Source organism: Lottia gigantea (assembly GCF_000327385.1).
Source record: "Lottia gigantea unplaced genomic scaffold LOTGIsca_132, whole genome shotgun sequence".
NCBI classification, from domain to species: Eukaryota; Metazoa; Mollusca; class Gastropoda; family Lottiidae; genus Lottia; species Lottia gigantea.
The window spans coordinates 198,698-270,786 of record NW_008707463.1 but is presented as its reverse complement, the minus strand read 5'-3'; the positions used below and the strand labels follow the sequence as shown (position 1 = coordinate 270,786).

The window sequence follows — 72,089 nt, the reverse complement described above, 5'->3', positions numbered from 1 at the left end:
CTTCTTGAACAATACTCATCAAAGCACGTCTTCTTTAATTAGAATTTGTCTTCAATTCTTCCATTTTAGATCCAGGCCACGCTCTATAGATCTTTTGTCCATGCACTTTTTGAATTTTCTGTTGGCAACATTAAGGTTTAAATTCGTTGTTGTTTTTACAAAACAATCAGGTAAGTAAGCCCTCTAAGAGTTGGTATTTTAAAAGTTATTTGAAAATGGCAAACAACAATTTATGTTTACATGGTATATACAATAAATACAGAAGATACAATAAAATACGTTCCCCACGGATACCAAAATGGGAAAACACGATAAAAGAATTTCTGAGATGTATCTTTGCACTTCTCAAAATTTATTCAATTTGTAAAGATTAGGACTAATTAGAAACTTGATTAGGTTTAGTTTGAGAAACAAAGTTCAGTGTCAAGGAGATGAGATCTAAATCGATCAACTGAGTGGACTAAGAATTTAGTTTTCTAAAGACAAATCTTGTTAACCCTCGACTCTATTCTTTACAATATAAACAAGTTTTCTCTTGAATGGGATATATCGATTCATCAGACAAATCTATTGTATTGTATATCATTTAGATTTAAGGTTAATTTTACGGTCTGTGTAAAATGCCACTTGCCTTCTAAATACTCGTGAATACGTCGACAGACTCTTTGTGTGCAACAGGAATTGGTTCCTGTTTATTTTTTACCTTTTGGTACCATTTTGAAAATAAACTTCATATTCTCTCAAATAAAAACTAATTTGATTAATCTGTTTATATTTGTTTTTTTTTCTCAATTCGAAACTTGCATCAAAAAATTGAAGCCTCAAACAATTTTTGTAAGAGAATTTAACCCAGGGCTTTTTGTATTTCAACCTAACTGAGATGTACTCTTCTCAAAACCGAAACAGATGAATAATAGATACACTTGAAACTCGAGCATTTAGCCCCAAAACAATGTTACTCAACAATATTATTACAAATTCTACTCAAGAGACAAGATCAGCCTCACCACAATGTACCTTTTGAACTCGTCATACTCGGATATAGATTTATTAAATATACATGTAGCGCAAGCCTGAAGCCCCAAAACAATCTAAGAGAACCGTTTAATCCTAAATTGTTGCCTTTGGTAGATCGTATTTCAACCAAACCGAAAAGCACTGTGTGAACTCTCATAGTTTCTAAACTCCGATATAGATTTGTTGAAAACGAGAATACTTTTATAAGTCCAGACAAACGTTTGATAGAAGATTTACCATAATTTATTCCAGGGTCATAATGAATTTCAATCAAACCACAGAGTTCTTCGCCTTTATAGAAAAGGCTATACATTACATCAAGAGGACACGATATTCAGTGGCCTGCAATTTATAGAATATATTGAAGATTCAGGGGCATGCCAAACTTCAATCAATCCGGAAAGAACTTCTTGAAATCGTTATAATTCTAAACTACGATATAGATTTATTGAATACCTTTGTAGCCCGAAGTCTGCCTCCCACACCCTCCAAAAAAAAAACCCCACAAATTTTACCCAGGGCCTATAGTATTTCAAGCAAACCGCAAAGCACTTCTTGAACTCGTTATAATTTCTCAAACCAGATATAGATTTATTGAAAGAGGAAGGCGTCAAGGCGAACATTTATAGGATTATCTTTTCCTATTAGTTATAAATGACATTGAGATTAAATGACTAATTGAATTTCTCGTATTGTGAAGGTTTTAATAATCTCTCTATGGCTCTATGGTATAATAGAAATCTTTAACAATTTGGAAAATGTTAATTAAGCTAGGACAAAACCTGACCAAAACCTGAAACAAAAGCAATGAGACAAAACCACCATACATTTGTATTAATTCTACGTCTGATCATTTTGTATCTAAAGTTTGATACCAGAAATTTTTCAAGAAGGTCGAAACTGTAAGTTATAACTGGACACAAATTTGATTATTCTCCCTCAGTTCGATTTGTAACTAGTAAATTACCTATATTTGAAATTTGACACTTGAAGTGATGACTTTAATGATAATAATATATCGCTCCTTTTTGTTTTTGACTCTTACCTAGTTCCAGGAACCTTTGAAAGCTAGATCTATAACACTATAACACTAAGGAATTTGAAAATAGCCGTAGTGTAGACGAAAATTCGTTCATCGTGTTTTATTCATTTATCGTTCACAGTCGCAGTTCCCAGACAAGTTTTCTCTTAAAGGTTTATTTTATTCTCATCCAACCAATAAACAAAACTTACATGTATTTAGCTATTAATATTAGAATATCCCGGAGCTAATTTGCATATATGAATATTATATTAGAATATCCCGGAGCTAATTTGCATATATGAATATTATAATAGGTAGCTTAGAGCTGTTAAATTCCATATTGTGATATTTTCCTATAATAGAACAATTAACTTTGAACTTTATGAGTTGCTATCATGGCCTAAATTGTAGGTTTGATGCTGTCTTTTTGCAATGGTTTTGATATATTCGTTTCATAGTTTTGTTTATCTGCATTGTTCCGCATCCTTTATTTACCTGTAGTTCTTCATTATGCTGTTGTTATTTTTTCTCTGATTTGTAGAATTCCGTTTCATGATTTGAATTATCAAATATTTGTGAATTATATATCGTCATTTTTAGTATAGTTCAGAGCACTATATTATTCTTGATTAAAAGTAGGCGCCAGTATACTACCGTTAGGTTCTATGCAAGGAATGACATGCGAGAGTTACTAATTTATTCACAATAACTATAGTTTACGAGTGAGTTTGAAGGTTACTCTAGTAGTTAAATATAAAGTTTATGGGTTTTAAATCCCCTCTAGTGTCTTTATTCTACTATTATCATTAGATATTATCAGAGTATAAAACTTTATGATGGTTAAAATCCTATTTATTGCTTATGATGAATAATATTGACTTATTTTAGTGTCTGAAATGAAATGAAATGTAGTTTTATGCACTGCTATTCTGTGCCTGTGAGTGGCTAACTTCATCACGCACAGATAGTATTACATCTTTGTTAACTATCTTAATGTGCCTCAGCAGTTGTTGTTTAAGTTTTAATGATTAAAAGAAGGCACTGTTGTTCTTTCCATCATTTCATTAGTCCAATAAGATACAGAACAGTAGGATATAAAACTATATTTCATTTCATTAGTTCAATAAGATACAGAACAGTAGGATATAAAACTATATTTCATTTCATTAGTCCAATAAGATACAGAACAGTAGGATATAAAACTATATTTCATTTCATTAGTTCAATAAGATACAGAACAGTAGGATATAAAACTATATTTCATTTCATTAGTTCAATAAGATACAGAACAGTAGGTTATAAAACTCTATTTCATTTCATTAGTTCAATAAGATACAGAACAGTAGGATATAAAACTACATTCCATTAGTCCAATAAGATACAGAACAGTAGGATATAAAACTACATTTCATTTCATTAGTCCAATAAGATACAGAACAGTAGGATATAAAACTACATTTCATTTCATTAATCCAATAAGATACAGAACAGTAGGATATAAAACTACATTCCATTAGTCCAATAAGATACAGAACAGTAGGATATAAAACTACATTTCATTTCATTAGTCCAATAAGATACAGAACAGTAGGATATAAATCTACATTCCATTAGTCCAATAAGATACAGAACAGTAGGATATAAAACTACATTCCATTAGTCCAATAAGATACAGAACAGTAGGATATAAAACTACATTTCATTTCATTAGTCCAATAAGATACAGAACAGTAGGACATAAAACTCCATTTCATTTCATTAGTCCAATAAGATACAGAACACTAGAATATAAAACTCATTTCATTAGTCCAATAAGATACAGAACAGTAGGATATAAAACTACACTTCATTTCATTAGTCCAATAAGATACAGAACAGTAGGATATAAAACTACATTTCATTTCATTAGTCCAATAAGATACAGAACAGTAGGATATAAAACTCCATTTCATTTCATTAGTCCACAAAGATACAGAACAGTAGGACATAAAACTCATTTCATTTCTTTAGTACAATAAGATACAGAACAGTAGGATATAAAACTATATTTCATTTCATTAGTCCAATAAGATACAGAACAGTAGGACATAAAACTCATTTCATTAGTCCACAAAGATACAGAACAGTAGGACATAAAACTCATTTCATTAGTCCACAAAGATAAAGAACAGTAGGACATAAAACTCATTTCATTAGTCCAATGAGATACAGAACAGTAGGATATAAAACTACATTTTTTTTCATTAGTACAATAAGATACAGAACAGTAAGAAATGATGACAAATTTTCAAAAAATGGTTACGATTTTCATTCAGCACAAAACTAAGGACAAAAGTGCACTAATATAGAGGCGATGATTTGTGTGTTTCAACTGTGATATATCGAGGAATGGTTTACAACCCAATCTTTCACGCTGACATCTTTATAATCCATTCCAAACCAGTATTGTTGTTTGCATTCTCTATAATATAAACAAAGATGATTTAATATAGCCCAGACAGCTGCAATACCAACCTAGACACCTTTATTCTGCTTTCTCAAGAATTACCAATGAATTATTGCACACATTTGGCTATTACACATATCGTAAGTACATCATATCGTTTCAACACGGGGCGAGTCTTTACGACTTATTTACTCTGTAAATTAACCAGTAAATTTCTAACTGGTGAAAATATTATTTCATGATGTATTAGATAACACATGGAGGTTAGAGTATTTCTCCAGCTCTTCTGTGAATTTTCGAAATGATATCTAATAACTTCATAGCATAGATATTGTTTAGCTCAATTCTCTTAGAATAGAATAGAATGGAATGGAATAAGAATAAGAATAGAATAGAATAGAATAGAATAGAATAGAATAGAATAGAATAAAAGAATAGAATAGAATAGAATAGAATAGAATAACATTTGAATGGAATAGAATAGAATAGAATAGAATAGAATAGAATAGAATAGAATAGAATAGAATAGAATAGAATAGAATAGAATAGAATAGAATAGAATAACATTTGAATGGAATAGAATAAAATAGAATAGGACTAAGGCACAGGAACAAAATAGCAAAAATAGGATAGATAGTTCATTACAAAGAGTCACAAAGCTCAGGGGATGTAAAACGACAATACATATAGAATCAGAAGAATGACAGCATTTTTAGATCAGGAAACATAAAACAGAATGAAATAAAAATCTAACCCATTTCTGTTCATTTAGAACTATAAATTAGGCAATAAATACTTGAGACTGTTTAATATTTTTCTTTCAGTTAAGAAATATAAACCATCATCATAGCATTATGTTATTTCAGCAGTTTTTATTCCAAAACTAAATATTTACTGACAACATAGAACCCAGTAACATATTTCCTGACAACATAGAACCCAGTAACATATTTCCTGCAGTTGGTTGTAAATATACTTGATAACTAAATCATATATTATTTTATTACTTTATAAATAGTTTGATATGTAATAAATAGACATATTTTCCATTGGAAACAAAAATGTCATTTGTTTTGCTCTATAAAACTCCATTTAATTTCATTTCGCTTTACACTTGTTCTCTTCGTACCATTTTCTATACATTAATTCTCCTTTCGCACTGCACAACTGAATTATTGAATTCGGTTATAACCGAATAGAAAAATCCGATTCAGTTCGGTTCGATTCGGTTCGGGTTGCTTTCGCACTGCAATCCTATCTGGATAGCTGCTTTCGCACTGCCGAGTCAAGTTATCTAGATAACTTTTTCTTTTTAGTAACACATCATGTCACGTGACAAAACATCAAAAACCAATATGGACGCTGGCAATTATAATTGGAGCAACGACGAAATTCGCTGCATGCTCGCTGTCTGGGGCGATACTAAAATTCAAGATGAATTAGATGGCATGAAGAGGAATAAACATGTTTTTTCAACTATTGCCAACTCGTTCAGATTAATAATGCCAGCTCTCATCCACCATTCCGACCTAGGTTGCACCCACAGTTGACGGGACTGAAATTCCTTGTTTATAAATAAAGAATATGAGAATAAAAACAAAAGCATTTTCTGTTTCCTCTTCCGATATATATTCATTCTTTTCCTAGACAATTCGTGTACTTTATTAATCCCGTCAAATATCATTATAACGTCCACGCCAACAGGAGCCATTTTGAAGTGCTTATACACGTGACACCCCACGTGATAAACTTATCCGGATAACTTCTTGTTTGGTTTCGCACTGCCACTTATCTGGATCGTATCCAGACGAAATCCACCTCTTGAGGTAGATTTTTCTATCTGGATAACTTCTGGTTATAACCGAATAAGTTTTTTTGCCAGTGCGAAAGCAACCGGAAGTTATTCGGATAGAACTCGATAGAACCGAATTACTTTTGCAGTGCGAAAGGGGTATTAGACCATGGGCAAAATGATGGTCATCAGAAGTCGTGAATATTTCGACAGAACAATAAATTTGGAAAACTGAATCTCCAGCAAATATTATAAAAAAAGCCTATTATTTAGAATTAGCTTTAGGCTTTTCATATCCTCTTTGGTCTTTCCCGGTGTCCCTTGGGGTGCATGTACCTTAATTGTGAAACCGGGGATTTATACATATCGTATATGAACTATGAACTAAATATATTTCAATTTATAAAGTACTAGATATTAGTATTGCCCTGAGAAATATCTCTTCCCTTGAATTAAAATATTGTCAGTATAATATTACTAATAGATCTATAGATATATAAAGCCTGGATTATCATACAATAGAGTATTATTCAATACCCAGGCGGAAAACCGTGTGGATAACATTAGTTAGTCACTTTACTAGCAGGTTTTCTGATTGATCTATTACCAGGTTCCTGTACGAAACGTAAAGTACTGAATCCAATTGATAAACATGAATAATTTTCTGCTTTTTTCTGTTTTTTTTTTACCCTTTTTTGCTCATACTTATTTGACATATTGTGAATTCAATACAGAAAAGCCCAGTGTATATTTCTACTGACAGATTATTTTGTTTTCTTTCGTTATGAATTATTTATCATAGTTTCCTTATAACAAACGATTAATACAAAAATACTCTAGAGTCCTTCATCACATTAATTTTCATTAAATCTCAATTACAAAAACTGTTTATATATAAATAAAGAGACTACAAAGGGAAAGGGGTGGTTTAAAAAGTAAATTAAGCATACATAACGTTATCTCTATATATCATGTTATTTCTGCTGGTGCTAATGAGGCGCAATGCGAGTACATTTATGGCTAGAAAATAGAAAATATTGACATTTACAAAATGATCAAGAAAGGACATTCATTTCGTCTGAATTTTAGCGAAATTGGATAATTTATACCTTAAAGTACTTGAAGTTGAACCATGGCTGAAGAGTCATACACCATATCCAGTAATAGGGTAACACGCCAGGGATATCTCGCCTAATAATAGGATGCACTCGTTTTGCGTTTCACGGGTGTATGGGTCATGCACAGGGCGTTGAAGCAGAATGCACAACAATAAAACGAAAGTAGATTTCATACGGTCACTAGCTATAATCATTAGTCCAATAAGGAACAGAAAAGGTGGACGTAAAACTCTGATTAATTCATTCATAGTTGTGCCCTCTTTCAGGGTCATTAGCGTTGTAATTCAGAGATTTTATTTCATTTGGGATAAAAAGAGCGAATTTATTTTGGTTGAACGCCTTGATTTATTTATTTTACTTACCTCTAACGACTTCATTATCAACAAGTAAAGCATATTTTGTGTAAAATAGTCGTCAATTTGTGGTTGAACGCCCCAACACACTTCTTTACCGTGATTATCGTATGGTGCGTTCCCCGCTGCAATTTTTGAACAAGCCAATTAACGTTAAAGGGTTACCTTTTCTATGCCCCCAGAGTAACAAGTAAGATATTAGAAACATGTTTGGCTCTAAGAATCTAATAAACCAATATACGAAATATTTTTCTAACCATCACCCATGAATTTACCTCTATTAAATGAACATCGGACCTCATGAAAGCTACACGGTTTTCCCCAAATTATAGTCTATCCTTAATCCAATCTTGACACTTCTAAATTCTGACCACAAAATCCGATTATTCTTAATATTTGTCATTCTTTTATTGCAAAGGGATACAGTCACTGAATTATTTATCTGTCGTTGGAAAATGAAATAAATAAAATTTTACTAACCCACTTCCGCTGATTGTCTTTGCTTTTTTTTTAAATGTCGAATCGCATTCTCAAAAGTATACGTCCGCTTCCAGCAGATGCTGATATCACAGACTAGGTAGTTGTTGGTAGATGACAAGTTAACGTTCGCTTCCAGCTAACTAATATCACAGACTGGGTAGTTGTTGTTAGATGACAAGTTAACGTCCGCTTCCAGCTAACTGATATCACAGACTAGGTAGTTGTTGGTAGATGACAAGTTAACGTCCGCTTCCAGCTAATTGATATCACAAACTAGGTAGTTGTTGGTAGATGACAAGTTAACGTCCTCTTCCAGCTAACTGATATCACAGACTGGGTAGTTGTTGTTAGATGACAAGTTAACGTCCGCTTCCAGCTAACTGATATCACAGACTAGGTAGTTGTTGGTAGATGACAAGTTAACGTCCGCTTCCAGCTAACTGATATCACAGACTATGTAGTTGTTGGTAGTCGTAGTAGTTGGTAGTTGGATTGGTTCAATTGGATGATTCTGCACTGTTGGTTTGGTAGCTGAGAATATCGTGTCTCGATAATTAGATGGCCATATACCTTTAAAAACCCTGGACCTAATTATCCATGCTTCAGTGATGGTCATCAGAATCAAGATTATTCAGATATTGAATAAATTAAACCAGATTAACTTTACTTATTGTAGCTGACAGATCAATAAGATTTTATTACGAGGACAATGAGAGGTTGAGATTAGTTTCTGAACCTATTTTTACGATTGTTCATAGAAATACCAGAGGATGATTGGCTGTCTTAATCATATGAGAAGAAAATATCACTAACCACAAAACAAGGCATAGTTGTATATTTTGTGATTGAAGAAAACTATATTGAAATGTTGAATAAAACACCTAGTTGTTTGAAATGACCTTATTGAGATAATGTGTATATAAATAATGTGTCACGGTCACATGATGCAAAAGGTTCGGGACTTGTGCTGTAGTTTGAGGAAAAGGTCTTTTATCTTGTCTTATATTTGGTATTACTTTTACATTTCTAGTACATGAAAATTGCTCCAGCAGCCACGGATCACAGTGTCATTATGCTTACTCTTGAGTCTGCTGAACAGATTTGTAACAATGACCACCAAATATACAGCTCATGGTTATAGGTTTTAAAACAAAAAATTGTCAGTCGTCATGAACGTGCTAACTAACTTAATATTCATAACGTAAGAATAGGCATAGAATTCCAAATTTTTAGATGGTTGAGAAATTTTAATCGAACTCTTTACTGTATTTTGACATTGTTTCTCGCCGCCCCTCTCGTTTTCTTCGCCTATACTACAGTAAGAAACAAATGTTCGCCAAGTTTCGGGGAATGTCCAGTTCTATTGTCCCTCAAGCTACCATCAATTCAGACTTCATTTATCAGTTGTCCCCCATCAATATCTCACCCCCTCATCTTGTTAATAGGTAAATTAATCGCTACCCCCGGGGTAATGATCTAATAATTTAATTTAGGGGCTGTATCTCAAGTGTAGGGGTTTATCACGCGCGATCTGTTTATTATCAACACCTTTTTAATGGATTCGTTGAATAACTTGTTACAGAGATGACTGTTGTAATCGGTAATTTTATCTTGTATTACTGACTCTTATTTTGGGGCACTTTTTGATTTATATTGGATTATTTGGTTACTTGCTACTAGTTGTATTACTAATTCTTACGGCGACACGTACTAAAAGATTTTGAAAGTAACAGCTATATAGATATTTGTTTAATTGCTTATTCTTACCTAAACCTAATGGCTACTTACTTAATATGGGCACTTTTAATGGCTATTCCTGACTATCACTTCAGCGATATCCAATTAATTAAATCATTTTAACGATATTGGGGCCACTATCAAGTTTCTGCACCATATACCTCTGCGGTAAATTGTATGAGTGCAAAAAGTAGCCATAAGTGTTCATATGTAACCAGTAGAGGAGCTTTGTGAACCCCTTTACTTTAAAAAAAAACAATACATCATTATTCTCCGAACTTGTCACATGGTTTCTAAAAAATCATAATAAAAGAGACCAACTTTTAGGATTAAAAAGATTTATATACTTTTCGGGCACAGAAACATGTTGTTTTCCAACTTTCTAATATACTTCAAAACTCTAAAAACAAGTTATTAACATGTTAGAACTAGAGCACCTTCTTGACGCATCTGTGCGAAGGTCATAATGTCGACCATAGAACTATCAACGTTGAGAGCTGAAGTTCACAGATTGAAGACAGTACTCACGGAAACTACTGTAAGATTAAGAACTGTATTATTCAGAAGAACAATAGTCCTTGACAGTTACATGTTCATATTTCACCAACAAGTCTCGAGTTCTTTCAAATCTGAGATCAAAGAGTGCCGATACCTTGTTAATTAGTGATCAATCCCTTTCAATTTTTATTAGCAATATTTTTAATTAATATTCAATGGAACGGAATAATCCTGAGATCCACCTGTGACATGGTTTTAGTCACTATATAGCTTCTAAGGTTAAGATGATCCTTGACCCTGTTCGTTTGATCTTAAACTCAATCTCATTGGACCACTGAGGTACAGAATAGTACCATTTCATAAGCTTGAGTCCTGACATTGGTCGTTTGATCTCGAAATCTTCTTTGACCCTGTGACCAAAAGACGTAAAGCCCTTTCCATTTTTAGCGAGCTAAATAACATAAATATGAGGCTTCGTTTCTTAAACTTAATAAGATGTAGAACATACTGACTTTGTGTCGTTCTGTTTTAACAAAATGTAGAGCTGTAAGGCTGAAATATCCATTAAAATATCTCATTTTCACCTGTGATGAGTTCACCATGACCGTATTCGTCTTCGTTGACAAAATGTATAATTTTGACATGTTTTAAAGCATGTAAATTATATGTAGATATAATAAAATAATGCCTTCTATCAATTTATTGTAGGTATGAAATCTATCATACGCTGCGTTGCATAAGAATAACATCATACCCACAATGTAGACAGCTATCAAATACATCGTACCGTTAAGTTTGATTTAAAGGGACATGGGCATGTACAAAAATGTGCTCCCTTTTCAACTTCAGAAGCATTTCCAAACGAACCTGTGCATTGAAGATGAATGTCAATTTGTAATATACTTGTAGATATGATATGATGTTGGTGTATTGTCCAATTATTGACACTGCCATTATGTGTTCGAACTGACGAAGTTCTGTAACATTCTGTTTTTAAAGCTGCATTTTGAGACACATTGGTGCAGAACTAGCTCGACAAATCTTGCCCTTCCCGTTGTTCGGAAGTATGGGATGTCACATCCGAGGACTGGATAGTGCCAGATCTAGCGCAGATCATGAAACTATAAACAAAAACAATTTTGACCCGATCTGTGGACTCGTAACAGCAACGGATATTTGTGATATATGTGCAATTAGTTGTTGAAACACTCATAATGAAGTCTAATGGACATCCCCGGTCAGGTCAAGTAGCCTGTAGCAGTCTGAAGTGCCTGAGAAGGTTTAAATCCTCTCCATCACAATTAAGGTGATTTCCAGCACACTTTCAAACCTACTCTAGACTGGGCTCAGACAGAATTTATACGAGATAACCGGAAGTAGCGTCCATGTTGTCAAGTGTTCTTTGTGAGGAGACGTCTTCAGGTTGGATGATGCTTATGAAAAGGGTTACTTCCACATTACATGTTTTGTCAATTAATGTCTTCGTGAAACATTTAGATATCTGAAAACCAGACATGGATAGAAAAGCACCTGTTTGGCAACCAAATATTTTTTTAAATAATGTAAAATTAACAATGGTACCATATCTTTCATAGATTCATTAAGATACAGAATGACTAGAAACAAGACGTTAGATTTTCCCCTGTTGACAATGAAATATCTCTTTGCCAAAAATAGAGCAAGAAACTCTCGATCAAAGTGTCAAGGCTTCTGCCAAGTCACCACCCCATTTCTCCACGTCTACAATATTAAACCATCGATGACACAAGACGAGGAATTGAATTAAATCAAATTAGAATGATTATATTTCTAGTTTCAATAGGGTTAATCCGTCAGTGTAAAATCATATTTTCCTATTGTCACGTGGATAATAGAAGTTGACTGCACTCGTGTTGAGTCGGGATTAAGTAACATGCAATAGGGATAGAATGAGGTGAACTTTGACCCCTCAGGTAGGGTCTATTATTAGACCTGTCAGAGATTTTAAATCTGATGAATTTCCAGATGAAACTCGTTTGTTTTCAACCTTATGTTACGCACAAATTGAATTTATGATTTAATGGAATTTTATGCTTCGTTTTAATACACCTTAAATACCTATGCCTTCGTATACTTACAAAATGAAATACATTTATCTCTTACTTTTATGCCTCACATGTCTAATGGAATGAAAGACAGCGTTTCTTCTGTTTTGTGTCTTATTGGACTAATAGAATGGATTGAGGTCTTACTATTCTTTACCTTATTTGGTAATTAAATGACAGTCCTGCACTTAACTAAGCTAATGAAATGAAAAATGTATATCCTATATCCTACTGCCCTGTACATATAGCCCGATAGTGGCATCATACAGAGTTTTCTGCACCTTATGGTACACTAATTACGCCTCGTCTGACATTGGGCAATATCTGTAAACTGGCATCTCAATAAATTCCTCACAAATTCAGTTTTCTTCTAAATTCCCCTGTTCTTATGTTGACCCGGATTAGCATGCACGTGAGATTCTAATTAGTTGAACCTTGACCTCGAGATATCAATCTTTTTGTTCAACTGTCAACTAGGATTAATTTTGACTTTAATAATTCTAGTTCTACCTTCTGTTTCACCTTTACACCAATCTGATGCGGTACTGAACAGTGTGACGAAAAACCTCATTTCATTTGCTACATTTCATTGGTCTAGGTGCCAAATATACGGCACATTATAGTAAGATGTATCAATCAATTTGGACCAGAAAATGATGTCGGATTACGCAGAATGTCGGAATACTCAGATGTCGGATATCACAGAGTACACTGTATTCAATAACCCAAAGTAGAGAAGTTTGAAAAAAAGGAAAAATATGCGTTGATTTGTAATTCTGAGACCATGAGTACCATGTTTTTATGACTCTTTTTCTTTCACTGCCTCGCAGAACATCACAAAGAATATAGCTGGTAGTAAATTGAGCAAGAGAAATCAACTGTTCAGGATGAATCAGAGTCATAATTCATTTCTCAGTTCTAGACACTATAATATACCACATTCTAAATCAAACCTCCTGACTCGAGATACTCCAGCTAGCAGTGACCTGTAAAACCATGCCATACTATCTCAATACCAATATCAATTCTAGTCGACTGAGTCTTCTTAATCTCTTCACCTTTCTTTAAACATTTATCGCTCGATTACAGCCCCTTTTTCTGCCTGGTTGCCTCCCTGTATTTTTGGTTTCTATTGTGAAGTCAAATAAGGGTATTATAGGCTTGTGTTTGTCATTTAGGATAAATGTTTAAGGGACGTTTGTCGTTACGAATTTAATCATGATAACATTCGAGGTCAAACAAATTACAACAGAATTAGTTACAACCACATTTATTCTTGAGAAATCTTTTCATGTCAAAATACAATATACTTTGGTACCTTTTCTACGAGTATCCAGCTAAATCTTGTAAAGAAATTCCAAGCACAATATTGTCCATACTTATAGCAAGATGAACTGTCAGTAAACTTACTTTGCTAATACACCTGATGCTTTTTATAGAAATAACCATCTGACCTGGCCAGGATTTATATCCGCAACACGTTTGAGAATAAAAAATCCTCACAAGCAAGACAATTCCGTCAATCAAAATCTCATCCAAAGCATGGCAAAATACAGAGCAAAAGTTGTGTGGCTGTGGACTCCTACCATCAGGTGTTTCTAAAAGATGGCCCAGTCCTACTGGCTAAGATTTATGATATGTTATGTGCGGACCCCAAAATTAAAATTTAGAGTGTGTATATCGTAAAGCCAGTTTCCACATAAAAAAGGACTATATAATTATACAGAGTATTCTCTATCCTGTGATAGTGGTTGTCACTGCCCAATAATCAAGCTGACATGAACGTCACGCCAAATATCCCTAACCAAAAATGATCAAGTCGTTATTAAAATCACCTTGTCCGATCTAATTGACGGAATGAAGCATCCACAGGAGCATAAAAAATCAACTAAATGAACACAATAAAGTTCGTGGGGTCATAATTTAGATAGGGCGTTATATTTTCTCTATTTCAATGGTTATGAAAAAGTAACTCGAGTCAACTATGTGTTAAAGTGTGTATTGAATCATGTTGAAGCTTTGTGTGTATTTGTTCATTAGTTCTGGATGCAGTTTCGATCAACATTATTGATATATGTTTGATAAGAAATAACGGTTGGTCGACATCAAATAAATTATTTTATTTTGAAAAAAAAAATGGCTTTCGATGTAATCTATAATGTTAGCAGAGATGTTCTACACAACCTCAGAAAGATGATTAATCCATCATAAAATAATACAATATGACAGTTATTTTATATATTAACTATGGATACAAAATCTTACATTATTTTAGAAACTTCCGTTCAATCTTAAAGGTTTATCAAAAAAAATTCAAAACAATTTTTTTTAAAAATTACTAAAATAAACACAGCACGATTCTCTGTATCAAAATAAAAAAGTTTTCCCTGAATAAAACTATAAAAATCTAATTATAAAAGTTGTCATGTGTTGCCTGGGGGAAGTTCACACTATCTTAGTAACAATCACACTCTGTAAAAAGCGTCAGATTTGCTCTAATCTCTGCCATCAGAAAAAAACTGTAGTCATTGTAAGACACGATACACAATTCATTTTTACAATTTGTTTTCAGAAGTCACTCCTAAGTTATCTCCAAATCTTTCCCCTTTCAACTCAATTAATGTCTTTTTGACGTAAAAAAACGGAAATTATCTAAGTTATCACGAAGATCGTTTGGTATTGTTGTGCTCAGAAGGGGTTCGAGAAGAACAGGAGTAAATAATCAAAAGGGATTTAAGGATCAAAGTTGTACATCCATACTTGTCTTATTCCAGACCATCTACATTTGAGATAACAACAGATTTGAAAATTTTACATATGAACACACATTTTTTTCATTTCTTCTAAAACTATAAACTTATACGTCCTGTGCCTGTGCTTTCGTGATATTGTTTTCAATGCAATGTTACAACCATTCTTCTCTAAATATTTTTTGTGCAATTATTTCATGTATAGTCACCATTCTAATCATAAAACAACAATTATTAGGAATGATTTTTATCCTCTGTCCTACCTATATACCTTCTCTGAACTCTAGATATTAGCCATATAAATAGGATATGTTCAACTGAAAGATAGAGGTTTTAGGTGCGATGTGTTCGATTGACGATTCAGGGGATCTAACCTATGCCCCGAACTAAAAAGTATTATCAGTTAGATTGAAATTTGCCAAACAGGTTTTCACCAAAAAAATCTTTATCTTTCCATCTCTATATTTTAACCAACAAATTCATGTTATTGACTGTGAAAGTCGTTGAATAATGATTTACATAAAAACTAAATAATTCATCTTGAATAATAAACGACTGGAGCCTTATCTGATTCGTCGGTTATTTGAATAATAAAGAGCCGGGGTTTCTGGTTGGTACGGAACAGGTGACAAATACGTTAACGTTTACTATGATTGTCCACGATTAATACTGAATAGAATAATAACTCTTCTTGTTAGCATCAAACTCTCATTAATTATTTACTAACGATATATTTAAAGAAATGAATATTTATTAGTTTTAATGATATGAAAATAAAACCTATTTTAGCTCTTGTTTTCCTAAATTTCTTTTCAATAATTTAGCATTTTTCAAAAGCAGGAATATCACAAACACAAGACAAAATGATGGATTAAGCACACTTTAGCAAAATATTAAACACAATGTATTTTTTATTCCATAATAATGTCTTGTGTTTGTGATATGTACTCCTCATTTCTAAATATCGTTCAAGTCTTATATAAAATAAAATACATTTGAATTATATTTCATTAGTCTAATAAGGTACAGGACAGTAGGATATAAAACTATATTTCATTTCATTAGTCCAATAAGATACAGAAGAGTTGGATGTAAAACTCCCTTTCACAGCCGAATGCTGTATAGAACTGAAGGCAGTAAACATCACAATTTATTGTATTTCATTAGCTTATGACAGATTTTCAGCATTACAGTTATCTGCTTATAAAGATAACAAACTGAAATAAATGGAGTTTTACGTCCTACTGTTCTGTATTATCTCTACTTGTTCCGGTATTGAACCCTGGACAAAAAAAAAAACAGAATCTTCTCCGTGCTTCTGAAGTGCTCAGGGTACCCAAAGCGATATATAAGCGATATTGAAATCAATGTCAGCTTTTCCTTAATATTCCAGGTAAGGATCCAAGGCTCTACTGTATTTACTTTAATTCCTTTGCTTTATTGTTTCATTTGCTAAGAAGAAGTGTAATATTGTAATGATTGGAAACTTGCCGGAGGGCCAATTGAAATTGCATGGAATAATTAATGAAAATCTAATTTATTTTTCATCACCGTAATGATAAATTTATTATATAAAATTTGATATTTTTTTTACAAGATTGTACTCGCTACACTCGACCGTTAATTGCTTGTTCATTCACTGTGTTTTTATTATTTAGAAATATCAGAAAATATAAATATAGATCCTATCACGGCGATATCTTTAATATAATATCACTTTAAGTTTAACTTGATCTTATCTGGTATCTGCTGAATATAGTGGTTCGTATACGACATCATTTATTTTTTCAATTCTGAATTAAACTGGGTGAAAATACAAGTTTTTAATTCAAAATTATGTTTTATAATTATATTCCCAGTTTTTTAATTCAAAATTCAAAAAATAAAAGATGTCGTTTACGAACCACCGTAGCTGAAAGTTTCATTCGCTAAATAAAGTTACATATTCGAAAAAATGTTCACAGAAATAAGATTTGTGTATTGCTTTCAGTGGTAACTTATTAACTTCTTTAGAAATATTACGAAAATAGATAACATCTCCACGAAATGTCTTTTGAACTCTTTCATTGCCTTAGCACAAGATACATATATGGCTAATTTTTTATGAAGGTAGAGATTTGAAAAATTAGAATTTCAAAACGTTTTCATTGACTTATTTTATTATTTAAAAATCTCATCTTATCAAAATATCTTTAAGCGAATTCCATAATGATTCATTTTTAGATTCCAGAATTCAAAAGCGTTATCGTTGATCGACTTTGTCATAATTAGGTCATATTTAAAAAAGTAAAAAAGTCTAGGAAAAAAAAATGATATAACGGAATAGTGAAATCCTATCCATTTGATAATCTTACTTCTATTCGCTTGTAGTCCATGAGTTTCCATGAATTTCCATGAAATTGTTTATCTTTCAATTCAAAATTTCTCATAAACATTAGTATGTAAAGATAGGTTCTCTTAATAACATTTTCAAAATGTAAAGACGTCACAAAATTTTACTATACGGTAACACAAGAGTCATTATTTTCAAACTTTCTAAATTTGAGAAATCTCATTTGAAATTCTTGTCCACCCAAACATCGATCAAGGAAGGATAATCCTGTCACTTATTTGCGAAGATGTCCAGAAAGACACGCTTCGTTATGTCGAGGACCAAATGAGAATTTAGTTGGTATGTGTCAGGGTGTGTAATTGGGTCCATATCTTTTCAACTATTGTGAAAATGAACTATTGAACAAATATTTAAAAGTTTGTCGAAATGAGACACGCGACGAATATGCTTTAAATAAGACTTAACAAATATTATAGTGAGATAGGACGGACATGAAATTTGAAAATCACATCGCTGGGATGCTCCAGTCTTGTGTGTTACATTTTTGACAATTTAGCTTGATCGTACTAAAGCGTCTTTGGACCAGCATAGCTTTTAGTTACCAAGTCGGGAAAAAGAAGAAAAAACGATGGTCATAGACGCCTTTGTGTGTGTATACTAATACACAATAACTAAGATATAGATGAAATGTGTTTTTGTTTTTTGGTAAATAGATGTAGATGAGATGTGTTTTTGTTATTTGGTAAATAGATGTAGATGAAATGTGTTTTTGTTATTTGGTAAATAGATGTAGATGAAATGTGTTTTTGTTATTTGGTAAATAGATGTAGATGTAATGTGTTTTTGTTATTTGGTAAATAGATGTAGATGAAATGTGTTTTTGTTATTTGGTAAATAGATGTAGATGAAATGTGTTTTTGTTATTTGGTAAATAGATGTAGATGAAATGTGTTTTTGTTATTTGGTAAATAGATGTAGATGAAATGTGTTTTTGTTATTTGGTAAATAGATGTAGATGAAATGTGTTTTTGTTATTTGGTAAATAGATGTAGATGTAATGTGTTTTTGTTATTTGGTAAATAGATGTAGATGTAATGTGTTTTTGTTATTTGGTAAATAGATGTAGATGAAATGTGTTTTTGTTATTTGGTAAATAGATGTAGATGAAATGTGTTTTTGTTATTTGGTAAATAGATGTAGATGAAATGTGTTTTTGTTATTTGGTAAATAGATGTAGATGAAATGTGTTTTTGTTATTTGGTAAATAGATGTAGATGAAATGTGTTTTTGTTATTTGGTAAATAGATATAGATGTAATTCATGATAAATCTACACTCGTTAGTAAAAGCTAGGTGCTGAATACCGATTGCTATCTTTGGTACTTAGTATTTCAAACTTAGTCCTGTTGTTAAACCACTGCTCTCGTTTCATACAGACCCTTTGTCCACTATCTATGATGTGACCATTTGATACAGACTGCGACAAACAAATCGTTAAGCCAAGGTGTGAATAATCAGAATACTGATAGGAACAAGCGTCCTCTTACACATCTGATCATTTTACCATCATTGGCGGAGTTGAGGGTTTACGTCCTACTATTCTGCCACTGAATGTCAACACCGTGCGGTGTGCATTGAAAGACATTACTGATGATGCCAGAACAGCGTTATAACCCCACCCTTTCCAAAGTTTTCTCTTAACATACTTTTCAGAGAGTCCGGATAAACCAACCTATTTCAGCATTCACACCCCTGGAGCAATCACGTGGACCTTTCACACCCCAAAAGTTTGTTTCATACATTTTTTCAGCACGTGATGATGTGAGATGCTCTCTCAATTCAAAATAAATTCTTCTTCTACACCAGTTGGCCACACCCCTGACACCCTAGTCCCACAACCCCGGGGAATGAAAACACCCTAGGTTGAGAACTAGGGAGATAAACTATATACAACTAAATACTAACATGAGTGTTTATTGTACTTCTACATTCCTTTATCAGACCTCCATTTCTTCATTTTCAACATCATGAACTGGCTTCGGAAAGTATTTGTACATACCTCTATCCCTAACAAGCTGGCGCAACATTTTGTGAAAAGCTAGTCAGATCAACTCTGAAACTATGAATAAATATATTTGTAGGTCCCTTTTCATCCATTATCTCCAACATTAAAAGAGCTTCAGTATCCAAAAACATCAAACTTTTGGATATGTTTTTATGACCCTTTTCAGGCCCAATCCTACACAAGCTGACACCAGATTCAAATCTTCTAACTGAAGTCAGATCAGATCCTGGACGACTTAGCTTTGAAGATATGTTTTTTGATCTCTTAGTCTTTGTTTTTATCTACTCTAAAATCTTATCATCATTTAAAATCATCGAGCGTTTAATGACTTTTTAATCCACGAACAATGATCTAGTTTAAAAATGTAAACGTGAAATGGGCTTTGACAATGATCTGGTTTTAAAATGTAAAATTTGAAATAAACTCTGACAATGGTCGGGTCTGTTAATGAGACCTATACCATATTTTGTCGGTAATGATAGGATGGATGTTTTGATCTCCTCATGGAGTGTTTGATGTTGCTAATGATAATTAGCCTTTCTGATCTATATCCGAATTTTTGTTTAATAGGCACAAAGCAAACTACACACTCTGTTCTGTTGTTGAGCATTTCTGATTTACATGTTAGGTTTAGTTGGACTTTGTCCTAAAGCAATCACTTGAAAAATAACTACTGTATATAAGGTCGTTGACAACAATAGTATTTGCGTTTGTTTGGTAATATTCTCAGTTATAATTATAGAATCTATAATCTATAGATTCCTCCATCTTTATTGTAATTTTGTTTAAAAGCTATATCTTCATACGTACATTTGCGATGGACTTGAACAATAAATACACGAAAGACTAACAGGACTTGATGAGTTTTGATCTGAAGCTTTTGATATACATAACTGAAAAGGCCAAAATAATGTAAACGTTTGTTTTTAGCTTTGATAAAATGAAATGTTTTACGCCAATTATGTTGAAAAGAGTGATTCATGTTTGCACTTGAGGAAAATTTGCCATGAAATTTCATCGTATCGTTTAATATTAGCTGCACCACAATGCACCAAAGAAACACAATGTTGAAAGTTTCAAAAAAGAATTTACAGAATAAAGTTAATTCACCCAGACTTTATCTAAAGTATCCATCTACTTTGATAAAAGAATTGTTAAATTAATCCTGAAGGTTTCTGATAAGACTAGCCATTTCTCTTGGACACCTGATAGCAGTTAGTTAACTGATTCAGATCTCCATTGATCATTAAGAAAGATTCCTGCATATTTCAAGAGTTTTATTCCTTAATTAGAAACTGAGACATGCTTTAAAATCGTTACTATTTATCCAAAGGGAGTCTCTAAGGTTGGAACAGACAAAGTACGGTGTCCTCTGTACGGTGTAGTATGTTCAGTCGTGTCCGTATCGTATCCGTACCTAGTTTAACGGTTTCTAAAGACTTTTTTGTTTCAATCTTCGTATTTTATATATTTTTAAGATTGCGTCTTGTCACTGTTATCAATATACAGTGATCGTATCTTGTACGTTGACAGATTTTCATTCTCATATCATTCTTTTCTACTATATCATGCTTTGAGAAATTGTTTAACTATATACTCATTATACGTTCAATCTAACTAGAGCTTATCATGTGCTGGGGACAAGTGTTTCGGATATAAAATAATCAACAGGACAATTGATTTGGAAAGATAGGTTGGTCTGAACATATGAGCACTCAATTCCTTACCTGTGAAGATTTCATCGAGATTTGACATTTTATTCCAGTGCATGGTAATCGTTCTTTAAGGTACAAGTTGACTGACGTTTTGATGTGTGTATGTCGGTTTTCTCATTGTGATTTACACGCTGCCTGTACTCAATTGGCCGTTTAAAAACATGTTCTCTAGCTCTGTTGATGTTGTTGTTTCTCTTCACGTTCTATAAAACAGTTGTTGATACGGACAGTTGAAGATGTTCTCATCGACTGATGGAATAATCTTACATCTTCCTTTTTAAAGAACGCAAATACCTTATTTTTTGTATGTTTAAAAAAAAAAACCTTCATAATTTAAGATTTCTGAAATCGTTTATCTGAAAATGCTATCCTTGTAAATTATAGAAGTCCACCTACCGACCCTTGACTAATTGCTTCTAGGGTTGTTAAAAGAGCTAAAACTTGTTTTGTTTAGAGCGGGAATCGAGATCTTTTAATTTTCCTTGTCTGTTATCTATTTTATCAGTCAGTAAGGGCATATAATGACGTTAGATTTCGTATTGATCATAGGCATAAATTGATTAAACTGTCTATTCGGAGAGGATTCGAACCTAAATAGCTTTCTAACTAACCGTGGCCTCTCCCTCTGTGTGATTTTAATTCTGTGTCAAAAATAAGGAAATTTATTTACTAAAGACCAATTCATATGGAACGTTCAAGACTCAATTAGACTGAACATTCCCTTTGAAGATGAGATCACTGATAATTTCAGCAACTGAATACCTTTAAAGTTGTGAGTTTGATAAAGAAATTTATACCAACAGTTGTTTGAGTTTGTTTCTCAATAAAACATTGTCGGTAATAGACCTAACACATCGTGCACCTCATTCCGACTCATTTCAACCCAAATGGCATCTTACATTTTTTAGAAGTCTTTATGCTCGTCATAAATTTTGACGCTTCATTTCCTTAGCCAACTACTATAAATAATTCTGAATTTCTTTGTCTCGAATGGCTATATTTTGTTTATTTTAGATAATGTGTGGTCTGCATTTCATGATATCAACCGCTTACTTGGAAGTCGCAGTCGCTGTACTGGGTGTTCTTAGTTTGTGAGTACAACCTGCCACTGTCACACTGCCAGTCCAAGAAAAATACAAAACGTTAGCTTGTTGATATATTGTCGTATAAATATTGTGTTCGAGTTTCATTTTGACTATCTGTATCACTAATAATAAAGAAACACGACACAAGGTTGTATATTTGGAATAGGTTCCAGGTAGTTGGTATTTTGCGTCATCTACCGACTAGATAGTGAGGCTGTCTCTACCGCCCTAAACGTTTTGAAATTCATTTTTAAAAAAAAACTTTTTATTTAAGCGAGGTGTCAAAAGATACTGTAACCTCCCCATACAAGACAACCGTTTTATAATTTTATCAAAGTTTATCATTCAAATGTCAGGGATGGCACAAACAAATTAACCCACAGTCGACCCTTATTGTTTAATTTTAACTTTTTTGATAATTTTGACAGATAACTAAGATCTGTTTTTTAACGAATGATTTGATCTAGTGTCAACTGTCAGTTCAATCTACAGAAGCGGTATATTGATCAGTTGTCTCATTGTGTTTCATTGGATAACGGATACTAAAAAACTAATTATTTAATTTACGTAGGCGATAGTTTTCGTGAGTGATACAATTCATTGGTTTCATGGGTTGGCCCATTCACCAAACCATGTCCCCATGAATCTGAATTAAATTGGATTGGGGGAGAAAATAATGAATTTCACTGTAATACTCGGCATTTCTAAGGCCAATGTTACATCCTTAACAACCTCAAAGTTGGCATAATATGTTATTATCCTACTCTATCATTTGTATATTTTAATATTCCAAAAACAAACTTTGAAACTGAAACGCCAAATCGTGGATTTTTGTCAGATATGCATAGTCCGACGTAAAAATCCATTTCTATTAAAAAATTCTATTATTAAAATTAATTATTTTCTAATTACTATAAAGAATGGTCATACTCTCTACACTGATAGTTGACATCTTTAGAACTCTAATTACTGTTTAATTCAATTTCATTTACTACTGGTAGGGACCCGGGGTTTTAAAATGACTTTTAATTGAGAACAAAACGGCCAGAAGTTCTCCGGGGTCAGAGATCGACCACGCCCTATTCTATTACCCCCATTCACTGCCAATATAAAGGGGTGGTGCTGTTTATATAACCTTTAATGAGGGGTGGGGCAGTGCCTCGGGGACAGGCGTCCTAATGAAGAATTAATTCAGGAAAATGACAAGAAAATTGAGAGAATTGTTGATAATTATATTGGCATTAAATTATTTTAATATGGTTTCTCGCCATTTTGTTAAATTTCTCTCATTTACTGCATGGCTCAATTTAAAAAACCTCTTTTGAAAGTCTAAATAACTCTATTCTTTTTCTATTTTTTATATATTTAGTCGAAATTGCGATTATTATAATCCGGGAAAACGTTTTACTGGAAATAGGCCAGTTGTCTGAAGATCGTATAGCGTGAAACTCTGAGTAACAACATGTTTTTTTAGGTTCTTTTGTTAATATTTATAACAAATGAAATGGTATATTATCTTGGAGTAAATATTATGTAACTTGCTGGGAACCTACAACTGACTTGTTCCTGCTACGTTCTGAGCAATATATTTACTCGACATCCATTCAGCAATAACAAATAATGTGTATTTATAGGTTATAGGTATTTTTTCGACACCCGTTTTTATTTACTTAAACACATGTGATTTTCTTGTTAAAAATGCTGATCGTTTTTGAAAGTGCTATTCAATACCTTGATGAAAGAATATGTATTGTAATGGAAGTGATATAAATTTCGTCAGGTATTGAGTATGATGATTATTGCTCACTCTAATTCGACATCTATTCACATCTCACCATATGTTCTGATCTATCTAGAGATTAATCTTATCTGATCACAAGTCTTCATTTTTTAATTCAAGTTTTATAAATACGGTATGCAACCAAAGAATAAAGAGAATGTTTTTGTAAGGACGTTTTTAAATAGGTTAGGGTGGGTATACTAATACTAAAATACTAACACAAATATGAGAAAAAAAAAATTTTGATAACTGAAATAAAAAATCCATCGTCAGGGATGATTTTTAAAATTTGGGCGTCTTATCAATTATTGATTAATCACATGCGTGAACCCTTTTCTGACTCTCTCCTGAAGTGATTTCGTGTTTCAATATTAGTATATAGGATCGATTGAAACATTTGAAAAAAAAACCCCAAAAACCTAGTTTGTAAAACAATCACAGACAAAAATACGATAAGTACTATTATGTCGACACGAAAATGAGAGAAAATTCTACAATCTACATAAACTGTATTTTTGCGTTTTGTTGGTTTGTTGATTTGATAAAATAACCCACCCACCCTATAACTGTTTGTGACTGTGACGTTACGACTGGATGAACAAGATAACGAGACTAATTATCGGCGTCAAATCTTCATGAATAGATAATGTTTGTATTATTATGTTTCATATTTGTTGCAATATAGCAATTTGTATTTGCGTGAGAATTCGTTATGGTTGCACGAAGTTAGTATCGTGTGAAGTGAATGTACATGGTAATATGCATAATGATGCATTTGACCCTGGTTTAAACACACCCAATAGCCGAATTCCCACGTTACATTTCTATTTATGTCCCCTATTGCTCAACTACCAAACCAAACCAACAGTATCAAACTATCCACGACTACCAACAACTACCGATCAGCGTCTACTGGAAGCGGTTGTTACCGTGTCATCATCGTCAACCATTAGCGAAGTTAGCGAAGTTTTGCTTTTTTATCAGGGTAATACATTAAATACAATCAAAATATTATAGTAAAGTACATGCCGCGAAGATCTTCACGAAACACGTCAAATGAGGTGGGGGGGGGGGGGGGGGATTAAAGATTAGATGCTGAACCGACACTCTATGTAAAGCTTTGTAAAGTCTGCACAACAATTCTTGGTCCAGTACCTGCAAAAAGGTATCTTGCCTTTCTGACTTTGAATATCTTTCATGGTAAATTTTGCTCTTGATGTAATCATTTAATCAAAAAATATATTTTATAAAAAAACACGTGTAGACCATCTGCATCTCATAACATTTCAGGCATTTGTCATCAATCGCATGAACTAATCAAAATTATGTCAAAATCAATATCCACGGTAGTAACTTCTGGTATGTAGAAACGCGCACACGTGCGTGTCACCGAGTCTGAAATACTTATTTGATTGCCGTCAGTATATGAAAAGTCCTATTGAAAAAAGTTAATATAGTCAAGGACTTCAAAGGGCCACCGAGTGCTCTATTGATCCGATACAATATTGGCCTCTATCGTCTTCCATAGAGAACAAAGTGGAATGAATTTTCAATAAGTGCACAGTCAACAATAAATTAGTCTTTACCTGATTGTTTTTGCTTAATCCTGCTTTGTTGGTATTTGTAATGGTTCAAGCGTTTTACACCTATCTCTACCTATTCGAATCTGTTTCAGTGAATACCCACCATTTCACGGTGCAGTGGAGACTTTGTTGCCATTGTTTGCCTTTATCCATAACATAAACGTCGGTCCCTTTCTCGCTCTTTTTATGACAAAATTTGGAAAGTTTTCTAAACATTTTAATAGACGATAAGCCATTTTGAAATTGAAAGTACGAAAATTAACACGGAGCTATGAGTATTGGTTTCGTATTCATTCATTCATTACAATCAATCTGGTCTATCGGGGACCTTTAATCTTCGAATAACAACCATATACATATAAAAGAAATATTTTCATAACGAAAGATACCGTTCATTCCAACACGAAATCCAACCATTTAATTGCCATAATTGCTGCATAAAATAACGTTTTATCTCGAGACAGACGTGATATTTAAGATGTCTGACGAGATTTGACGACCTCCCGTGCAACAATAACAATGTAAACAAAGTAAAAAGAAGTTGTCGTGGTCCTCTTGTTGTCGGGGGCTTGTCAATTTGTCCTGTTGTGTCACTCTGTTGTCATGTTCAGGTCATTAGTGTGTCAAAGTTTTTTAAATTCACGGACGCCATGCCGGGTTGTATTTATGCCCCGTGTATCGTGTAAGGCAATGTCACTTGGTTGTCATCTGTATATACGCCTAAAAAGACGAACGATTTAACAATTCAGAGGCAATTTTCTAGTATTTATTGTATGAGTATCTGAGACACTTATAACCTCTATGGTCTTTGTATTTGTATCAGAGACACTTATAGCTTCTATTTACACCATTCTGGTTTTTTCTAGTCTTTGTATTTGTATCAGAGACACTTATAGCTTCTATTTACACCATTCTGATTTTCTAGTCTTTGCATGTGTATCAGAGACACTTATAGCTTCTATTTACACCATTCTGATTTTCTAGTCTTTGCATGTGTATCAGAGACACTTATAGCTTCTATTTACACCATTCTGATTTTCTAGTCTTTGCATGTGTATCAGAGACACTTATAGCTTCTATTTACACCATTCTGATTTTCTAGTCTTTGCATGTGTATCAGAGACACTTATAGCTTCTATTTACACCCTGCTGATTTTCTAGTCTTTGCATGTGTATCAGAGACACTTATAGCTTCTATTTACACCATTCTGATTTTCTAGTCTTTGCATGTGTATCAGAGACACTAATAGCTTCTATTTACACCATTCTGATTTTCTAGTCTTTGCATGTGTATCAGAGACACTTATAGCTTCTATTTACACCATTCTGGTTTTCTAGTCTTTGTATGTGTATCAGAGACACTTATAGCTTCTATTTACACCATTCTGATTTTCTAGTCTTTGCATGTGTATCAGATACCCTTATAGATTCTATTTACATCATTCTGGTTTTCTAGTCTTTGTATGTGTATCAGAGACACTTATAGCGTCTATTTACACCATTCTGATTTTCTAGTCTTTGCATGTGTATCAGGAATACTTAAAGTTTCTATTACACCATTCTGATTTTCTAGTCTTTGTATGTGTATTAGAGACACTTATAGCGTCTATTTACACCATTCTGATTTTCTAGTCTTTGCATGTGTATCAGAGACACTTATAGCTTCTATTTACACCATTCTGATTTTCTAGTCTTTGTATGTGTATCAGAGACACTTATAGATTCTATTTACACCATTCTGATTTTCTAGTCTTTGTATGTGTATCAGAGACACTTATAGCTTCTATTTACACCATTCTGATTTTCTAGTCTTTGTATGTGTATCAGAGACACTTATAGCTTCTATTTACACCATTCTGATTTTCTAGTCTTTGTATGTGTATCAGAGACACTTATAGCTTCTATTTACACCATTCTGATTTTCTAGTCTTTGTATGTGTATCAGAGACACTTATAGATTCTATTACACCATTCTGATTTTCTAGTCTTTGTATGTATATCAGGGACACTTATAGCTTCTATTTACACCATTCTGATTTTCTAGTCTTTGTATGTATATCAGGGACACTTATAGCTTCTATTTACACCATTCTGATTTTCTAGTCTTTGTATGTGTATCAGAGACACTTATAGCTTCTATTTACACCATTCTGATTTTCTAGTCTTTGCATGTGTAACAGTGATTTCGAATTTGCAATTCAAGATTGAACACCAAATGGCGGTATGACAACATAAATGTACGCGTATATGCACGTTCTTGCATGATAGTTCGTTTTAACAATTGAAAATGAAATCACCATTGTAACGAAAATGAATACAATGGTTTAATAATCTGATATAAAAACTGTCGAATCATCAGTATTGTCAAGTTGATTTTAAAACCGATTGAAAATCTATTCCAGTTCAAATCCCGCCATTGTTTTAGATATTTTTTATTTTCCTGGTATTGATTAGAATTCTATTCATTTTCTACCAACTAGGAGATTTCAATGGAAAGATTTTTTCAATAAAAACAGGTTTTTATCAATAGAATAAGTGATGTAGTTTTTCTCTGTTTTTAGTGTGATTTCAGATTACTGAAGAACTTTATTTACCGTTGTTTGTCATCGAAATAATTAAAAAAACATCAGCTTAATACGTTGTATATCACCTTTTCCCTTGGTAATAGATGCCGTAGTGGACTTGATGCTGATGTCGTCATGGTCTTTTTCTGTTGAGGTACACCTTAAATTTGTTTTTTCTTTTGGTGCCATAATGTAAAACGTAAATCTCTATATTATTCAATTTCTGAACATAACAGACCCCTTAGAAATAGGTAGATATTGGTAGTTTAAATCATATATAAGTTTCGCAGCCAGACTTGGTTGTTTAGAGTGATAATGATGTATGATGTTTAGTTGTAGTAAGGAAACGAAGTTAAATTTAAAGGAAAGTTTCTGGACATGTACCTATGATTTGATCTGAATTGAAGATCAGTGAAAGTTAAAGTGAAAACCCTGTTCAACGTCTAGAACCTATTTACTGTTCTATTTCTTTTTCATTTGAATAAATGAAGACACCCCCACTACCTTCCGTTCTACTGTGCCTATTCTATAGACAAGACAAGATAAAATCAGTTCTGTTTATTTGTCCTCGAAGAATCTGCACCTTGGCTGTGTCGAGTTGAACTCGTCTTAGAAACACAACATTGCACAACATGTTATGTTCAAAACAAAAACATAACCCGGCGTCATGCATCGATTTTGTTTTATCATGGTGAGATTGTTTTACAAACTAACAAATCAGTACAGTAGGTAAAGGTTGATGAAATGGCACAGTTACTTTTCTTACATACTGACGTTCACCTTTGAACCAATTAGGGATAGAAAAGAAAGATTAAGAACTATAAATTTCGTTTTCAGAGTTTTTAAGTTTGTAAAACCATCCTACCACTTTTAATTTCATCGTTTACGACTACTTAAAGCTCTGAATCGATACAGAATGCAAGTTGTAAAACGCTACGTAGGCAAATTCAATATTTTCACTGATGCACAAGATGTGTAAAGACTTTTGTGATTTGCATAATTGGTTTAGATAAAGACTATATTTGGTAAAGCAAACTTTGATATCAAACCAAGCTAATGGAGATTTGTTTTGTGATCTTTTGTTCTGTAATATAGTTAATTCTTCTATATGTTTATATCAACATTAGCGTAGGTTCTCGAGTAAATATCATCGGTAATATATTGGTTCAAACAGTGCATATTACAGACAAAAACATTATTGACTTTTGATCGGATAATTACAGATTTTATTCCGACAATTTCAGTTTGCTAGAAGCTACGTTTTTTTCATAGATGTTGACGTTTTCACACAAATTAAAGATTTTTTTAGATGGTCCATGGACAGGTCTTCCTTCTTGCAATATTGGTGTCATTATCTGGTTTTTCTGTAATTACAGAAACAACGGAAGTCAGAAAGGAAATGGAATGATGCAAATGGAAGCTACAATTGCCCTCGAAACATATATATTGGCACGAAACCTCTTTTCAATCACCCGGACCTCCTAATACACGTACTGGAACAATTCAAGATTTATTGGTAGACGACAAATAATCATTTGAAGATTTTAATCTCATATTTTATAAATACATGGCAAGAAATAGTATAAATATATAAAATTTAACAAAATAAACAATCTTTTACATCAACAAAAACAACAGCAATACACATACATAGCTTGATGTAGATTTGTCACTGATAGTTTCTCTAGAATGACAACAGTTTCTGCCAAAATATCTTACACTCTCAGATTATAGCTAGACAGTTATATGCCATTTTGGCTGGATCGGTCGCAAGGGGCACTAGTCTGAAATAATGTGACCGTCTTAACGAATTCCTCATGTTTTCATATATGAACAATATCCGAGAGTATTGTAGGTATTTACGACCCCACTGCTGGATACTTGTAGCAGGTGAGATCGATAAAGTTTCTTTCCCAAACAAGAAACAGTGGCTGTACTAATTTCGCTGTCATCATTTAAATGACAACATAAGAATAAGTATTTTGACAGAAATAGCCCACTAATTGTTGTGACACAACAAGCGCACACCTCACACTTACAGGAATTATGCTGGGGTTTTTACCCTACATTTATCTTTTAAAGAGACATTTTGAAATTTAATTAATATTTCGTTTCATGGTTTTTATATATTCCACAATTTGAACATCGATCCGTTCATATATAAAACTAAATAAAAACCAGTCTACAGGAGTTTACCCTAAATATGTTTTACATCCTTGTGGATTAGAGTATATAGCTTTTATATGAGTTTTTTTCTACACTTTTTGATGACTTTGTTTATGCCACCACGAAACAGTGATCTTCCTAACTCAACGTTATAAATTGTTGCTCCAAATATTCCAAAATACTAGCTGTCTCTGGGAAAACACTTTCGTTTTCAGAAAGGTTGTATATCTCTGAATTGATGGAATGAGGTTGAGTAGAGTACAAATGTGGTTTTGGTTGAGAAAATTATTCACATTGTCCTAAACGACGACATCCTTCCACTTTTTATAATCAAAACCTCCCAAACGTTCATCGTTCTCGATGGTGTAACTACCGGAGGTGGTCGTTGAACGATCGTCTCCGTCGTCCGTCGTAATCGTAAGAGCACTGTCGTTTCTCCAATCGCGAGCACCTGGCACCCCTCCGGTCATGGGGATGTAGTCTTTATGAGGTAGCACTTTATGTTTTTGAGCAGGAATATAATGCACTTGGTGACCACTTCCGTTTAAATGGCCATTACTTCCGTTTCCAGTTTGAGATGGATACCGTACATTTTGACTATCGTAGAAGTTTTTATGAAAGGAACTATCTAAATTGTTATTATTGTTTGGATTTTTCACAAATAATATATTGGGTTTTCTCCAATCTGATTCACGGAGGTAATCTTTGTCTCTTAAAGACGAACTGACGTCATGCGGAGGACTAGTTTCAGAACGAGGCGGCTTTGTCGATTTTGAATCACGAAAAGTCACGTGTTTTCTAGCACTATTTCTCGGTGGTTTGATTGGTGGTTGTGAACCGGAAGTTGTATTACTGTGAGACTGCACATTGTTTTTGATTTCGTCTGCAAAATAGGAATAAAAATAATAAATACAAACATTAAAGTATAAATAATGGAGTTTTTGATTTGTTTTTTGTTGAATTATGTTGTTTCCTATTCCACTTATAAAATAAAATAGAATTGAGTTTTTTGTTATTCATCCGAGAGGCGAAACATGTATCATGTGCAACGGCAGCATTTTAAGGTTGCGGTCAACCTCACACTAGTCAAGGCGAAGACAAACTTTATAATACCTTGACATTGTGAAGCTGGGGTCCAGTAGACCTCCAGTATCCTTAGCGGGATTATCTATCCATACAGTACAATATAGAGGCAGCAAATACACACGGTATCGGCCTGGACATCTAGTCATCTTATATACTGTACTGTATAGATAATCCCAGGCCTTACATTATACCGCTTGCCCCATTAACACGGCTATAGTATACAGAGTACAGACTTGCTTGGAATTTTCAAAATTTTGAAACATGAACCAATTTTGTCAGTTGGCAGAAGTTTTCAGGTATTTTAAAGATATTCTTGTCTGTCAGAGTAGAAATTAAGACACAATGGTTTAAAAGAGATAACAATTCTACACTATTTCACGTCTGTCTTCAGACTACGTTTTTTACCGCTAAAATAAACATGAGAAAATTCTCTAAATCTTTGTCTGTAGAATTTATTTATAAACAACTATTTTTTTTTCTAGCTGAAAATTTCACTTATCTATTTCATTTTTTTGAAAATATCTAAAAAGATTTTGAAATTTAAGTTACATTTCTTGGTCTTCAGGTGTTCAAGATAGTAAAGCATAAGATATCATTTTTACTTAGTAATTTATTTAATACAACCCAGTGTGAAAAAAGATTCTGAAAATTGAGTAAATTCTGTACAATCTTAATCTTTCATAATAGACTTTAGATTTCTAAAACAACAACTTTTAAATCTTTTCTTAACACTTAAAACACGGGGAATAAAAGACAAATCAGAAGAATTTCAGAAGGTCAGTGGAAGATATTTGATACTTTACGATAACAGAACTAATCTTTAAGATAAGATTCTACTACTTATATTTCTATATTTAATTAGATTGAAATCCTGGAGATTTCCAGCCTTAATTCTGTTGGCACCTTGGCCAAGGTTGGTGGGATCTGTAATGTTTGATTTTTAAATAACGATAGTGCCTTTACCTTTGATGTTTGGTTTCTATCTTTTGTTTTAACGGACAAAATTCAAAGTTTTTTCTTAAAGAATATAGTGACTTCAGTCAAATTGTATGCTCAGTTCTGTTTCAGAAACTAAATATCGGTGAACGATTTTCTTAATTTTTGGTGTATTTGTAATCTAAAATCCACGCCACTTATTCTCGAAACTTAGCGCTTGTATATTCGATGTTCTTATCTTCTAACATTGATTCAAGGATATCCTAGCGCTAAGATCATTTGGAGAATACGTGGCCAGGATCATGATGAAACCTTCAAAATGTCAGTACCAAAGTAACAAACCAAGGATTTCGACCATTTCAAAGTTTATTGTCGATCCAATTGATACCATAATAAATACTCAATATATCATAAATATCTAACTATAAAAAAAACTAATTAATATTTAGTTAATGAGTCACGAAGACTGAGGAGGAACTATTTAATATATTTTATTATCGGGGAAAGATCTTGATTCATATCCTGACGTATTCTATCACTATCGACCGCCATCTTTGTCACATGACGTGTGATTGACAGGTGAGTTCGATATTCACGTAATGCCTGGAAGCTGTGACATAAAGTGGGTTCGTTCGATTTCCCCTGTTCGATCAACCTTTGTGATAAGCGGTGAAATGGATACAGGCTGATTATCATATTGCGATATTGAATGTAGATGATATTAAAGAGAGCATTTTCAACTTAAACGTACAAGTCATTTCATTAGGTTATCCAAGCAATTCATAGGGTGCAGTAAAACAGAGGAAGCTTCATTTTCAATTTAAACCTATCTGAGTACCGTAGCGGATGTCACTACCGCAGCAGGTATGCTGCCTCCTAGATCACCTTCTGCTACCTTACAACTGGACATGCCATTTAGAGAGTCCACAAGCTAATTTTGGTGTTTAAACTTTGTCACTTAAGCATCTTTTTCTGAGAGTTCACACAGTTTATTTGTTATATTTATTTATTTCGAGAATCCCTTTAACCCCAATTTTCTTTTCAGTAACTGTTCCTTTAAGTTATGAGATGAGAAGTCGGTAACGTTTGATGTCTGATATCGATTAAAGAGAGAGTTGTAGGTATAATATGATTATATATCATCAAGCGGTTTAACTCGACTTTAATACACATTGATTCCTCATTATACTGACTGAGGATGGAAGATTTAAGACCCTGGCATCACGCACGTTGTTTCTTCACTTTAGAGAGGTAATGAGTCAAACAAGCTATGGATGTACATGGACGAGAATGAATTCCATCGCAAATCGAAAGTAGGTTATTGTTTCTATCCTGGAAAAATTCCCCTCAATAGAAACTGGATAGGGTAAGACTTAAAACTCAATTCCGTTTCATATCACTTACTCCAATGATTAATAAGTTCCTGGTCATATACAGAATGTCCCAAATTGAGGAGTTGTTGCCCCTGTCCTAACAATATTTACTTTATTACACTGAGCTCTAACAATGCGTTTATATTGAATGTACAAAGCATAGCTGAGGGGCGGTATAAATGTTTTAGATCAAGATTCGAAACCATTGCTTACCGAAATTATGAGTTCCATTATGACTATAGATATCCTCCTCACTGCCTCCACGGCCACTGTCACTAGTAGTTGTTTCTCCTGACGCTACACTATTAGTATCATCTGGTACGGAACCTGGTTTTAACCATGTATTGGGTACCTGTAATTTATAAGGAGATAGTTTACTCTCTACTCTCTGGTGCTTCAATATGGGAGAGAGCGACAGCAACCTAATGCTATATGTAAAAGTCTCATGTGATATACAAACACAGAATCTATGACACTTACAATTTTATCAGTTGGTAATGCAAAATAACAATTATTAAATTTCGCAAAACACTAGTATGGCGAAGTTTTTTGATAATATTCAAATACTTTCACAGGTTATGTAGTTACAAACAATAGCATAATAATGATAGGAGTATTAAAACTTACAGTTTTTACATTTCGAGTACACCATTCAGAGGACTCTTATCAGAGACTACTTTTACAACGGTAAATCAGGAATCTCTTCGATTTGACGAATATTGTTTGTACACAAAACCCAGTAAATGTTATAAAGTAAAACTACATAACTATATTTACTTCACATACCTGATTATGTTTATAATTCTGTAGTAAAACTTGATGTAACTGTAAAGCTGTTAATTCGTCTAGATTTGACTCCTGGCGTCCTGAATCTTGACCAGCAGAATTATAGCTGCTATCTGACATATTCCGTCCTTTACTGCTACTGTTACCTGACTGAAAATATAAAAAATATAAAAATTATTGTATACTTTATATAAGCTAATAGGATTGGGAAACAGGCCTGTGCCTATATAATTCTCTCCATATTTCTTCTTTTTGGTTACTGTAGTCGATGTCGCCTATTAGACAGGACATGCCCTAATCAATGTTTTAACAAAAAAAAAATATAAAAAGATCTAATTTTGACACTTTCAAATAAGAAAATTGAATCTCTTTCTGCAACAAAGTGTATATTTTAAGACTATTTTAACTTTTTAAAATCTCGGAACGTGATGTGAGACGTTGATAATAACCGAAATAAAATCTTTAAGTATTATTAAGATAAATAGAATATTTAGACACATTTACTTGCAATCTCTTTTTATAATGGTGGCAGCTGTTTGTAATATTTTAAATAGTTTCTTTGTTTTTTAAGAAAGCAAACTAGAGTTTATTTTTGGTGATTGTATATTTTAAGAAAACCGGATGAAGATATTAGTCACAGTAACTTCAAAAGATAAAAATTGAAACAAATCTGTTCAGAATGTATTATACATTTTCCCATTATGACATGTCCTCGGGTAAGAAACAATAACAATATTGATTTTCAACTTATTAGAAGTAAAAAGAATAAATTTTGCTTTGCTCTTGTAAATAAATTAATATTTAAAGAATTATCAGAGAAAGGTAATCTACAAATCTTAATCGAAAAATTAAATGCTTTTTGTTTGTATCACAAATTGTGTTAATACGTTTAGTATAGTTCTTAAAGACGTGTGTTTGTTGTATAATATTGTATGTGTTTGTTGTATAATATTGTCATGTATTTGTGATATGTAGTCGGTATTCCTCACTTCTAAATGTCGTTCAAATCTTATACTTAATCCATTGTCTCACATCGGAGTTTTATGGAAGTGGAATATAAACGTTATGTGTTTAATATTTTATTAAAGAAGTGTGTTTTGTTCCATAATATTGTCTTGTGTTTGTGATGTGTAGTCGGTATTCCTCACTTCTAAATATCTAAATGTCGTTCAAGTCTTATTTATCTTTGAATGCTTATTATGTTTTTATAAATTATATCATTTAAGATTAGACTTAAAAATCATTGATCAAACTCACGAGAAGTTGGTATATCAAAATATTTAGAATAATGATAATCTAATCTAATCTAATTTACTAATGTTCTTATAAAACTATATTACTTTCTCTATTTTTACTCAAGTATCAAAATACCAAAGATACAGTTTCTTCTGTTTTTATATTGTTATCTAGAATCTTTATCAACGTTCATTTAAGATCCTTCAAAAATAAGATAAGATATGATAAATGGTAATAGTAATATTTTCAGAATTTTCAGGAATTAAAATTTTAAAATAGAAGTCCATTTATCATAGCTTTTCATATCGCAAAAATAGGCCATTTTAAAATCTCGAAATTTACCAAAATCATGTCTTCTAAATATTTATATTTCTGATGTATTGTATAACACGATCATATCAAACTTTCAGCACCTGAGGGGATCTGACTTTACTCTTTCTGATTTTTGGATCAAACACCAATCCCTTTTTCTGAAAGTTTTTCTTGATCCTGATTTCAGATACTTTGAGACTAAGGGCTGATAAAATACATTTGTTTTAACTGAAAATTTGAAGTACAACAGTTCAACAGAAATGAAGAGATATGTTTTGATTCCTGATAATTACAATCAGGCCACACCTGGTGGATCTCTAATCTCAATTTGATAGAAATTTGACGAGTAAACTGTCAAGGAAGGTTTGTTTTTCTTAGAAGAATTACAAAAATGTATCATTTAGTTTCGAGTTAATCAAATGTTTTATTTCTGCGTTCTCCATAAAAATACCAGCGCGGCAATAATTGAAGTCTGATGGCTTGGTAATTTGGCGGGAATTAGAGATAATCGTCTGGTGAATGGTTTAACAACAGGTGCGCGTTTCGTACCATTTCGAATCAATGTGGAATTTCGGATAAATCATACCAGAGTGATTCCACTTTGACTGGAATTCAGTTGAAGAGTCAAGAGAGATGGTAAGATTTTGCAAAAAAGAGAAAAGATCATCTGAAGTACCCTAATGTGGTAGGCTACAACTTCAACTGGTCAATCTCGTATTGGTCAATGACCATGGAGACTATACTATTCCCTGCCTGCTTAAAATTTTGCCAATGGTAACAAAACTATGTATACGTGATTCATATTATTTATTTCAGCAATTTTCTGGTTTTTTACAGTGCCATATTGGTAATGTGATTATTTATTTATTTCTTATAGAAATTACCTAATTAGTGTCAGCAACGAGAATCAAATGACTTCAAAACAGGTGCTTGAATATAGACAACGTCTGAATTGACTTGATTTGTTGGAAAGAGATTTTATAGCTTTTTTTCGGAGACGCTAAAAGTTATTCGTACTTTTTCTATTCCTATGCGTTTCTTGTACTACCAGAAACATGTATCAAGAGTATGACGTCAATATTACATATACCACTTAAGCCAAATGATATTTGAATTCTTTTTGAGTGTATATCTATAAGATATTTCTTTAGGGTAAAGACGTACACGTTTGAAGATTAATAATAGTTAAAAATATCAAATTTCCTATAATAATGAAGTGAATAATTTTAGTTTTATCTAACCTTTGACCCTGATCTGATAGGAACACGTGGAGGGTAGACAGAGAAGTTTAAAGATGTAATCAAATCCACTATAAATTATTACATTGATGACAACTACTGTCAAAACTCTAGAATTCAAATTTAAGATATAACTCAATGGTAGCAAAACCAACATCAACATCACCACATTTAGCAGTAAACAGTTGTAAATCTACTAAGGTGTGTTTTAGCCCAAAAACCTCGTTTTATACGAGTACCACTAAAATGGGTTATGCTAGAGAGACAGAGGATGATTGTCGTCCCTGAACAGTGTTGTCAATTCGGCATTCCCTAGAAGGACTACCTATTTTCTGACTAGAGTCTACTTAGTCAGCTACACGCGAATCGTGGTATTTTCGAAGATCTTTTCAAAGAATTGCCCAATAGTAGCTCTCTGAACTCAAAGCATTTTACACAACTATGAAGGCTATCCTTCTTTCTGATTTAATGTAAATTGTAGAAACGTGTACTATGAAAGTAGTATATCTTATACACTGATGATGCACAATGTAAATTGTAGAAACGTTGTGTAAATTGAAATGTGTAATAGTTTATGTGTCAATGTTAAGCTTTGGAACGTTGTGTAAGCTACAATAAATTCCAGGAATTGTAGAGACCTTAAGTAAAATATCTACCCTATCCTATAGATATGAATTCTATACGCTACTACTTAAATACCGTTCTGCATTCGATTTATTATTGATATGTCCCTAATGACTATTGCTCGACAATAAAAGTAAATAAGAGAATTCTTACCGTATTGTGATTATCTAAACACGATTGATTCTTTATCACAGAACCTTTATCAGTCATCACTGCATGGAAACCAAAATCAGTGTCGTCCGCCATCTTGGATTTCATGTCATTCATGACGTTAGTTTTTTTAATGTCGTCATATTTACTCGGGTCGCCATTACTGTTCATTTGTCGTCTGCCAACAGTTTGTCGTTTTCTGTCTCTGTGTCTGATGATAACGATGATTAGAACAATGATGGCCGAGATGACAATAGTCACACAAACAATCGTTAGGGTTATCAAAATATTCTTTTCGTTCGATGTTTCTTGGTAGGCAGCAGATGTTCCATTTCCTTTAGTGACCTTCACGAATAGGGTCACGTGTTGTGCCAAAGGGGGACTACCCTTATCTTTGGCACTGATAACCAATCGGAATAAATTTACATCCTTTTCATGAAGTTCTCTGGTCAGAAACAACTCGCCTTTCTCTGCATCAATTCCGAATCTCCCGCTGTCGTTACGGCTGGTGATGACGTAATGAATCTCGCCATTTAGCCCCGAGTCTAAATCATCGACGCGAATCCGCGAGATGATGGTCCCCTTAGGATCAGATAAGCTTGTGTTGACGATATAGTTGGAGACTTTGGGGAAAGTTATAATAGGGACATTATCGTTTTCATCTTCTACTTCGACGACTATACGACCCTTGGTTTCTAGTGGAGGCGTTCCTTTATCAGTAGCCACTACTTCAAATTCATAGCGTGACCTTCTTTCGTAATCAAGCTCCCGATCTAAAATAAGTGAACCGTTCTCCAATAAAATAAAAGGTATTTCATTCGACTGTTCAAATAGCGAGTACACAATGACCCCATTCTTTCCTGACTCGTTATCCACGGCTACTATTTTAGATACGATCTCTCCAGGCCTTGCTGCTTCCGACACAGACACTTTGAATGGATTTTTCGAAAATTCGGGAGCAACATCATTTTCGTCCAGGATTCTTACTGAAACTGTCGCTGTAGCTGTTTTAGCAGGTTTTCCTTCATCAATGGCCAAAACGGAGAAATTCTCATATTGACTCGATTCAAAATCAAACGACACGGCAGCAGAAATGGTGCCATTTTCTTGAATAATCCTGAATTTTCCAGAAGCATCGTCTGCCAATTCGTAATGCACCCGTCCATTGGATCCAGAATCCAAGTCTGTGGCGTAGACACTCAGAAGGCTTTTGCCCGCAGCATTATTTTCTGAAATTGTTGCAGAGTATTTGGTGGTCATAAAAGCTGGAAAATTGTCATTTTCGTCGATAATCGTCAGCGAGAAGGAATAGTTGGCGGTTAATGGCGGAGTTCCGGCATCTTGACAGAAAATTGTGATATTTTGTTTCTGTGTTACCTCCGAATCCAGTTTCTTAGCAACGATAATCTTGTATTCATCCACATCAAAGCCTTGGAGTTCGAAGTATGCTGTGCTTTGTAGCTGACACGTAACAATACCGTTCCGACCACGATCCGACTCTTTCACAGCTACGTGTGCGACAACAGCGTTCAGATTTGCATATTCAGAGATTGTTGACCCTGACAACACATTGACAGTTAATTTCGGTGGACTATTGATAACATCACGTACGTTGATCGTAACGACCGTTTGACTTGTAAAGGGTTGTAACGCATGATCGGTCGCTTCAACAATAACATTATATTGGTCCGTAGCTTCCTTTTGTAAATCTCCCTTGACCGTTAAGTTTCCAGTGGTCGGGTCAATTTGAAATAAATTTTTCACTTTCTCGTTTTGATGTGAGCTCAGTTTATAAGATAATTCGCCATTTTCACCCGAGTCTTTGTCCGTTGCGTGAATATTTACGATTACGGAATTTGCTGGTACGTTTTCGTCCACATTTACACTGTATTTCTCCTTAGAAAATTTTGGTAGATTATCATTAACGTCCGTTACGGTTACGATGACATTAAGGACACCCTGTAGCGGAGGTGATCCACCGTCTTTAGCCACGATTTGCAAAGAGTATTGGCTTTTCGTTTCATGGTCCAGCTCTTTTTTCACGACTAAATTCAAATACGACGTTCCGTCTGGATTTTTACGAAACGATACTCCAAAAGCTCCATCCTTAGGCACGACTTCGTACGTTTGTAAAGAATTATTTTGTCCTCTGTCGCGATCGGATGCTCCGTCAATCGGGATTGACGCTCCGACCAGAACAGCTTCCGATACGTCTAACGTTAAAGTATCCTTGTTGAATATTGGTGGATTGTCATTAATGTCGTCAAGAGTTATGGTTACTGATACTTTTCGAAACAGCTGATTACGATTTGACTGGACTACGATTTCCAACGAAATCTCACAAATGATTGCAAAAGGACACAAGGTTTCTCGATCTAATGTTGAATTTGGTCCGATCTTTAAAACTCCGGTTTTTTCATCCAGCGAAAACAACGACGTTACAGCATTCCCCTCGGTCAGAAAACTAAACCTTAAATTTGGATAGTCTTCTACACTGACTGCACTTTTTAGATTATCCGTTTCACTGAGGATATCTCCAATAAACGTGTCCACGGCCAATTCCTCTGGGATTCTATAATTTAGATCAGCACTTTGGACTATTAAAGACACAATGGCAAGTATAAATCCAAAACGACACACACAACTGCTACTATGATCCATGCTGGTAACTGTTACACTGTGAAATCTGAGTCCTAGTGGTTTATAAGTTCATATCTGTACCATAAAGTTGTGGACAGGTTTAAGGCACTCAAATCTGAAAATATAAAGAGGATTCATTAAGGAATTAAGTGACTCAAAGTGTAAGCAATTAATAAAGCTATGCAACGTGCAAGTAGTTAGAAAAATTTAAAACGCGTGAAAAATCTACATGGGACTTAACGTTCGTTGCATTTACCATGGTAATGCTGTCTTTTATTCTGAAAATAAAGATTCTGACAGTTTAGATATCCAAAAACTCGTCAAATTTATTTCGACAAAAAGTAACGAAAACAAAGTGTTAAGCAATGACTAATGATTTTATCCCACCATACATTTATCATCCATAACAAGTGGTTAAACTACATCCATTTAAAAAAACCAACAGCCGGAATAGTTAATTAACTTGCTAAAATTCTAAAATAGTTTCACACATGCTGAAACAGTGTTGAAATCTTGAAATTAGAAACTATGCTGGAAATATGCCTCCTTCAAAAACACCTGACGATAACACTTCTTCGTCTTATCACTAGCTCCGATGACAACAGGCTACCCTTAAAGATGGATCGGATTCCTTAAAATTCCATAACTCACTTTAATGAAATTAGTAAAACGAAGTGATGAAATTAAGCTTCATTTCCAGGTCTCTAATCCCAACTCATCACCAAGCCACATGTTCCGCGTGAATACTAAAGTCACTTGTACACAGTGATGTTTTATTTCAATATTAAAAGTAGAGTACTACACACCACGCCTTCTACAGCTGTCAACCAATCAAATCAGAGTAGGGCGTGGTTACTAAAATATTGATTGACAGGCGCGTGTAAGATAATGTGAAGTAACTTTATGATTATTGATACAATAAAGACATATGATAATGGTGTCAGTATGAAATCTTGGCTATTTATCGTCAATATGGTTTCTTATCAAGTCCACTTACAACCCATTGAAATATCTTGGTATTGTGTCGTCAGTGAATCGTCATAGTTTTAAATTTGTCGTTGATCATAAAATTATCTCGAGTTACGATATACGGGGGTTGGGTTGTTTAATTTTAGGCTGAAAACAAAAATATTTGTAGTATATATATATATATATATATATTAGATAAAATTACCGAATTTTTCGTGATTTATATTTTACTTTGACAGTCTATGCCAGTGCTTTTATGAGGCTAGGTTCCATTACCATCTTACACTGTTCCAATCCATCATTCCACTTGGACTTAATCTTTTGAAAAAGACAATGAAACTTCCATTTTCCTGTTAGAATAGTGGGATGTAAATTCTAGGGTGGTTTACTGTCACTTGATTCCACAGACCGTTCTTTACCTGAAAGTGTCGGAATAAACAACTGAAATTCTGAAGATAATGTTCAGGTGCATCGATCTCTTCTTGACTTAGTTTAAATGGAAAATCTCTTCACAGCTTTCCTGCATGTCAATTAATGCTTATTTGAGGCTTTCCGTGTTTCGAGTGCTTCTATACCATCTCTCAGAATTAATCCCAAAACATTCCCCCAGGGGACAGGATTATTCCAAGATTTAATTTCTGGATAAATTGAAATCAATTAAGACTGTGACGGGGTCGGGGCGATGGTCAGTGATCGATCGTGACTGATTGGTTTTTATACAGGGTTCATGCCTTGCTATCAGTGCCATCAAGATCGTCTGCTTCAAACTCTGATTAATATCTGTCTGTTTCTATACATGCCTTGAAGGGATAACAATAGTATTAAGGGATATATTCCCTTGAATATTCTCTGAATTAAACTTGAAACTTGTTAAATTAAATTTAACGATGCGACGATCAATAAATAATAATACCCACCTACAGCAATCCAACTAAATCAGTGGTTTCCAACCTTTTCACACCCTGAAGCACACCTCCAAAAATTTGTTTCATCCACATTTCCAGCATGTGATGATGTGAGGTGCTCTCACAATTCAAAATAAGGGGCAGTTAATAAAAGGCACCCATGAAAAATGATATCAGATGCTCTTTTTCTCATTGCTTGGTTATAAAAAAATATAAAATCTTAACTTCAATTCAATTCATTAGAGCAACCTGGAAAAGACAAGAAGAGCGTATAACTCCATTTCATTTCATTTATCTGCCATCTGTTATATTACTAGATCCCTTTAAATATATCGCTATCAATCCAGACCATTGATCAACTATCAACTCCCAGAATTTACAGATAGGATTATCTATCAGCAAGAAAACAATGGGACAATTTCAGCATGTTTCACTTGATTAAAAAGTCCTGATTGTAAAAAATTAAGACATTTTATAGACAAAAGATTTAAAAAACTAGTGGATCATTGAAGCTAAATAGACAAGAACGATGTTGGTTTTTGTACCTTTTTTGAAAAAGCCTATCAGAGTTGCACTAAGGTAACAGCAAGTTTAATTCTCTGTACTGATCATAACTGATAAAGCTCCCTGCCTGTATGAGCATGTAAAACTTGATATTAAATTTCCGGTGTAGTTTATAATATATTTTATAATTCCAGTCTTTCAGAGTGCACCTTTGTACGTTACGATCGGGGGTATGCGGTGGCTCATTTTCCCCCTTGTCAGTGATGCAGAATTAAACAAGCGTCTAGCCGTGCGTGTGCGACAATAAACCAAGGGCCTGAGGGCTAAAGGCTGTGTAAGTTAAAGATCCCTCGACTGTTAGGGTGGGCTAATGTTTTCCTCATAGTGTATAGCATGGGGTTGACTGTCTTCATTAGCCAAATCAGGTTTAGAAAAATAGAACGTTAAACCCCATTCATTTCATTTCATTTCAAACATTACTACCAAAGAGTAAAACACCCAATATATAGTATTTACGTATAGGTATTTCTACCTTTGAAGTGGCCGCCGTTTAAATACTACTATATTATGATAACTTGGTATTGACTATTGAGCTATAATACAGCTCTAGTGTTTAATAATTATCTTACTAACCAATCAAATACTATAATATTTATACAGCTTCGAACTTTAACCTTTCATATTGTGACTATGTTACTTTAATACAGTTTTATACAAATCGATATTGTACTGAATGTGGTGCATCACAGTGTCTCAACTAGATGAGTGGGGGCCCGTACACTTAAGTGGGTTAGGGCCTCTCCCCCGGTAAATCTTTTAAAACATATGCTCTCCCGCATTTGTGTCTTGGAGTGGCGTGCACTTAGTTCAACCAGTCCCTGTTGTAGTTGAGCCACTGGTGTATCTTCAGCTATTACAAACTTAGCAGATGAATGTGGTAAGGGTGGTTTATTTTCCTCACAAGACTCAAGATATTTATGAATCAATCTAAGAAGCTATGAAACATATTTCGTCCTAGGCATGCCAGAAAATGGTCGTTACATTCAAAAAATGTATCCCAGATGTAATGCTAAGGTACCCTATTTACAACCTTCACACAAATGTCGCCACCAAAGCCATATTGCTGCCAACGTGTATCACCTGGAAAATCACTATGTCAGGCCCTTGATACTCATTACGACACAAGGCAGGTCAAATCCTCATTTTATCTTTCCAGAAGTCCTTAAACCCTAGTGTATACCAAACATACAACACTCTGACTACTTCAATAGATGTAATAGAACCCTATTACTGATCCCCTAAAATACACTGAAAAACTTTCTGTGTCAATATTGTTCTTTTAGACAAGATATTCATCCATCAAAACATCAGGCGTGTCTTAAAGGCTGGTCCACATTGGTGGTGAGGGTCTCAGTTACTACTGTCTTAAAGGCTGGTCCACATTGGTGGTGAGGGTCTCAGTTACTACTGTCTTAAAGGCTGGTCCACATTGGTGGTGAGGGTCTCAGTTACTACTGTCTTAAAGGCTGGTCCACATTGGTGGTGAGGGTCTCAGTTACTACTGTCTTAAAGGCTGGTCCACATTGGTGGTGAGGGTCTCAGTTACTACTGTCTTAAAGGCTGGTCCACATTGGTGGTGAGGGTCTCAGTTTACATTGGCGTTGATAGATTCAATTTACCACTGTATTAATATATGATGATACACACTGAACTATACCCGGTATCCAAAGGCTTGTCTCAATGTTTTATGGAACCGGGTTTTGACTGGGCGAATCCTCTAGTAACCTATAGATCCGGGTCTCCATCACGACAGTGGATACCGACCAAAGAGGACAGAACCTTGTTTAGGGACTTTTAAGGATAATGAAAATCAGATATAACAGAAAATCAACTGTAACGTTTTTAGCAGCACTCATAATTCCAGAATCCAGTCGACACAGTTGTTAATGGGTACTTATAAACCAGGAAAGATCAATGCCAAAAGGTTTTGTCTAGGACCAGTTGGTAGAAAGGATCATCATGAATATAAGTTGTTATCCATGTAAATCATGGGTTTCATGCATTCACAGAAATCTGTATTCACAATTTATTGACAACGTGTCCTTTTCAAGGTGCGTGTATACTGCGGGTACTGCATATATCCTGTACACAAGTTAGCCCGAACCTTTGAGTGTAAACGTTACTTGAACAATGTTTGATTCAGCTCCTCAGATATCATATTACCAAATAGGGTATCGATAACATATTCAAAATACATGTACAGCAATGTAGCCAGTGTAAACAGAGGAACGTGACATCTGAATAGCAGACTGGGACCATTGACAACTGAACCAGTTTACATGTTAGATCTTAAACCTTTTTTACCCCAATCTTATCCAGTTACAAATCAACTATCATTTTGACTTACTCATATTCACGACTTAATGATATGTTTACGTTGTGGAAATCCAATGAAAAGAATTGGCATTTACCACCTACATTTGTGCACCATATTGAGTTAGTTTTAAACTATCAACTATCCTTTGGTTTTATCACCTCCAGGACTGAATACCATGTTATGATGTGGAAAAAAAATTCACGTTCGTCTTTTTCTACGCTTCGTCATATTCACATTTTGGTAAAGTGTAAGATAAGGAAATGAAATTGAACTGAATAGAAACCAATGATGAATCGTAATTTAAAGACCTTGGATGTCACCCAGGAATGGAAACAGGAATGAATAGTCACCTTTTCAGCCAGGAGTGTATGGAGAAAGTCCAAATCTACGTCTAAAAATCGAGTTATTCACAACTGCATATTTCATCCACAGTATTTTCTCTCCAAGCTAGATTTGATATTAATTTCCATGTTTGTTTTCTAGAATATCTCGTTCCCTGTCCAATATTTATTATAAGGTGTAATATTCCCTACGGACTCGATCTCTAACAATGGCCCATGCATAAATCATTTTCTAGGAAAGATTGATTCTTGACTGACAAAAACCTTCTCTTTTTCAAAATCAACAGTTGGGCGTCTCGATTGACCCCGAATCATGCAGATTTTTCAGTGTAGCTATGACTGGATATATAAAGCGGGTGATCAGTCATATTTTACTTTGGCTTTTTGAATACGATTTGTGTGTTGACATCAATGCATTTTCCTGATTGAAACTGATATTCTCGAGGTTTCAAGTGTATTGGACCGTCAATATCCAATTCAGATGATTTTACTCAGCCGTTGGTCAAAGTGTTAGCTCTGCAACGATTATACTAAGCTACGTAACTAGAATCACCTGCCGGAGCATATTTCGGATATTCAACCCTTATCAGGGCAGCTTATTTTGAATTAGGAAATTACGTTCCAAAATTGGACAGCCCACTCTCTAAAAAATACTCTCGGTAGCGATGTTGGTGATGCTTGCCTCTTTTAGAAAATTACGCGTGTTGAAAATGTCGTCGACGTATTGATACTTTATTGCGTCAATGTGACGTCATCTTAGCACATCTTTTTCAGAATCAGAAGTGTAGATACAGTGGCCGCCTCGTCCTAAACGAAAGTCTGGCTCCTAATTAAAATGTCATATCTTTCAAAAACTGTCAAAAAGTCCTTGATGAGAGTAAAATTATGATTCCACGCGACTGTCATAGAAATTAATCCGATGATGATGGGGGGAGTAAAATACAAGGCGGATTGGAAAACGCCTTTCCAGACGAGTCGCAGACGAAATAAGCAGAGTATAGTAGCGTCCCACTGTGGCAGACCTAGATACAGCCATTCAGGACCTGACCACCCTAGATAGTTGTCTCGTCAAAGATGACATCCTGGGCTAATAACTCATCCGTTACACGCTAACGACTCCTAAAATAGTGCAACGCAACAGGAGCATCAACAAAGACATTGTCGCACGCCGTTGGTCGCCGTTGGTGGTGTACGAGCTCTATACAGAGTGGTCGTTAAGTCACAATATTACCGAACGTAACGTCATGATATCGAACGGACGTATTGTCGTACGGATCGGCCCACACGACCTCCCGATAATTAGTATTGTTTAAACAGTATTGATTAGGGGGTAAGGACAGTGGACAATGATTACCTATTGTTTTATATCTATAGTCGATAGTCTGTGAATTACTACGATAATGAGGTATAATCACCCATGTTCTAGTTTACTTTTTTCAGTATGACAAGAATGTTATGGTAGAAAGCGAAGAACAGTCCAATATTAACATATTTCTTACAATGCTGTCATTGCAGGGCTTGCGTACTCTTCTCAAACACTCATATTGAGGTATAATCACTGTTGATATAGTGTGCTTAGTTTATTCCATAAAGCAGGAATGTTAAAGAAGTAAACGAAAAATCCAATATTTTCAGAAAGTATGTTGTTATAATTGCAGACCTTGATTACGTTTTCTGTACAGCGAGACTTGCGCATAATTCATAAGTAAATTGAAAAGGATTCAAATTATAACTTTAAAATTGAAAGTTTATGTTGCTCATCGAACCAGTGTGATTCTCAAGTCCAATTCAAATCGGTATCTTTAGGGTTCGTGGGTGATCAGACACCCCGTGGATTAGATACAGATAGAATGGGTTGCTGGGTATTGAGATAATGTGATATATTAACTCTGTCTTTCATCTTCTACCGATACAATACTACAATAACCTTACAGAACAATGAATCGAACACAACCTCTTGTTAACCCTTTCAATACCCATTGACCAACTCCTTAATTCTTCTTCGTCAACTCATCAACTCGAGGGTTAATGTGAATGCATACTGCCCAGATTACGTCGAATCTAAACATTGTACAGAAAGGGTTATTCAAGGCTCTCCAGAAAGCAAAATAAAATTTAAGATTATGATTTGGAATTTAGTCTTTAATTGAATTGACCATCACGCGTCCGTCGTAACAGAAGGATTATTGAAACATTGCTGTCAACGTGAACAAAACAGCAATAGCAAACGTTGCTCAGATAATCAAGGAAACAGATGACCATTTCATTTATTACATTATTATATTTCATAGTTTGATCTTTTAATATGAAAGTCGCTGTTGTCAAAAAATCAAGAAGCTTGAGAATTATTATGATGAGAAATCCTATATAGAGTTATTCATGTCTACCAGAACGACAATATGTTGCAATTTCATCAAAATTCCGATAACCATCAGTCATTTTTCAGCATCACAAGGGTCAAAATACAAAGATGCTGTCAACTCCAGATCCATTAGCTTTTTTTTTTATCAAATTGGAGACAATTGTACTAAATTAAATAAAATTTTGAGGTATACAGAATTTAGGGAGACTGTTAACCATCCATGCAATCTGTTTTTGGCTCGATTGTGGTTGGTTTCGGTTTGATAAGGCGCCATGGATTCAAATGGTCCACAACATATGGAAATATCTTATTCAAATATAGTCAATTAATTAATTGATTTATTCAATATTAGTGTTGCCTATTTGGTCCACTTTTAGACCCTAACCCATAATTTCAAACCTCGTAACATTTTACTTCATCAATAAAATTAGGTCAACTGCCAACAATGTGTCAAAACGACGCACATCAACGCTATTTCTTCTGCCAATTATAAAAATATTCTTGAGTCCCACATTTGACTTTAATAAACCTTGATCTTATCACAGATCACACAACATAGATCGTATCTTCCCCTTTCATCATTATAGTCCGAAATCTCGTCTAGTTACTAACCTGAAGGTCCAGGGTTCAATTCCGGCATAGGTCGAGATAATACTTTCGGATTTTTCAACCCGGTTTCCCCCTGGCAGGTAAGAGGGACTGACATGGAAAAAGCGTCTAGTCGTTCGGATGGGACAATAAACCGAGGCCCCATGTGCTACAGGCTGTGCACGTTAAAGATCCCTCGACTGTTGGAAATCGAAAAAAAGCAGGCTAATGCCGCTGTCCTGGCAAAATTTTCCTCATTGCACCCTGCATGGCGTTATCCGTCTTCGTTAGCCCACATGGTGCAGAAAAGTAGGACGTAAAACTCCATTCATTTAATTTCATTTCATTTCGTCTAGTTACTCTTAAGACTAGGGGTCGGCACATGAACGTCAATATACTAAACTATTGTGCCAGACTGCATGGTACAATGACTGTTTCCTATGGTCAAAATGAGAATTAAGCATACCAAGCTAGAGAGCTCGTTTGAGTGCAGAATATACAAAACTATGGTGTTTAAGTATCGTGTAGATTGCTTAATACAATGGCAATATTCAGCGGCCATAATATATCTAAAGCCAGGACGTCTCGGACTACCATTTTTAATGAGAGAAAGAGGCCTGCTGATTGTGTCAAAGCATCGTTATATCATCAGACAATAGTCGCGAGTAAAGATGAAAAGGATTTCTAACGAGCACCTGTTTAACAGTCCCTAATAAGGTGAAATAATGACGGTGAAATGTTAATGAGATGAGATGTCTTGCTGTTATTGTAAAGTAACACAGCTCCTGTTAAGCATAACTTAAAATATCCATTTCATTTCATTTCATTAAACTAAAATCCAAATCAGTACGACGTCCAACTCCATTCTTTTTCTCCATATGATTCGAATAGACGAAGGTTGCATACTTCTGGCTTTAACTTGATACTGTTTTTCCCATCAACACTGCAACTTGACCTTTGTCCACCTTAAAAACAAAAGAAAATGTAAAACAGTGATCATCCATTAGTAAAAACTGGAAACTTATTAAGAGTTCGTGTACAAGACAGTAAAAACAACCAAACATGGCCATAGACTGTTATAGTCTTAACACGACATATGTTCAACATGGATTGCCTTTTTGTTGTATCTTTGAACGTTTGAGAAAAAACTTTTTCCCATAGTAAAAGAGACTGGGACATACTTGATACAGATTAAAATATAAACGTTTTATAAACGATGAAGGTTTTGTTTGTCGGTTGTTTTACTTTTATCTGTTTGCTGAAACAAACAAAAACGATGCTGACGGGTTGTTGTTCAGTCAGAATATCACCTTACTCTGGGTTATGTTCTAGAGGGTGGTCCACTGTTGTACTATTGCCTGTTTATAGAAACACCAGACATCACCTAACTCTGGTTATATTCTAGAGAGTGGTCCACTGTTGTACTATTGTCTGTTTATAGAAACACCAGACATCGCATATTCTGAGCTTCAGGTCAGATAGAAATCCCCTCCTAATAACTGACGAGAAAATGTTTGTTTCACCCAATGAATTCAGAATTTTATTTTGGCTAATATACGACTAGTAAGTTAGGCAATAAATAAATCTACTATGATATATAACTCTTAGTTTTAAACAGATTATAATCGTGTTATCACTGTCAGTAGATACTACCTACAGTAAAACATTGCTTTCTTCTCCTTTTCACTTGCATTTTTCTTCAGGGTAAATGTCACCTTCTTTTCTTGAATTTAACAAATTATATTTCTCAGTTAGACAATGTTTACGGAAGGAAAAGATCAAAATTCCAAATATTGATTCGAATACAAAAATTAACTGTTGCAACTGAAATCCAGGTAGTTTTAGCAAGTTCGATCCTAACAATGGTCAAAATGTTTTGGAGATGCAGGAGTGATCAAAGGTAAACAATAAGCCTGAATCGGCAAGAGTGACACAAAACGTATTAGCTTTTAGATATTTTAAAATTATCTGATGCCGATGACAAGAAATCGAGTGATCAAAATTGCCTTATTGTACTGTGAATGGCGTAAAACTCCAATGGATAAAAGAAAGGACATAAGAGAAAGAAGGTTGAGATGAGGTAGAAAAGATGCAATGTGACACGATAAACACCTACTCTAAGTTTTATTATCATATTTAGTATAACTAGCCCCGGGCTACTGGTGGATATGACAGGGATGGTTATGGTGATTTCAAAGAACTGCTCAAGAGCGTATAGCTTTAAAAAAAATTGAGACACCCTTCAGATACACTACACTATTTTTCGAATCAGAATAGGTATATACGCCTAATCCTTAACTCGTAAATAGGTTTGAGCAACGGACTGCTGGATATGAATTACGTGGCTTTAAGGTTCTAGCTGATTGACAAGATTCTCTACAAACCGAGATTCCACCCTAATAGCCTTCAACACCCCCCCCCCCTTTCCCTGCCCCTGCCATGTATCATATTTTCCTTCATTGTTTTAAAAGTTATTTCTCGTTTTTTGCTAACCGAGTTTTCCACTATCTTGGTCCTATACCATAAACTATAGCCGACCTAGTTATGTCTTATTAAATCACCAGTTGAAAGACTTGAACCTCATTACTGTCCACATCTGTACAACTAGGGTAAGATAATTAATAATTTGAGAACGAGGTAATAATATGGCGCTATCTTGTTAGATAAATTGGGACTTTTTTCTGATCATTATTTTTTCAAAAGTATGTCATCAAAAAACACTCGAATTCAAAATATTTCTATTGTCGAATTAAGGTTGCCTTGGTTTTAAAACGGTGTTTCGAAAAGTTTAAATTCAAAGACAAATCATTCGGAAATATTTTATACTGTAGCATTAGGATTAAGTTGCCTTGAGGGATAAGGATTCTAAACGGTGTTTAGGTTTGTAAGTGGCGAAGACGTAACGTAGCCGTAAGGTCTACTTCACTTTTACGACTATCAACAACCAATCTGTATGTCATGTTTACGACCCTATGATTTGTATGGCGACACCCTGAAGAGGTAGCGTCATAACAACAGATATTTTTACACCTTGAAATAGTTTTTACATATTGACTTGATGATTGCTACAAATTACTGTCATAAAATCTATTAAAATGTTTAACTTTTTACTTATTTCTATTGTAAGTGTAGGTAGAAATTGCTCGCCATTGACTTGTCATCGGCAGATGTCTGTTGGCGAATAAAGGACTCATGCTTTTGGTCAACTTTAAGACATTATTTAGCTATATTTTGCATGTAATAAATCTAAAATCACTTAGTGTTGACGAAAGAAATTTTACTTAGTCTTTTGTTTCGAGTAAGTTTGTATTTATCGATGATTGCATTGACAGAAAAGACACTATTCTTTGGAAAAGCCTCTGACAAATATTTTTCAATGTTTTTAATCATTAAACGTTTGTAACTTTGCTAATATCATTTTCTGTGAGTACATTAGTCTTAATAATATTTATCGGAGAAAATTGTTATTTAAAGTGTCGCATGTTAGCATAAATACTTCCAAAACTTTCACAGACTGGTTTGGATCAGTGGCGGAGCCAAAGGGGATAGAGGGGTCCCAAGCCCACCCCCCCCCCCCCCCCCTCGCAGCCCCAAAGGCATGTTTTTCGGGTAAAAATCTCATTACTAGGTTCGAAATTCATCTTGTGTCTTTTTTTCTGCATTACGTCGTACGTGTAATTAAGAGCCTACATGTATAGTTAGATTGAAGCTCTGCCAGCTGAAAAAGCAAACTTTTCAATGTCGTTTTCTCTGTAAGAATGATTAATTAGTATACGCTTCTTGAGCTTGTAAATCAAACTTTTCAATGGCGTTCTCTCTTTAAGAATAATTATAGTAGTGAATCGTATCTCTCTATTTATAGCAAGTTCTCAATGAGTTAAAATTAATGAACAATCTAATAGTTAAGTGGTCTTTAATTTAATATCTATTATACCCATCTGAACCTCAGTTCACCATTTAAACCTCGTATACAAACCCTGGTGGTAATTGAACATATTTCCACTGTCAAATACACACTAATAAATAACCTAACCCTGCAGCACTGAGTCATTGATTTTAACTAATATTCACCTCGGTATAGAGCTATACCAATCTTAATCCCATTATCACGAGTTCAACACAGTCCGTTCTCCAAAAGGCATTGGTTAATAGGTGTGAATTATAGATGTTCTTTGGTAAATGGGGATATTTGTGATTCTGAGTCCACTTTTAAAGCCTAAAGACTTGAATTTACACTCAAAATCATTAAAATGTTGCTATGATATCATTTGATAGTATAAGCGAGGTCATTGGGAAAACACTCAACGTACGAATCGGATGTAAACGCAAAGAAAGGATGAAATGTGCGAATTTGATCATTAATTAATGATGTAACAAACAGTATCAATAGTCCAATACTTTCATTACGTTTATATGAGAGAGTATCTTTTATAAAACTTTATACTACTATTTATTATGATATTGCACCAATATAACAACGAAAAGTAGGCTCAATCAGCTATAGAAACAGTGGCTTTTCTTGTAAACATTAGGTGAGGTGACGGGGGGAGGGGAGAGGGGGCGAGCAGGGCCCACAAAATTTCCAGGGGGGGCAAAAAGTGATAAAAATAAAATCATGAAAGTGGAGGGAGGGGGGGGGGGACAAAGCTGGGCTAGATAGCATGCCACCTCACCCCCATAGAAACGCCACTAGAAACAGTATATAATCTACATCTGGCGAAATGAAAAAACGGAAAAGAGATGAAAAAACCAAATTGCAACCATTGTTCCAATTACCTATATGATCATATCGACATACACAGACACAGCGTGATGGGTTCAGATAATTACAATACATTGCACCGTGACGACTCCAATCAGCTGAGAGATGTTGGTTTTAGGTTTTGTAAAGCTGTGAGGTGAAGTAGGCCTAGTGATTTAAAGGTACTATCCCATGATATCATTATGATTCTTTATTCATCAACTACCACAATTTGAAAATCTATTGGTGATTATGTGCCTGAGGACGACGGGGGAACATGCCGAAACGTTGCATAAAACTTTAACCAGTGATTGTTGTTCCATAAAGCTGTGTCTATATATCGTACTCACAATTGCTAAATGCCATTTAAAGACTCTATTGGTGAATGTGTGACGATAGATATGGGACTGCACGTCGCAGTCGACGCTTACGACTGGTCCCTGGATTTTACAGTCCTAGATACGATATATATCCCAGAATTCCCCCCAAAAAATGAACAAGTCTTCAATTTATTTTTATCTGCATTTTCATTAGATTGCAGATTTCACTTCTATTATATACATTTCTGCGTAGCGTTGTGTTGTGTTTTCGTTGTGTTGCGTTACAGTTCGTAGAATGTTGCTAGTACTATTCAAAATCACAGACTACTACAAATTTATGGGGGCCACCCTTTAGTTCGTAACAAATCAGAGCTATTTCTACTTCAATGCGCCCAGTTGATTTTTATTAAGATCGTCTCACAAAGACCTTTTCTATACTCTCAGAGCAAATCTGTCTATAAAAATCTCAACTAACTTACGAATTGAGCTAACAAAAATGCAAATGAGAGAAAAATGAAAGGGTATAGGTGAAGTATTAAGGGATTTAGGGGTGAGGTTTTATGGCCCCAGTCACAATAGACCAAAGCCCTTGGTATGTAGGAATATAAAGGAACCTATCAATGAATACAATAGAATTATAGAAATCCTATTCAATCCTAAATCAATTTTGTGATTGATAATTTCTTTAAACTATTATAACCGTCACACTCTTCGCGACTTTTTGATATTTTTTTGTTGACAAATGTGAGTCAGCTGGGATTTAAAGTTTTTGAATTATTGAACTATTTATACTTTGATTGAAATGACTAATTTTGTCCTTAATCAATCCAGGTTTTAGGTTTGTTTTTGTTATGAAGCTATCTTAAAAGGGGTAAGGCATAAAAAAAAAATTGAGAAGAAGAAAAAAAACGTAAGTGATAAATATATACATTCTTCAGAAATTGATGAAACCCACAAAATTAGATCCACTAGTTATTACAATGGAAAAAGTCTATTTCTATTATGTAATGATTTTAAGGTTCTCGAGATGCTTTTTGAATTAAAAATCCTGAACCATATTCGTCTATAATAAAATAAAAGACGACAGATTAAATTCCTAGCCATGATTTCTTTGAGTTTATTCATTCAATTTCGAGTATTTCGTGGATGTCGGAAGGGAAGCAGTATGTTCACTTTTCTCAAACACCTGATAGCTAGGTATATTTATAACTCGATGACGGGTTATGTCAACTCGTCAACCACTTTACAGAGTCAACATCACTCATAATAATTGTTTGAGTACTTACTCAACATCGAAGTATTGAAGGACGAAATTATAAATCATCAATCTAGTTTATATTTAGTTTATCTGTATTATAAAATAAAATAGTTTAATATTCTATTAAAATCACTTTAACCATCAATAAACCCTGAGTTCAACATGTCAATACTTATATCGCTATTTTATATTATTATTCGTTCCGTATCTTGACATCAAATTCCATAAAATTGTTGTCCATTAAGTTTATGACGATCAGTAAGCGTCGCTACAAATTAACCTGTCATCAAAACTGAGTTTAAAATATTGCTGATTTTACTGATTAACTGAACGTTGGATTGATGTTGGGTGAGGTCAGATTAATAATGACTTGATTTGGTGGACGCGATTTTGAGCCAACACTGACCGTGCTTACGTTGAGGAGGATTCGAGCCCGCGTCACCTGATCACCATGTAGACCGAAATGCAACTCCATACCGACGGAACGACTGTCACTGATTGGTGAGATTGGGATAACTTGATGTTTTCAGTTCAGTACAAATGGAAACGGCTCTTGCCTTATTGCCTGTCTATATTTAAATACAACCATAGCAATGTCACCGTCCTAATTTAAAGGCATTAGTTGTTTTCAATATATTTTCTAAATTCTACCTGTCCTGACCTTTGACACTATATTGTGATTTGGCACATCATTTTTCAAATATACCTGACAAGTTTCACCTGAGCTGGAGGTGAACTAACAACAGCTGGTTGATCAACACGAGGCAGAATCTTTTGTTTCTCTTTATTGAACAAAAGTATGCATTCGGTTCCATTATATCGGGTACTCCCAAACCAAAGACTTAATCCTTTTACATCCCCATTAAGGGGCGAGTATAGTCGAGATATTTTACTGTATCCGGTGGTGTGTGAGTTTCGGGTAGGGTGTGCGATGTTGGATCATCAATTGTTGGCTCTTGTTTGCACTCTTTAGGCACACCGAAACATAGAAGAAAAGAAACAAATATCATCTTATATTTAAATATGATTGACGAATCTACTGGCTAAAACACTCGACTGGAACAAAATATGTATCCCTGTCGAAATGATTAAATTCCGAAAATTTATTCAAAGGCTTTCATGTCCTCTGACATTTTCTGATTCAAATTCAACCCAAAAGATCTAAAGAAACAAAATTTGTTTTGTCAAAATTGACCATTCATCATATTCGTATTTTCTCTCGGAATAATAAGCTTTAATTGTTTCGTTTCGATATGATCTGATAATTGTACGGTAGCCGTCGTCACTAGGCGGGAAGAAAATTGACTTGATTAGGGATTGATGAGATATTTCAGGTTGTTTGTCGAGTATATCATCCTAAATATCTCTAATGAGAAAATAAACGTAGGGTTAAGATGAAAATTAGAGGGTAGGATGACTTTAAGACATTTTACATCTTGATAACGTCCAAGGAATCTTGGTAATCGTATGCCAATTGATGCCAATTCGTCAACATTAGATGGGATTATTTCATTTGTCAATTATGCGAAAATATAAATCAGTTTTGTTTCGGCCCAGAAGCCTTCGTTGTTTTTGACACCGTAATGAGAAAATAATGTTTAGGTTAAGAAGAAAATTAGAGAGTAGAGGCACTCATAGACAGTTTACATCACGTCCTGTTAAATCAAAATCCCATGCGAGTGATGCCAATTGATTCCAATTCGTCAACAAACAAATCTTTCATTCTTATCCTTAACTTGTTCAAGTTTGAGAGAATTTAGGATTTAAAGAATTTCAGTTTTGTCTTGGAACCTTTCTTTGTTTTGATATCATCCTTACCACTGTAGTGAGAAAATAAGTGTCGGGGCTGATACAAGATTAGAGAGTAGACGCACAGCTTCCATTCCGAATTAGCCAAGAAATATCGGTAATATCCATTTATTTATGCCGATGCCTTAAGTTACGTAAATCATATTTTTGGCTTTGTGGCTCATTTCAAACAGAAAAAATCATTGATAAGCTTTATGCGCGAACATCTCTTAGATGTGCTCGACCCTTTTATCCACAGCACTGGTAACATAAGCTTGGTAAAATCCACTTTAAAATATTCCGTACCATTTCCTTAAAAATTCCGAAAACAATTGCAGCGTCACCTGGTCATACGTATTATAATATTTAATGATTTTTAAACGAGTCTCTAATCATTTTAATATTCTACAGATTTTAATCTACAAACGTATGGAAATGACGAGATTTCTGATAACCTTTTTTCCTGTTACTGGGTTTCAATATGGGAACTCGTGGGAGGGCCGAAGATAACGTTCGACAGAGCTAATACTGTTGGAAGGTCGGTTGAATAAGGTATGCAAATGACGAGATTTATGATAACCCTGTTTACTGTTAACGACTGGGTGGATGACCACCAAATTGAGAGAGCGTCAGGGTACTGTTTGATTTAGCATGAATATTAACTAAAATATGCACTTGTTGAGAGATGGGTTTTAGGATGTGAATTTCTTGAAAGGGCCCAGACAGTGTTGTAATGCGACCATTCACATATCTGTGAGAGAATCGATTGCATGGGATGTGGAAATAAGTTTATCAGATCCCTCTACAGTGATACCTACTCGCTTGGGAAGATCTTTCTAAATATATTTCATACTGATCTGATTTTAATGTGAATGAGCATGGAGGTCTTTATACACATGTTTACCTGTATTTTTGTAGTATACCTTTTGTAATTGAAGTATGCCAACTCGTCCAGGACACCAGACATCTTGTATGCTGCATGTTTCGTTTGATTTTGGCAAGGTTGTTGAAATTCTCCCTCCAAAAATACCTGTTACCATCAACAGTAAAATTTTACAACTGCGTATTTAATCCTCATCAGAGCTCCTTCAGTAACTATCAAGACCATAATAACTGTATTTAGCAAACAATAAGGTCAATAAAACCATATAAGGGGGTTGCCCTTTCTTGCAATGTTACGATACTGAGCAATCTTGAGCCGCTTAAAATTTCTTTCTCAGTCTATTAGCTTGAAATTAGGCAACAAGGCGTGTTTATTGCTACACATTGAATAAAGAAATAATTAAAAGGCCCTCCAGAGTTCTTAAATTAGTCAACGGAGATTACATACCCTATAAAACAACATTGTGGTTTTCTTCAAAACATATTAAATCGACCATTGTCAAAGCGTTAGCAGCCAAAGGCAAAGTTAAAAACAGTTATTTTTTAAAACCTTAATGGACCATTAATTCGTTTAATGAAGAGCTTATTGTAAGTTTTTCAACGCAATTCTATTTGATTTTGCTCACAGACTTTGAATAGAGATTTAAAAAGCTTGGGACTATAAAGAAAAAGATAGTAACTAAAAAATGTATGGAAGTTTTACAGAAAACAAGTCTTGATTTTAGGCAGGAGGTTCTAATTTGCTTTTGAACGCAAATCATGATTTTAATTTGGGTTGCTGGGATGTTATTCAAGATCTGAAAATGAACAACAAGCTCAAAAGCATATCTTGTTTAACTTTGACTTGGCGAAAATTCCCAGTCTCAACCAGAGGCGAGAGTAGTCCTAGCTCAAGCATTCTATTTTACGTGACTTTTTCACATTGTCAGTAAATTTAATTAGGTTTACGTTCTACTGTTGTATGCACACCATACAATCTTGCATTTTCGGCGATCTCTTCAGCACCATCAGAGTATTTTGATAAATCTCATTTTAAACTAAAAGCCGGTCAATAATGGAATTGAAAATGAAATGTAACGATGTGTCGTTTGTTCCCAACATACAATAAAAACAAACACCGAGTGACAATATCGGACCGGGATTAAAGGCAAGTGGACAAACCGAGGACAATAAAGGCGTGAAAAAACAAGAGAATGTATTTGTTGGACATCACGTCGACCACCCAAATGACCAATAACAGATTGATACGAAGCCTCTGATATATTTGGTTAAAGTATTGTTTGGGGTCGAGAGATCAAATATTTCTCAAATCTTGATCAAAAGAATTGTAACTATTTGTCCACACAATAATATGATATACTGCTAGGGGTGGGTTTTGTGTCACATGGGAAAAACTGACGTATACCTATCAAAACCCCCATGAAAAGCGAATAAATACAATTTTTCAGCAGCAAACTGTCCATCTCTGGGTTGCGTATAACAATATACATGTACTTACACAGTAAAGCTGTGGACCACTTTTGCAAATATCAGTAGATGATGATGAAAACGATCATGGCAAGTCTGATATTAGTTGAAACTATGAGATAAGAGTGATATATTCATGGGTATTTATATACGGATGCTATCAAGTTCTTTGGGCGAAAACTTGTCGTTCATCGCTCATGATCCTGTTCGATCTGAAAGACTTACTGTTGTCGCTTACTCAAAGAATATCTGATATATTTTATATGAATATAATGACGGATAAAACAAGATTTAAAACAAGTCTGTTATTAAACGGTAGAAACATGATAAATAAACGCCGTTATAATAGTGAGAAAATCGTTTTCGGTTTGTCTGTAATGTTTTATTAATATTCAAATCATATCTCTATCAGTTTGACATGACTTTGAAAATAGCCACGACCCGACGTTCACCTGAATCTATCTCGACTGTCCATCATCTTATCACGCTGGTCATCTCAGATCGCTCGATTAACTCCCTATGGTTTCGTACAAAGTTAAGATCGAACAAAGGCCAGTAAACGAAGTTAAAGACCCGATGCTCCATTTGAGATATTCAAGTTATTATTTTATGACAGGTATGGACTATGATTTGTAGGTTTTCAACATGGCGGATTAATTTTTCATACCCACTAAATCCCCTCTTTGACCCTTTTATTGAAAATGTCTGAAATTGAACATGAAAATATTATCACGACAATCTGTTGTTTTCATTTTTTGGAAATGTTGAACACGAGAATAACAAGATGAAGGTCGATAAATCAGAGATGCTGACATTTCTCATGGTATCTTTTCGTGGTGAAAATGTTGAAATCAGATGAAAATTTGCAACATCTTAAAGTGTTGCTGGCATAAGTGACCCGGCACACGGTAAATATTGGAGGTCAACCAGATATATATGTAATGAAATCGAAAGGTGCCCCACAAAAAATCCCGCTCCAGCCTGTTAATTGCCACAATGAAATAGCACGGATGAGCTCAGCTTTGAATCAAAATCTTAGACAAAGAACTGAAAGGTAGACATTGATGCACATATATAAACTGTGTGTTGAAATATGTATGAATTCCTTCTCTCAAATTACTAAAGACTACATTCTAGTCAGATTCTCAGATTCTTTTTTATAGGTTATGAGAATTTCACTCAATTAATAACGGGTTATTTTGTTGATTTCTTCTGAAAATAAACAATCCCGATAATTCCTCGTCTTCGCGAATTGTTTATTCAGCACATATTTAGTAATTACGAGTATATAGTTGAAAACGAACACTACATGATTGACTTCCACAGGTGTGACGGCGATTCTTCCAAAATTCTCATTCCTTGGTAACTTGGTTCTTAGGTGGAAAGCTTTTAGTGATAGAGTTTTAAAGACATCTTTTCTTTGTTGCCTAGGTTAATGCTTCTATGAAGCTATGTTCTCATCACCATCTAACACTCATACTTCCATCAAATTTCTAACCAAAGTACTTTAAGAATGTTTTTATTTTGATTACAACATTAAATACAGGGTCTGTTTCTAAAATTGCATAATTACGACAATTTTAATTTTGATTGCGACATTCGATCCAGTTTGGCTGTTACAATTAGTAACATTACCCAATCTATTTACCGTCACTTAACCCTAACGCGTAATTCCATTAATTAAACTTACTCCCTATTAACTCTCTCTTGTTCAACTCTGGTCTAATTATTTTAAAAATCAACAGAATGAGTGGTTCCTTTGGTTTAAGTAAATACGTCTCCTATTAACGCTTTCAGTGCCAATGTTTTCTCAGGAGGTGCACTGTCTTAAAACAACCAAGTCTCAAATTTCTAAAAGACTCAAAAATAAAACTTAAAGGGGAACAGTCGGCAATTTCGAGGATTGATTTGTGCTTTAATAGTCTCAAGAAGTACAAAAACACATGAAAATTACAAAAATCCCTCAAACTAGAAATTCCACTGTCTAGTCCTATATATATTTTTTCTATATGGCATAGTCTCACTAAAATTCGAGTCGAATTTTGAACTTTTAAACGTGAATAATTATAGATATACATGGATTGAAGGCTATGAGCTGTGAACACTATTACTGATTTGGTGTTTTGTCAATGCGCCATGTTTCTGTGAATCATTAGATGAGGGGGTCGAGAAGGGGACGGGGAGTGAGGGAGGAAAGCCGAGCCAGCCCCATTTCTGAGGAACACTTAACTGAATTTATGGTAATATTTATATCGTTTTAATCAACTATGTGATAAGGTAGAAAATGTTAAGTCAGTTAGAACACGTTAACCCTCCTCAGACCACCAATTAGCTACCAAACATCATCTTACTTGTCAAACTGTACAGTTTACGATACCATTTGAAATCAAACGTTCCTCGTCTTCTACTTCGGAATGAAATAAATGTAGTTTATGTCCATTTAGTCTGAAACACATTGGAAAAATTAGTATTGAAAACACCAAGATGTCTCGTATCAATTATGAAAGAAGACCAATTTTGTCAATGAGTAATCTTTATTCGACCATTCGTCTTCGGAAATATAACAATAATCACAAAGGATCCAAATTGGATTAACTGTCTTTTCTAAAGTTTACATCTTCTAGAAGTTTTACAAAGCGTCAATAGCCCAACAACGAAACAAACTTCGACCAAAATACAATTATAGTGTCAGCAACGTCAGCAAGGACAAACTGACCCCTTGAGCAGAGATTTTGAATGTTTTAAACAAATTAACGGCAGGTGTGCTGACTAACTGATTGACTTTTCAAATGTTTCTGTAAACAACTTGACGGATTCGCGTGACTAAAATTCATTGCCACTGATTTGCAGATGCATGCATGTCATCTATTTAACACGAAAAGCACGTGAAAGGATGGACATTGACTGACTTTGTCTCTAAAGTACCAAATAATTACCAGTAATTTTCTCAAGCCTTTTGTCAGGATAAAAAAGCTGTTGACGGTCCAAGCCTATAATTATCGTTTTATACTATTTCTGTAGGTTTTTAGATGAGGGAATTGTGTGTCAGATACATTGAATAAAGGGCAAGTAACTCAACTTGTTTGTCTAATGTATCAATAGATGGCGCTCTGAAGCAATAAAAGTGGGCAGGATTTGTTTACTTAAGACACAATGAAGAAACTCCCCCACCCCCGGGGCAGATGTGCTGTGAATAAGATACGAAGAATTGAGAATAAATTGGCATTTAAGCTGTGAGAAATAATAATTTTGATAAGTCACAATATGGTTTCTGATGACCCAGTGACAAAATCAATATTTAATTTTTCAACGATTTATTATAAGTGTTTTTGAACGGCTGCTTTACAAATACTTGATTTGAAAAGTCGTTTTAAGTATTTTTTTAATGGTGAAGTTCTGTATCGTTTTGTGAACAACGTCTTAGTAAGATCATATTCTATATACCTCAAAAGTAAAGTTGCCACTAGACTGCATAACAGTAGAAAGAAGTAAACCTTCATTCGAGAGTAATTGAAAAATTGTTAATTTTATTCATTCCGCCAACAAGTGTCATTTTCACACGATTCGTCGATAACACTGGCCAGCATGCACTAGGGTAGTGTGTTTTTCTTTTATGTTTTAAAAACAAGCCCAACCAAAACTAAAACGTATCAAAACCAACATAATGTGCGAAATTCAACGCGAAAATTAGTCGTCAATAATTACCATAATTGCGCCCCTTTAACAAAGCTCTTCTTTAATAAAGGAGATTAAGGTAGAGTGTAACAATTGACCCTTCAATTCTAGAGATCTTGGAATTGACGACCACTTCTAATAAAAACTGAAAATACAATGGGTATTTGTTTGTTTGCACTCACCTGTCAATTCGGCCTGTCAATTCGAATACGAATCAGTTCATCAGTTTGTCAACTTCTCCTCAAAACACAGAATTAACATCGTCTGCTGCGGGTAGAAAAGTGCGCCATTTAGTCATTTTGTCAGTCTACATATTGCTTCAATATTATGCTTTTGTTACGACTTGACGTTTGATCTTCAGTACCATATGCTCCGGTTTCCTGATTAGATTAAGGATCTGCTAGGTTTATTTCAAGATATGTTTAATTAGATATGCTAATTGCTTATGATGTGTAGGCACTGGTCAAACCTGACTATCAAATTGATTTGATAAGCTACGTGGACTCGTAGCTACAGACATGGAAGGGTCTAAGGTGTTGTATATGGATGAACATCCCCCATCTAATGAGCGACATCCGTTTCAGTACGGAAGCCTAAAATTCTGTTTTTGTTTGGAGTTTGGTAAAGTGACGGCAATACATTTGCATACATGGAATATATAACATTTCCAAACTATTTCCTTCCTTTCATAAATGTGGTGTTCAAATCAGAAGAAACCATTTATCTTGTCGCACCTGCCTATTTGTCGTTAGAGAGCGTGTAAAATCGTGAAGTCTGGACTAATTTGTCCTATTTTGTGAATAATTAATGAGATATTTAACGGAATGTGAAAGTTGGCGAAGATTCATGGAGAAACGCTATGGTATAAATCAAACTAGATATTTCTGGACGCGAGTCGTACATATGTCCATGTCATCGTATTTGGTAATAAATATACAACATGTACAAAACTAAACATTGCCAAGATATTACGAACTTCTCACTTATACCTTGACTGCAATAGACACATTTCTTGTATCATGGAAGTTTGTAAATGAAGCGATTTGATTGAATTGTACGCTAGCAAATACAGCCAATCAGAGGCCTCGACAGAAAGTCTGCGAACACAAAGCCAGTATGTTTACAGCCCTTCTGTCGAGGGCTCTGATTGGCTGTATTCGCTGGCGTATAATCCAATCCAATATATGCATTATGTGATACAAGACTATACCAGTCAAGATATTAGACGAAGTTCGCAGTAGCTGGACATTACGAAGATGATACAGTATGTACTAAATAAACATTGTCAGTTATGTTGACTCTTCGAAAAGAAATGCCGAGTTGACAAACCTAGTTGTAGAAAGGTATCAGGTGTTTTGGGATAATGAGCAAGCCCTGTTTCGATAATGAATTTCTATAGTGGAGGCTCAAAAGCATGTGTTATGAATCCGTTACACCCTCTAAGTTGGATACAACCATTGTTAGACTGAACTTTACAAATCTGATTTGACCATCTGTTTTCAAATTTTATTTCTTGTGTGAATTTTGAATTTAACGATGCAAATCCTCAACAAATATTTTCTAAATTGCAAGACGTTGCTCAATTTTCTACCAAAAAATCAATGAGGTACACTTGAAATGAGTTCTACAGCCATCCTGGATCATTTAAGATGACAAAATCAATGAAATGAATCCAATAAATTTCCCAATTAGCATGTTTAATTGCATGAATATACAAGAAAATTTAGCCATTACATGATGTTGTCATAATTATAACTGGTGATCATTAATAAAGAACACCTAATAAAATGTTCAGGTCAATGTCGGGACATGTTTACACCAATATTAACTGGACATCAACACGGTATGGTAATTAATAATAGGTGTATATCGGGCTTGAATTATCGTCTACATCATATTTTACATGTCACCTGTTAGCTAGGTTAGATCACGGTCATCAGATGTCATCCAGCTTGAGTTGTTATGTGCGGACTAATGAGATTCGTGGTACATTGATCTAAGAAGTCTGACTTGTGCTGTGGGTTCGAATCTCATTGCAGGTTATATCACGGCCATCTATAGCTAGAGTCGCAAGATACTGGCTAATGGGGTTCAACTTACGTTCGTGATAACCCTGTGCAATGGCTTTGAATCTATTGGCAAAGTTAGAACACGATCACCAGATACCAGTTTTTCTTAATTTAGAAATATTGGGTGTCGCTAGCGGTAGTGTGTTTGTGTTTGTTAAATCTGGGCTCCAAATATGGGCCAAACACTATTGCGTCTGAAGCTATTATCACGACAATGTCATGGTGGTTTAAAATTTCGGGATCTCATTAACTCCTGGCCATGTATTCTCGTAACAATCTTAGCACTGGGATGTCCTAGAATCAATGTTCGAAGATACGAACCTAGGACATCCTAGCACTAAGATCATTTCGAGAATACCTGGCCAGGTTTATACAATTAAAAAATAATATGATGAAGTGCATGTGTGTCCTTGAAAACATTTTTTTATCCATAAGATTTGATATTGGTCAAATCTGAATGGTTTTAAAACGAATCACATTATTATTTGATGAAGTATTTGAACACACACAGTATTACGATTGAAATTAAACAAATACATGTACTACCCGTAATGAGCGTAGTGGCAGCTCTAACAATTCAACTGACATGTTTAAAATCAAACAATCAGCAAATTACCAAGTTTATCTAACATGCTACACTGTATAGAAATAATGTTGAGTTTTACACCCTACTATTGATGAACTAATGACTATGGACTATGTATAGAGAGACGGTATTTATCATAATTAGGCAGGTAATGGGATGTTTTCACAATCTAATAGATAGACAAATAGTACAGATTGTCTGAAGATTGTCGACGTGTCACAATAAGATTTTAGAATAGATGTGATCTGTCGTTTTGTTATTTTGTTGATGTCTTCAAACAAATAGATGTTAAATTCATCCTGAGAATGTCTTTTCGACGTTTGTGTCATTCGTGTGTAAGTAACTACCGATGGTTTATGTCTATGATCCACTGAAACTGGGTTTTTTATGATGGTTTTAAGAAGCAAAATTCATTGACAGTGTAGATGTACGTTGCTATCGTTATGTATCTCAAAGATTGCCTTTTTGTCGAGAAGGTATTTTCTACACGACTGTCCAGAAATGGGAAGCCACATCATTCACATTCATTCACAGTGATATTGACCTGTTTGGTGAACAGTTAACACATTTTAATTTGTTTTGTTGACTCTGTACATGTTTTGTATAATTAGATATACCTGCCTATTTACCACTCGTATCAAATATATACATTTAATTAGCCCTGGGGCCATTAGACACTTATCTGTGCAGTATCTGCCAAATTGTCATTGCAAAGAATAAGAATCGAGATCGGGCTGATTCCCACAAGCACTGTCATCCGAACATCATTGTGGCTAGCAGATGACAATGCAACTCAACACTGACTGAGCTGTTCCCGTAAGAAACTTTTCTTGTGTACCTCTGATGCCAGTAACCTGCTGGTATTTGGCTCTTAGCTGTCTCATTTTTCAGTCCTCTTGGTATTATTGGTATATTCATAATTGGTATGGGAAGGATAAAGGTATATGTTCTTACCCAATATACTCTGAACTTGGTCGGACAGGGGTCGCCATTTACATGTAAGGGTGTATTTGTTTTACACCAACAAACGACCGTGACAAGAAATACAGTATGTAGTAGAGATTTTCAACATCACCAGGTAAACGTGAAGTGGAATATAACAGTGGGGCGACAGTGCTCATTAAACACTCGTTTTGACCACTTTAACTGTAAGATGCGTTACCTGAATATCAGCATCCGATTTGTGGCAGTTTTGAAGGTAAACTACCTCAGATGTAAGTTTTTAAGTTTTTAAACCAAAATAATGCTTTGTTCATCAGTGGACTGGTGTCATAACCATACCACTATAATCCAGAAAACAGATAAGATATAATTCATTAAACTAAGTAATTTTGAAACTGCTGAGAAGAATATATTATACATTTGTTGACCAAGTTTGAAATTTGTCCATTCTAAGAGGTAGTATTCGATGAAAGGGGGAACAGGTCTAGAATCTAAGACGATATGGATCCTCAATTACTGCTAGAAAGTGGCGGCATGTAGAAGAATCTGATCAATGGCTTGATTTAATTGAAAAACGACTTTAAGATCGCAGTTGCCTTCAGTTGCTCTGTTTTCTACATTCTAGCAAACTTGTCGTCGACTTGAGCTTTTGGAACCTGCGACCATTCATCTGATTGCAGTTGTCAGCTTTCGGTCTATAGTTATCCATAAGCGTTTTGGATTCGTTGGGATGCTCTGGAATTATCACAGTGATTTATTGTCGACTCGTTTCTACCCTGATATTTAGAACAATAAAACGTAAGACACCATTCTTTTTTCAACATGTATAATGAAATGGAGTCGTATAACTGCCATTATTGGATGCTGAAAGGCACAGATTCTGTTTATATTAGCGAGGACTGATTTAAAAACATCGGAGGATTATTGAAATTTAAACCGGAACTGCGTACTAATAGTAAATAATGACGTGCAATTTAACACTTACACACCACTCACGTTTCACAATATACCTTACGCAATATAGTGCCTTAAGCCAGTTTACACAATCCCCAACTCAAGTAGACTTCAACTCCTTCAAGTAGGTTCAGGTAATAGAGCCTATTACACGCGCTTGAAGCTTTTACGACAATCACCAAGCAATCTGAGTTGTCAGGTTTATGGCCACGTGGTTTGAAATGTGACACCTCAGAGCAATTCGGTAATCATTTCCTACAGTTTATGGACACTTGATTAATTTTCTACCGAGAACCAGTTCTTTATTATTACTATATACAGGAAATTATTTATCCTCAAGGTTCGCCCTTGATAGTTAAAGTACCTAATTCCTTATTTTGTGTATAGAACCAAGAATTGATGAATAGTCATTACAAAAGTCTGTACATAGGGTACCGGTTCGAAATCCGACCGGCGTCTCCGTTTTTTAATTTCCACTTGTTCAAAATTGTTCGAGATATACATCCATCAAATCTCTCAGATTTATGAAAAAGGATTTGAATTTCTTTAAATTCAAAAGACAACGGCCAACTGTTGATTTTTTGTCTTTTCTTCGACGATTTTCCACCTGGTTAGCGAATAAAAAACATCAATTAAATCTCCATCTCTCTGACTGTATTCTAATTCAGGATGTTCAGCCCAGCTGTTCCCTGCCACCCCACAATTCACACAGGTTTACACAGCCTGTCAAAATATTTGAAAAATTAAGTGTAAAAGGGCCATAAAGGCTCAATTTAAATGTGCGAAAAGACATTAACTACAAATTAGCTCTGTAATTTAATTCCACCGATGGCGAGAGAACTTGATTTATCTTCACCTTTACCTCAGATTCACTACAGACGAGGGTGTTAAGATTTGAATGTTCAATGTCGAAAAGCAACCGAAAGAACAAGGATCTTTTGCATTGCCCGTTAGATTTTCAAATGAATTCAATGGAGAAAAACGACATAAATTGCGTTAGATTATTTTTGTTCTATCAATCAGAGAAACACAGAAAAGTAGATTTCCAAAACACTCTCGGATCCTTTCTGCTAAATGTTTTTATGTTACTTACTTTTATAAATACTAGGAGGATACTTACCAGTAGACTGTGTCCATAAAGGCATTAAATATCCAGATAAAGACTAATGAAGAAGTTTTTTTAAAGCACAATAAAGAAAATACATGGTGTTGTTTGTTGACAAATATTGCCAGTGGGGAATTCAGTCCTGTTTATTTTTCTGTTCATCGTTTTAATTATTTTTTGATGAATTTTCAATACAGAAATAATTCTGATATTTTTGCTTATTGTCGAGGTGTGTAAAAGCATTGTGGACAAATAATGCCCTAGGTTAGGACGACTTGTATCGTTATTTGCAGTAACTGGGGTGAATAATTGTTTTGATTATATTTTTGAAAGGCCATGTTTGACATATTTTTTCTAATTTCTGGTTTTAGAAAATAGGTCTGTAAACATTTGTCAATTCAAGGAAGAAGGCAACATGACTCTTAGAATCAGTAAATTATAGCAACGAAACTGCTTTCAGCAATTTTTAATCATTTTGCATGTGAATACTTCTCCATGTCCGAAGGGTGTGAATCAAGGAGAACACTTTAGTACCTCTTTTTTTCAATATTTCATAAATGTTCCCGAGAAGTGCATCTCTCTTATCTCTGTGTATTATACCTTTCTGTATTTGTATATTTGTGATGAACCAGTGGTTCATAGAATTTAAAAAATGAATCGAAGAAACTATTTGGTGTTTGGTGGTCTAAAAGAGTAACAGCGTATTGTAATTCAGACTGTATACACGTAGAAATTGGAGGAAGGATTATGTATGATTAACCAGAAATCAGATATTAACTATATGTACCTGCTTGGATTTGTAATCATCATGAGCAAATATTCTTAAAAGCGAATCAAAAATGTGCAATGGAATACCTGTTCTCATTTCGCCTACACTTTTATCAAACCCCATGTCCACATCAATCCAAGTCAGTACATGTTACTCAAGACTACATCTGTTAAAACTGAATGATATAAAACAACTTCTGTAACAGACATCAATCTTACCCAACATTTATTCTGTAAAAAAAACAGAAAATAATATTATTATAAAACCATCAAGAAATGATAAAACTCAACAGGCGGCGTTCCACCTCATTACGGTTCGTGTTTATTTTACCTTCTTTCTTTTCATGCTGAAGTATTTAATTTTCAACTGTCTTTGAATAAATCATGCTAGTGTCGTGTTTTTGAATTTTTGATGTTTTTTTTAAAAAAGATGTTTTCCAATATTTTCTGTTATGTGCTTTAACATCGAAAATACATTTTCTTTTCTTTTTCCCAGTACGAATATTTGAAATGAAATTGACGGTTATATAGAGGTTGCTTCTTATAAACACGTATAAAGTATGTAACGGTGTCTTTAAGGTCATTTGAGACTTGATATTCGCGAATTGAAAAGCACTTTCTTTCTGATGCAGGCTGCAATAAAAAGTTGGAATATTTTTTATTACGTATGACGAAACGAAACAATAAATAAATCTTGTTCTTTTTCAACATGCAACATTTAACACCGAGTATGTAAGGATGAAGTTCATGCCATTTGCATTTTGTTGTTCCATATAATGATACCAAATATCTGAATGGACTGCCCACAGTGAATAGTGGCATCAGGTTTCACAACGAGTTGGAATATCCAGCCTCGAAAGCGACATCATCATGGTAAAGGCTGACATGACTGTTTGAATTGTAATTCTGATAAGTATTTAAGAGAGAATAGGGAAGGATTGATTCTGGGTTTGAATTTTGTTCAGATGAAAATAGTATTTCTCTAATTCCAATTCCAAACCACCATTGAGTTTCGTTTAGTTTCTATGTATTATGGTTATTTAAAAGGTTGGAATCAAATGATAAAATCCTACCTATTAGCTAGAAAGGGAAGTTGTTTTGACACCAAGTTGTATTGTGATGCCAAATGTAAGAATGTTCAGTCTCACAACCGACATCATAGGAGAGTTTGAATCTTGGTTTGACCTTTTCTTTGTCGATTGCAATGGTTATTTTTAATTTCAAAAAGGTTGGAATGTAGCTCTAGCATGAATATTACCTTTCTGGTTTTAAAAGTGCTTTTCTAACCTTTGTAACCTTTGGCTCCGTTTTTTGCTCAATAGCGTAAACAAAGACTGGAATCTTGGCTGTTTAAAAGGAGAACGTCTGACATTGATGGATGAAGATTCTGTTAAGAGTTCTATCTGTCACCCGCCTGCTCTCTACATGTTGTGTTTATATAACAATTACTCTTATCTCTTCACCGTGTATTTCCTGATAAACTTTCAACTTCTAGGTCATAAATTTGGAATGGTCCCAAATGATTTCTAGGTCTGTGTCTTTAATGTTCCTGAAATAAAAATACTGTAGCAAAGAGTTGCAACGCATTCCACAAATAAAACTATTTCTGAGATGAAGAGAAGAGAGTGTTTATCAACTCTCCTAATAAAGTGAAATGAAGTTTAACGTTTAAATTTTCTGATTGTATTGAGATAGAGTTTACTAGTATCCTTTTATTGAAAGATCTACTGAAATGAAAGGTATTTTGAAATCAATGAGCTCTGAATCTTGGCGAGCTGAATAAATTAAATGAGTTGTATATCCCATGGCCCTTTAAGACTGAAATATTACTACTTATTCTTACTCTCCCTATGCGACTAATAACATTAACAAACAATGCTAACTAGTTAAACCTAACAGAAAACAAACAACTTAGTGCAACATTGTTACAGTTTAAAAAACTGCATTGACCAAATTTTAGCTGAAAACAACCCTTCATTAGACAATAGTTGTATTGGTCTTCAGTCAACAATCTTCAATTTGTACTCATCATTACCAAAATAACCTTCCCAGTCGAGCACCTCAAAAACAATTGAAAATAACCAGGACACATTGTTTTCGCGACTTGCCAAATAGAAAACATCTTGTCAAGAATCTTACACCTGTCATTTTACCTCCAGTTTCAACCTGCTTCAGGGTTTTTTTTATTGTCAAGCGATACAGTCATCAAATTGTACGTTTAGTCGAGTCAGAAGTGCAAGAATTATAATCATAAATATCTGTAAGATTATTCTACAACAGCTGATTATTAGAACTGAGTTGAAGAGATTTGCACAGAAAGGTAGAAGATCAATTGTATTAAGGTGTACAGAGATGAATGTCAATGAAAGCACTGGCCAAGGTTACCGAGCAATAGATATTGTTTGTATGAAAATTAGAAAACAGTACGGTGTGTCACTGGCACAGACAGGAAAACAAACAGCAGCATAGATAGGTGCACAAAAAGGACGAAAAGAATAAAAGTTTGACATTCAGGCCGG

The 72,089-nt window shown here is 34.4% G+C and overlaps 1 protein-coding gene across 1 annotated transcript; it reads right to left on the bottom strand.

Moving 5' to 3' along the window:
* Window positions 1-34,167: 34,167 nt before the first annotated feature.
* LOTGIDRAFT_139034 (hypothetical protein) lies at window positions 34,168-40,990 on the bottom strand (the record flags this gene model as incomplete). The annotated part of the gene is made up of 2 exons (XM_009049237.1): window positions 34,168-34,425; window positions 38,372-40,990. The coding sequence occupies 2 exons, from the start codon at window positions 40,988-40,990 to the stop codon at window positions 34,168-34,170; spliced, it is 2,877 nt and encodes a 958-aa protein (XP_009047485.1).
* Between the last annotated feature and the right edge of the window lie 31,099 nt (window positions 40,991-72,089).